The sequence below is a fragment of the Podarcis cretensis genome, assembly GCF_951804945.1.
Source record: "Podarcis cretensis genome assembly, chromosome: 7".
NCBI lineage: Eukaryota > Metazoa > Chordata > Lepidosauria > Squamata > Lacertidae > Podarcis > Podarcis cretensis.
In genome coordinates, this window is record NC_137176.1 from 36,779,932 (window position 1) to 36,852,020 (window position 72,089).

At 40.5% G+C, this 72,089-nt stretch overlaps 1 protein-coding gene and 1 long non-coding RNA gene across 6 annotated transcripts; one reads left to right on the top strand and one right to left on the bottom strand.

The window, feature by feature from the left end:
• Positions 1-3,002: 3,002 nt before the first annotated feature.
• ZNF236 (zinc finger protein 236) lies at positions 3,003-49,292 on the bottom strand. 5 transcript variants are annotated; one of them, XM_079983729.1, is made up of 33 exons: positions 49,190-49,292; positions 45,606-45,748; positions 44,600-44,764; positions 44,151-44,329; positions 41,121-41,245; positions 38,648-38,820; positions 36,816-36,962; positions 34,827-34,898; positions 32,260-32,424; positions 31,105-31,318; positions 28,967-29,239; positions 27,607-27,810; positions 26,288-26,432; positions 24,948-25,208; positions 23,971-24,221; positions 23,410-23,511; positions 19,808-19,959; positions 19,292-19,392; positions 18,838-18,989; positions 18,026-18,238; positions 17,615-17,885; positions 16,742-16,845; positions 15,515-15,880; positions 14,757-14,902; positions 14,148-14,391; positions 13,178-13,357; positions 12,464-12,622; positions 11,747-11,925; positions 10,380-10,511; positions 9,044-9,241; positions 7,397-7,526; positions 6,236-6,412; positions 3,003-4,616 (listed from the first exon to the last, which is right to left on the bottom strand). In XM_079983729.1, the coding sequence occupies exons 1-33, from the start codon at positions 49,251-49,253 to the stop codon at positions 4,501-4,503; spliced, it is 5,703 nt and encodes a 1,900-aa protein (XP_079839855.1). In that variant the 5' UTR covers positions 49,254-49,292; the 3' UTR covers positions 3,003-4,500. The 5 variants fall into 5 exon arrangements, with proteins under 5 accessions (XP_079839855.1, XP_079839858.1, XP_079839857.1 ...); XM_079983732.1 differs by having other exon boundaries at positions 49,072-49,196; XM_079983731.1 differs by lacking the exon at positions 49,190-49,292 and adding an exon at positions 48,267-48,714.
• On the top strand, positions 4,623-5,457 carry LOC307220175. The gene is made up of 2 exons (XR_013840749.1): positions 4,623-5,171; positions 5,413-5,457. It is a non-coding gene; the product is annotated as an uncharacterized lncRNA (long non-coding RNA).
• Positions 49,293-72,089: the final 22,797 nt, after the last annotated feature.

Sequence of the window (72,089 nt, forward strand, 5' to 3'; positions counted from 1 at the left end):
CATACTGCTTTTGTAAGTATGTGTGTGTTCTTTTATTGAAACATTTTCATGGATAGCAAAGGCACACTCTGTTTTCAGTTCATAAAGTCCTTTCTACAGGTCAGTTTTGAAATGGTTTTTATAATCCTAACATTTCAAACTGAAATGCTCCTTTAGAATGAAGTGTTTGTAGTAGTCCGTACTCAATGCCTATTGCTTAATTTCTCAGAGTCTCCTCAAATCAGTTTCCCTTGCACTACCACAAGCTCCTACAGACACCATTGAGCCTGTACCATCCCAAGGACTTTGTGCACATTTAACAGGCAACTCTGCAAAACAGGTGCATAATAATTTGGCTGTGAGCCCATGGGCCCTGACTGACTTCAGCTACAAATATAGTTGTTTTCAACAGCCCACTGAAGATGAATTAATGTAGAGAAGCAAGTTGCTTTTGAGATGTCACTTCTGGCCTCATTTTCATTTAGCAGAAATTCAGATCAGCAAATATGGTACAGAACTGAGGCAGAACACCAGGAATTATGAGTTTGAGCACAGACTCATATGCTCGTGGACAAAATTGCGTTCGGTGTGACTGATTAAGAAAACTTAATTGCTAAGGGAATCCGAACCGAGATTACAAAATGCAATTGCCTTTTGAAGCACTTCTAAGGTTGCACAAATTGAGCTCATGGCTGGGTTACCGGATGCAGGCCCCAACACAGCAGAGGCTGATCAGCAGCCTCAGCTTTTATATATTCTGTAAGCTGCCCAGAGTGGTTAGGGAAACCCAGCCATATGGGCAGAATATAAATAATAAAATTATTTTTATTATTATTAACTAGGGTTGCTTTCTCTGCTGCGTAGCATCAAAATGGGACAATTGTGTCTCCATTCCACCCCATTTCTAACCTTTAGGCCTTTATACAAATGAAGGGGATTAATGGTATTTGTTTTCCCTGGTTTTCAGCAAGATTGTTGCTTCAAGATGGCAGTACGGATACTTCACAATCCTCTGCAACGGTTTCACCTGTTAAGCCTTCTGAATTTAGAGATGAGGAACAGAACACAGATATTCCTAGGACATTAGGAATCTTGTACTCTTCAGCTAAGAGTATTCAAAGTTTGCTGGAATGGTGAGAGAAGAAAGCTTCTCTGATCTGGGCAAGGCAGGAAAGGAACTAGGGTGGGGCCTGCACTACTGGCCAGTCTTCAAATCTAGGTCACAGGATCCTACCTTTCCTCGGTAGGAGATGGACAAAACCCATGTCTGGATCCCTCCCTCCTACTGAGCTGGGAAAGTGTTGTTGTTGTTGTTTGTCAGACTCTTCGTGACCCCATGGAGCAGAGCACGCTAGGCACTCCTGTCTTCCACTGCCTCCCGCAGTTTGGTCAAACTCATGCTGGTAGCTTCGAGAAAGTAGTGAACTGTAAATTCTCGTAACATAACTTACTTGGATCCATTTCAAATCAAGTTTCTAGTTTGGCATAGAACTAAAATGGCTTTGGTCATCCTGGTAAAGTATTTATCCTAGAGAAATGATGGGAGATTACTATTCCATCCCATAGCCTTTGGGGTGTCTCAGGATGCCATCTTGTGTCACATGCTATTTGGCATTTATGTAAAAACCATTGCAAGAAGTTCCTTTCGGACTGAAGTGTCATCGGCATGTCATTCTTTTTCATATTTTTAATTCCAGCTCCAAACAGGTGTTTCGAACCACTTTGGGGTTGGATGAGGCAAACAAGTTGAAACCTAATTTAGATAATCTACTGTGGGTAGCAAACTCCGCAAATCTGATTGTCAATGTAAGTGGTTGTGGATGGGGTTGTACTTCCCATGAAATACCAAATTTACAGCCTGGGAGGTCTCCTAGGCACGGCACTGTTGATGGAAGCACACATGATCTCAGTGGCTACAAGTGCCTTGAAATGGGTTAGCTTGATTCACCAGCTGTGACCCTTTCTAAAGATAAGTAATCTTACAAGTGTTGTACATGCCCCAATTACAGCTTGGTTACACCCACCAGGGGCTATTGCCCCTGCTCATCTACCCCCTACTCATAAAAACAAAAGAAAAGCCCTTCTTGCTCAGCATTCTGCCCCTCTCTTTATACCTCACTCAAAGCCCCAACCCCCACTAGTCCTTCAAGGATCCCCCCATATCCCAACTCCTTCATTGACCCCCCCATACCCTCACAGCTCCTCTCCGCTCTTCCATCCTTGCTTTATTCAAACCTCTGTTGTTTAAAACAGGCTTCCTCAACCTCAGCCCTCCAGATTTTTTTGGCCTACAACTCCCATGATCCTTAGCTAGCAGGACCAGCGGTCAGGGATGATGGGAACTGTAGTCTCAAAACATCTGGAGGGCCAAGGTTGAGGAAGCCTGGTTTAAAATGTACCTTCTTTTGCTCCCCTCCCCAATGGGCTAACATTATGCAAACCTGGGATTCTGACGAGGCCGCAAAATCGTCCAGTGGTGGCTACACTCTGATATCATGGCTGTGTGATGACCTCACATTTTTATGTAATGTAGGAAGATATAGACACATGATTTGAAAATATTCTGAACGACAGAAGTAACATTACTGATGTTTACACACAGGTTCTACTGTGAAAGACATGATTTAACAGAAGTGGGGGGAACACTAAGGACATATCACTGGTACAGTGGTACCTTGGTAGTCAAATGGCTTGGCTACCGAACAAATTGACTCCCGAACGCCACAAACCCAGAAGTGAGTGATCCAGTTTTCAAATGTTTTTCGGAAACCGAACGTCCAACGCGGCTTGGTTTTCAAATGTTTTCGGGAGTCGAATGGATTAAGTTTGACTACCAAGGTACCACTGTACTGCAATTAAGGATGGTGTGGTGATACTGGCTCATCTGAGCTATGAGAAGCCTACAGAATCAAGACCAAGTGCTCTCTTGTTCAGCCACACTAGTTAACATGTCCTCCCCACCAAATTGATAGGAACACCCATTCAAAGCTTCTGAAAAAGAACATATCAGACACAAAACCAAGTTTGGAAAAAATTAATATTATTTAAAATATGTCTGACTTAAATATTTCCACATAACAAAGTGTTATTTTCAAGTCACCAGCTATATCACTTATATACATATGTCCATAGTTAACAAAACAATTATGAGATGTCCTATCAAAAAGCAGTGATTTTTCCCATTCAGGAAATAGAAAGAACTAGTCGTATAATACACAAGTATAAATTATATGTACATATATCTTCTTTCTGGAACTGAGGGCAAATAAAAAGCAATTATTCTTCAGAAAGGTATAACATGTCTACATTACAATAAAATGAATCAATACTGATTTTGAAGTGGTCACTTAAAGTTGAAAACTTTATGAGCACTTCCTGTAACTGGGATTTTTGTTATTTACAAAATATACTCAACAGCCACATAGAGGCTTAATTATCTGTATATATACATACGCACACATATATATAACATATAAAGAAATTCAAAAATTTAAAGTAAAATTAAGCAAAATCCTTCTGTCTTTGGAATGTCTTAAAACAGAAAATGCTTTATTCCAGTGTTTCTTTAGATATATTACCTTTTCTAAGTAAATGGGGCTTTTCAGAGCATTACTGAAAAGCCTAGGTAGTTTTACTTTTATTTTTAATCAAATGTCAACAAAATCAAGGTTATATTATTTGGGGGCTGTCAGAAACCAATCTGCATTTGCTGATACAACTTGTGCTATAGCTCACTTGGTTTGCTCAAGACAAGGCATGGTAGTATACCCTATTATTTTTAACTTATGGCTTATGTTTTTCATAGTTATCAAGCTAACACTTCTGAGCATTAAGACCTAACACAGAAAATATGCGCATCTGTTGTTCACTTCAAGGAGATTCTATTATTAGTTACATTTTCTTTGAGTAATTATTGCTGAATGTGAAGCTAAACATGTACAATTAAGAAATTAATTTAAAAAATAGCTTTAATAAAATGAATATGGTCCATCACTTTCTGACATGTCAGCAACACCAGCACCATAATGTAATACCAATTAATAAACTAAAGTAATACCAGACATTTAATGCCGTATTGTAATATGAATTCTCTACTGCATGCATCTAACTTTGAGATACTCTTTCTTCCAATTAATTTTAAACAGTCAGGACATCCTCATGATTGCCAGAACTTCCATGCTGTCTACCTTCTAATCAACGTTCATTGATACCAAGGTTTGAGCGTGTGTCTTTTTTTTTTTTTTACATGAATACACGTATGATGGGATTCAAAAGATGAGCAAACTCCATGTACCTGAGATCATTGATTGTAGTCAAGATAGCAAAGTGTATCTGGTGTTTCTTCAATATCCTACAAGCTTACAAAAGACAATCATTCTTTTGGTAGTTTTGTAAAATTTAAAAAGTTATATTATCTTATTATTTTTAATATGTTCAGTTTTAATAGTAAAAATCCATAGGTGACTATCTTTATAAAAATTCTAGTCCTGAAAGCATTTTGAGCTTTCACCTTGGTTGTCATCAAAAAATATTGGTCCATTCATTTGAAGATTCTTGAACAACCTCTTCCAAATTCAGAGCACGATTAATGTCTTCACCTTCCTGTCCTTGATGACTGGTAGATTCTTGTATTGTGCCTACCGTAACAAGGAAGAGAAATAATGCTAAGAGATCTAGTGAAAATACAGAAGAGTTACATTTAAGCGCTGCTTGACTAAACATCCAATAAGAAATGTGTAAGATTTATTTGGTGGAAAAGCAAACTAAATCCAGCCACGCTTCATGTAATACTTACCTATTAAAGAGTACTGTTTACATCCTTTGAAAGTAATCATGTTGGCACAGTGCTGTGGATGGAAGCGCTCAACTGCGAGTTGACTGTTCCTTTCAATGGACAGAGCAAATGTATTCACATTAAGGCACGTGAATGCTTAATCTATTCTGTCCATTTGAATTAATGAGGCAGTCCATGAGAGCAATGGAGTGCATTTATTGATGCAAAAGTCACCGACTCATGGGAAGAAACTATCATCTATACAGCAACCTAAAATTACTGTATGTATTCCATTACATGCTTCACAGAAAGCAAAAGTTCAGCTTAATGTAAATGAACCCAGAGTGAGGCTCAGACTCATGCCCTTCACCCTCACATGTGTTTAACAGCTTTTCACTTCCAGTTTACCGTAGCTTAAGTGCAACTTGTTGTCTTGTCTTGTTGCGTCGTCTCCAGGGAAGAAAGGGGGTGAGCCAGGGGCCGCCCTGACCTTAAGTGGCCCTACGAAGGCCCGCCCCTGCCGCCAGCCGATTGGCTGGCGCCACAGGGTATGCTAATTGGGTGATCCCTGTCTCCCGCGAGGCTGACGCCAGCCTCGCGAGAGCGAGTGTGGGCGGGGTCGTGATCCCACAACCCCCCCTCCTCCTGAAGATCGGAAGGGGCATTGTCTTGTCTGATCCAACAAACAGTGCCAGAAAAGAAAGGGGGGGAAGGGGAGAAAGCAAGAGCTCAAGGCTCATTGACTTCACACAGAACTATGGTTAAGCATGATCTTCAAATCAGTTTATATTGCCTTCAGGAATGGCATAGTGAAATAGCAAGAGAATTATCACTAAGAACTTCCTTGCTTTGATATGGCTCCTGTATGCATCTAGGAAAGAATTATTCCTTTAGAAGAAACTGTGTCGGGCAAAAAAGAACCTATGAAGTTGCATCAAGCTTTCTAACAGATATTTTAAATTTTATTGATTTATCATTTTTGTCAGCCGCTTTGATGTTTTCCTACTATCAAGCAGTACATAAATTTATGAAATAAATAAACTGAGTAACTGCAGACTATAACTCTGTACAGTTTAGGAAACAAAGAAAAATGTTACTATTCAGTACAAACAGCAACACATTCATACAAATAAGCCTTGCAGTACATTATGTACTTTTGAATGCCTACAGCAAGGGTGAGAATCCACTTTTGTCTGGCCTGCCACAGCAATGTGTGTCCTACACCCAAAGTTTTATGAGGTTAGGTGAGTGACAGGGGACATGGGCTGACAAAAATGACATTTGCTCCAGTCCTGGCCTGGAGAATGAGAGCAGGGGCTGAGATTTAAAAAGAAGGAAAAAGTAAAATAAGTTCCCAGCACTCAATGCTGTCCAAGTAAACGAGTAATGTTGAAATTTGAGAATATTGTACCATAAATGCCAGGGCTGGTTTAAGCCCTACAGTATTCTATATAAAATTTTCACTTGGCAAATTTTACATACCAGAATAGCCATGGGCTCGTTTCATATGAAGCTTCATATTGCTTTTCTGGGTAAATCCCATTGCACAATAATCACATTTGTACGGTCTTTCTCCTGTGTGTTTTTTCATATGAACTTGCAAAGCACTCTTCTGGTTAAAAGCCTTCTCACACAACGTGCACTGAAACGGTCGTTCTCCTTTAATAAATAAGACACTTTAAGAACATTAACTGCAAAGTGATGCAAAGTGGAGTAAACTCCTTAAACTTCACAAATACACTAATTTTACTTGAACTGGCTATGTTCACCATTTAAGGGACCGTTCTCACTAAAACCTGGTCAAGACAAGGAACTATTTAGCTCCTATGCATTGGGCTGAAATAACGGAGCACCTGACTCTGAGACCTGTGCACTCAGGTTAGGAAAAGGCCCAGAGAAGCGGAATAGATCCAACACTGCTAATTTACTCTTGAACAGAGATGCTCAGTTAACTTTGCTGAACTCCTTTCTTCCTTTTGAACTATGCTGTTCCTTCTTTGGGCATGGCGTGTAAAGATAGCATAAAGCATAAGGTTAAACAGGCAAAAGTTTCAGTTGCTGCATTACTCCTAAAAGTCTTCCAACTTCCACAGTGAGGATCACCCAGGGAGGCCGACCTGGTGCCTTTGTTACATATCTTTACGCACTAGACAAAAACATCTCAGGCCTTGGGCTAAACAATCTATGGCCTTTTAAACTGTGTGTGTGTGTGTGTGTGTGTGTGCGCGCGCGCGCTTGCTACTATGTTACGCATATTTGCAATTTTATGTTGTAAACCAGCAGTGGCCAAACTTGGCCCTTCAGCTGTTTTGGGACTACAATTCCCATCATCCCTGACCACTGGTCCTGTTAGCTAGGGATGATGGGAGTTGTAGTCCAAAAACAGCTGGAGGGCGAAGTTTGGCCACCACTGTTGTAAACCATCCAGTGATCCTTGGGTGAAGGGTGGTATAGAAATTTAATAAATAAATTAAACAAATAAACAGCCCAGGCACTCTGATTGCTGCCTCTCACTTCCTATTGTCCCAGATTCTGCTGCTAATGCAATGGTGAGGATGGGCAGGATAAGTTGTATACAATTTACTGAACCATTTGTTAAATTGAACAGCTTGTGGCTAGCCACCTGTACTGATATTTTCTTACCTGTATGAATGCGGCTATGCCTTTCCAGCTGGCTTGGCTTAGCAAAGGCTTTTTCACAGGTATCGCATTTAAATACCCTTGGCTTTTGAGAACTTAATGATGGTCCTGCCTGGTGAGTCTGCAAATGCTCCTAATTCAAAACAAAGAAGAAATGCATAGAACATGTTTAGGTAAGAAAAATAATAATGAGTGCTAAGTTGCTCACACATCCTTTTGTCAACACCAGGCATAGGCAAACTCGGCCCTCCAGATGTTTTAGGACTACAACTCCCATCATCCTTGGCTAACAGAACCAGTGGTCAGGGATATTGGGAATTGTAGTCTCAAAACATCTGGAAGGCCAAGTTTGCCTATGCCTGGGGTCAAGACCTACAAAATCTGAAGCCAGCAATGGCCAAATTCAATCTATTTTATAAAGAATGCAAATAACAAATTCCTTAACAAGTACAAGACCTTATTGAATTAAAAATAATTTTAAAATTGGAAGAAAAAAGCAAAGCACAACCATTTGCAACTTTGCAGTTTCAGCAGAATGTTAAAAACAAAAGCAGCATTTCTCCAAATTCCAGATTTCTTTCCCAGTAAAGAAGCCCACACCCACAGAAGCCAATATGGCTCAGTTCAGGTGTAACAGCTTTCCATTATGTCTGAACAAAGCCTATAAATCAGAATCAAAACTTATTTTTCCTTCTGTACCTGCAAAGAACCAGAATACAGATTTTGCATGCTATAAGATTAGATTGTAATTTTGCTTCCTGATCCAATAGTGACAGGCAATGTGATTCGTATTAAAAACATATGCAATGCTAAATGGAAAAAGAAACAAGCAGAATAGGTGAGCCTCTTAACCATCAAGACAGAGGTAACCAGCTGCTTTTTTAAGATAAGGGCATTTGGGAGTTTGCACTCTCTGCCACACAGGAAGAATATCATACCAGCTGGAGCAGCAAACTGGCCCCATCCATTTTCCAAAGAAGTAGTAGCTCCAAGAAGCTAGCTGGCTCAAGAACACTCTGCTCCAACTGCCAGTTGCCCTGGGACTACAGACATGCAGGAAAGCACACTCTGATCCCATTAACCAGCCAGAAGGCAGGAGGTTGAAAAACAGCTCAGTTATCAAAAAATGGAAGAATTCTAATGCATCAGAGGAATTCCAGTAAGACTATTGGAACCCCAATATCCAGACATAATTTTGAAAGCATCCCTACTTATTATTAAATGGAAGAAAGTTTATAAAGAATCTTTTATCAAAGTTTCCCAATAGGAACAGAACTTTTTTCACCAAAATATACCCACAATGAAGCAGTAAAGGGACCCCTGAACGTCCAATTGTGGACGACTCTGGGGTTGCGGCACTCATCTCACTTTACTGGCCAAGGGAGCCAGCTTCCGGGTCATGTGGCCAGAATGACTAAACCGCTTCTGGCAAACCAGAGCAGCACACAGAAACGCCGTTTACCTTACTGCCAGAGTGGTACCTATTTATCTACTTGCACTTTGACGTGCTTTCGAGCTGCTAGGTGGGCAGGAGCGGTAGATGGTCACAATAAAAATAAATAAGAACGCCATTTTCAAAGGGATACCTCTTTGCCTAGTTAGACCTCTTTGAGGTTTTCAATATAATAAGTTGTGAATTTTATTTCATACCTTAAGGTGTGTTGCTCGTTTGAAGGCTTTATTGCAAATATGACAAACATGGATTCTTTCCTTTCCATGAACTTCTTTACTGTGCTGCATAAGCATGGCAGCTGAAGAAAAAGTCTGACTACATTCAAAACACTGGTGCACACGAGGCTCTTTTTCAGCTTGAATGCCTTTAGATAAACTTGGAGAAATCTCATTCACCTGCAACAGTTACATAAAATATACACACATTACGAGAAATAAAACCGCCTAAAACTCAAGAGATAAACATCACTCTTCAGATGCAATGACGCTTTGAAGAAGACATTACAACTGAATAGGTATTGAAATATCTCGTGCAACTTTTATTTCAACTTATTAGTAAAATAAAGTTATGGAGCAATTCTGCCAACCCCTTCAGGGAAAGCACATGAGTGCCTGGTTGTGGTGAAATTCTGAAGAAATGGATCCCTGGGTGTGCTCTGCTCCTGCTAGAGCCCCACTCCCAATCAGATCCACAAGCCAATTACTATTTTCAAATAACCATCACCATAATAAATTAATTTTCAGGTTGACTCTGAAAGAAGAAAAAGAAGGGGCAGGGAAATAAAGGAAGCGAATTTCAGTGAATCCCCATCAGAATTAGAAGAATTCAAAGGAATGATGGTACAGAGCACAGGGTAATTGAAGTAATTGCCTTTTCCTGTCAATTACTCCTTTAGGACTAATCTGTGTTTGGCAGCATACCAGAAGTGAGCAAGACCAGAGCCAATGGTGGGTAGTACCAGTCGTTCGCCCCCTTTCTTTTTTTATGCTACCTACATGATGCACTGCTGCGTCAGGCAGGAGGAAAAAAACAGAGGGAATTTACCAATATCCCACAAGTCTTTGCTCCTGCCTGTCATCAGCTGGTGAGGGATGTCCCACACCATTGGCTGCAGCGTCCCTCAAAATAAATTTAGGCCAATGGCCACACAGGGCCTATGACAGCGGAGTGCCCACCACTGGCATATAATGCAAACAAAAAGGGATGTAAGAAGAAAAAGACACCTTTAAGAATTAGACTAACTTTAAAATGGAGACTTCCAAGACATAAGAATGTGCACTTAATTTCACATTTAATATTCACAGTGTTCAAAAGGAAAGATTTGGTTAATATGAAGCAACTTCAAAATTCTTCTTGAAATGCAAAGGTCAAACCTCCAAATTTAAACCTCCATACTTAACTTCCATAATACACTAAATTAATTAGGATAAGATAAATGAGAACATAATTCTTCACCTACATAAATTCTACAATATATACAGTAAGCCTATTTTGTATCTTTATTCAAGGAACAACATACATAAAAAAGTTTACCTGATATGCCAATTCATCCTGGCTTGAAGGTATTGAATGTGGGGTATGACTCACTAGTATAACTTGCTGGGAGCTTGAAGTGCTCTGTCCAGAGAGATTAGAATCTGTCAGTAAAGCAGGGAACTGCTGTCCCTGCCAAAAGAAAAAGTGAAACGCATTACATTTAGAAGAAAATGTAACTGCAATGTGCAGTCAAAGACTATAAATATGAATTTGTTGATGTGTCATAACACCAGATTTTTCTTTGAAACTTTTTTAATCTGCTGTTGCCCTAAACTGTTATCTATCTCACTGAGTCCACAATAATAGGAAAAACAAAACCAGTAACATAGTGCATGGCTCCAAGAATCAAGCCATATAAAACTCAACATGAGTCAGAGAAGAAGAGGAGGGAAAGGGAGGAAAGGGTATACATTACAAGAAAAAATATGTGTTACTTTCAGTATGGTATGGAGACTAAGGATTTGTGTCACAGGATACATAAAGATACATAAGGAAAGGTGTGCTTAGATAAGGGATTTGAAGGGAGTAAGAGACTGGGCATCATAGTTCTCAGAGCCTCTCCTTAAGAGGCAGGTGGTCACTAGTGCTTCCTAAGGCAGTTTTTGGCTTTGCCTGGATTAAACTAGGAAATGCAGAGCTTCAGGGATGGATAAAGGGAGATATGCCTTACTGCATGGGCTGAATGACCTTTTATGATATACAGAATTTTCCTTCTCCAAACTATTATTTACAAAGTATGCCGGTAAACTCTTATGTTTATGTTTATTTTCGAATAGCAAAGCTACAAAGTGAACACCACTTCTACCTTATATTCTAGGTCTTTCTCTAATATACTTAATAGGTCTTGCCCTATACTTAAAGCATCTCCTACAAATGCTTGTGCAGCCTGCAGCAACCTGAAGCTGTTTTCAAACTACCCTTACAGCAAGAATTTGCTTATCAGTAATCCACAGGTACATTGCAAGTGTTAATTAACATGGTAAAACCAGGGGAGAAAACAGCAGATGAATGCTTAGCAAAGAAAGTCTTAGTAACTATTAACAATGAATATTTCTCAAAAAGAGCTGAAACTTGACAGTGTAATCTTCAAACAACTGCAGCAGCAGAAACACCACAAGTCAACAAGCACTTAAAATCACAGGTAAAACGAGTTCAATAGGAGTTTTAGAGTAAATTTTAAAAGTAACTATATTGACATTATACATTAGGGAACATAATCTTTGTACTGTACAAATATTTTCTTTGTCAAGTAGCACTCAGGTTTCCTTTACCCTAGTTTTATAGCAGGTATTAATTAGCAGGTATCTGGAATATTAATTAGCAGGTACCAGGTATCAGGAATAGGCTAGAACCATGACACAAACCTGTGATGTGATGTTAAGAGTCACTGCATCAAGACCAGCAGATAGCATACTCTGAGTATCAGCTAGGGTCAATGTGACACTACCATCTCCTCCAACTCCTGGTGACGACATTACTAAATTCTGAGCTGGCTGAGACATGGGTGGTGTTGAAGGAAGGTTCCCACTTGATGCATTAAGCTCTGTAAAAAGGTACAATATTTCAAAACTCTACACATAATTATCATAATTTACTAGTTGGGAAATGTGCCAATCTGCCTAACACTATGGTTTTATGAATACTCATGGCTGTCCACTTTTCATAACCATGTTCTGTGTGCATCAGTGGAGCAGTAATAAGTGTGCCATGCCCCCACTGGACCTGCCTTCCTCTGGGTCCAAAAGGACCTGCACATCGGTGGGCCTAAAATGGTTGCCGCCTGTAATAATTTACAAGTGGAAATTGCTCAGACAGGCTGAAATAACAGCATTTTAATAATAGTATGAAACAATATGAACATAAAAGTAGCTTACACTGTCATTTTTAATGGAAAAATCTAATAAAAGAATGTACTGCAATTGATGAAAGGAGCAAAAAGGGAAGGCATTTGTATGACTTGGGCTTCAATGAAATCAGGCGTTTCTGAGAAACCAGTTCTCATTTCTTCACTGAAACCGCTAAGCCAGAATATAATAAGATTCCACAATATGATTTATTGAGAAAAATTATTAAAAGCCTACCTGAACTACTGTTCAGCACTGGGCTCTGAGAGAGGAGTTGATCATTACTTATTGTTAATGTAGCACCTGCTGACTGATTATTGATTGTTGGTGTTGCCAGTCGTAGATTCCCATTCAGTTCATTAGCTCCAGAGGAATTATGCTGAATAAGATCCTGGCCTAAATGCAAAATTGAATCTATAAGCCAATGAAGATTTATATTTGCTTCTGCATATTTAATACATAAAAATATTCTAATTTTACAAGAAAAAATAGCTGTAGTGCTATGGAAACATAAACTCATGAAATCTGTCACTGTAAATATTAAATGAAAATATTTAAATATGTTTTTGATTTACTGTAATAATAATTTAAGAGTTCAGTTAAAACAGCAGTCGAAATAAATAAAAAAACCTGTCCAGTAGCACCTTAGAGACCAACTAAATTTGTTCTGGGTAGTGTGCACGCACCTTCTTCAGATATACCCAGAACAAACTTAGGTGGTCTCTAAGGTGCTACTGGACAATTTTTTTATTTATTTTGACTGCGTCAGACCAACACGGCTACCTACCTGAAGTTAAAACAGCAAGTAGAGGAAGAGTTAATATGCTAGAGAAAATAAATGCCACTACACCAAAGTGTGTGGATATCTTTGAACCAGGGCTTGTGAAGTATTAAGCATATATTATTAGACAGAATGACTTTACACACAAAAAATGAGGATAGTATACTTGCCAGATATGGTAAGGGTAATTTCTTGAGGGGTTCCTGATGAGTTTGAAGTAGTTGTACTAGAGGCATGAGCTAAAACATGGCTCAGACTCGAATTATTTATTGTCAATGTAATCTCATGCTGACCATTTGAATTTGAAACCATACCCTGTGAAGTCATGACCTGAGACAGATCCTGTGAACCTAAACACAAACAGGGTAATAATAATAATAATCAGCGGCCAAACTTCAATATGTTAGTATTTACTGTCGTGATGCCTGTTCCAATATAAGCAGAAGGCACAGAAGCAGGTCTTAAACTGGCATGGCCCAATTATTCACAAAAGCAATATAAACAATTCCAGGAGGAATCACAATGCTTGAGAAGAGATGGTGTTCCCAACTTCGATGCAGATTATCCTATGTCTTGGCAAGTAGCCCCATGCACTTGTTTGGAAGTAACTGAATGGGTAGAAATCCTCACTCCCCTTTGTCTGTAGTTGTCAATCTCTTTTGCCCCTGTATACAGCCTCATCTGCTTCAGGGTGCTAGCAGACGGGGGGCTAGGAGAGGCCTCTGAAAAAATTTCTCCAAATAGTTAGCCCACTCAGCCACTTCTATGCATGACTGTACATGCAAATAACTCTTTAAAAAGAACCCAATCACCCTATTTATTCAGGATAATGATGCATCATATAGTAAATGATATAAACAGTTAGGGAATTAAAAATACATAAATGTTCCTCAACCAGGAACATGTTTAATTTAATTTGTGGTTTTTTTTAAAAAAAATAAATCTTTATTGATAGAAATACATGGTTGATCAGTATTTGCCAAGGGCAATAATATATTTGCTCTTAAAATTGAAATTAATATTTATATAATAAACTTACAGAAAAGATGAGCAAAATAAATTTAAACGTGGAATAATTCTGGGAGCTTTTAGCAACAGAACCCTTCAAAATGGAAGTGTGTGCTTTTGTATCATGCTTACCAGCAGTGTTCGTAGTCAAAACAGCTTCTTGCTCAGATATAGGTCCTATTGTCATATTTGCTGAAGAGGTAACAGTGGGCTGTAAGGACAAGCTTGACAAAGGTTGTATTACCACATTTGCTGGCACTGAACTTTCTGCTGTCTGGAGCGAGGTGTTCTGAGTAGCCAAACTGGGATCCCCAGTTAGCTGCTGGGTCAGTACGTTTCCCTGTTGTAGCGTCTGCTGCAAAAGACTGGGATCAATCTGAAAAGAAAATGAATATAGGAGATGCAAATAGATGACACCTCTCCACAAAATATTATAGAATTTCTCAGAGAAAGTATTTCTCCATCTTCGAAGTAACCTAAAGAAAACTCTAACCATGGTAGCAAGAGTTAAGTTATGAAATCTAGTTTTTGCTAAAGCTTGATAATTTGCACAGATTATTAAGATGTTTTCTATTTACAATCACCACATTTGCACATAATGCTAAGCCTCCCCCCCCCAAAAAAAAATGGTTTTATGAACCGGGATATGCATGAACAGTACATATATAAAGGCAGTCTCTTTGCATTTATCTGTACAAAACTTACTCTTTGTTTATAAAAGATAATACAAGATAAACATACTTGTAATGTAATGTTGTTGATGCTGGTAGGATCTATTCCAGATATTTGAACGTTTGGTCCAACCAAGTTAGCAGCAAGCTGTAACTGTATTCCTTCAAGGGTTGCCAAACTACCATCCGTCAAGGATACAGTTAAATCACCTCCAGCTATAAAGGAAAACAGTCATATATATATATATAGTATCCTTTATTTTCAGGAAGCCATGCCAACAAGTTCTATCTTCTATGGATAAACATATTGCATTCATAAGCAGCCCACAAGTGCTTGTAAACAAAGATAATTGCCCTGCCTTTCTCCTCTAGTTCTCTCTGCCCTTCCCTTTCTTCTATCCGGCATATCCTAAAAGCAAACCATGTAGATGGGGAGGGGAGGGGAGAGTATCAGGCGGGGGGCAACTTTAACCAATTCCCTCCCCACTTCCCCTTTCACAGCTAGGTGGGCAGGCTGGCTAAAGGATGGGGGCTCTGTTTGCAGTCACTTCACCCAAGGCAAACTTTCCCTTTGGCTTACTGGGCCACTGAACTGTGGCAGGTAGTGTGGGTGCAAGAGGAATGAACATGCAACAGCTCCTCAGAGTGATCTTCGCTGCTCAATCAAGTGAGCCGATGAGGTGCGCAATGAGTGAGCCAAACCTGTGAATCTCGCTCGAGCTGTGCCTTGTTCAGAGCATGAACCAATCATAGTCCTACTTCTTCCTTATCAGGTAATACCAACAGAAAGAGGCTTTAAACCCCATGCAGAACAACGACAGTGTTTACCTGACATTGAAGCAGGAAGTATAGCCTGACCAACGAGACCTTGTGGAAGCAAATTTTGGTCAAATTGGCCTGTCAGAACAGAATTATTCATGATGAAAACGTTGGGATCTGTTGAGGACGAATTAAGAAGGTTTACTGGCTGTAGTCCCTCAGCTGGAGTGCGAGGCGCAGGCTTCCTGGCCTTCTTGGCCTCTGGTTTAAAGTGACACTGTATGTGGGTCTTCCTCCGTCCAGAAGTTCGAAACCTCAAGTCACAGTGAGGGCATTTAAAGGGTTTTGCTCCAGTATGTAAGCGCATATGCACTTTCAGACTACCTTTTGTAGAAAAAGAATTGCTGCATACGTGACAACTAAAGAGTTTCTGACCTGGAGAGTAAGAAAACAGTCTGTCAGGTGAAAATAAAGATCCTAATCTCTTTACAGCTATGACCCACTGCAATTCTGTTGAGCCTGTAGAGGAGGCCACTGTCAAACATTGTGTCAGAAAATTGTGTCCCTACATGTTCCTGTCTTCCGTTCCCCATCCACTTTCCACGTAGAAAGTGAGAAAATGAACAAGGACATATATTTCAATGTAAGGATGTCCCTGAACTTATGGTTTAAAATATGAACAGCTGTATTAAGTGTTTAATACAAAAGTTTTGCACAAGACTTATATTTAGCTCATAAGAGCTCCACATAAATAAATAAAAATAATTAAGTATGTACTGTGATCGCAGAATCCAAAGTCATCTCCCACAAATGCAGTGATTTCAAGAAAACAGCTCCACCTGGCTTGTTGAAATTGCAGCATGCTTTCAGTGTGTGGCAAACTGCTAGAAATACGCATGCACATACTGTCTGGGGAGGGGAAATGGCAGTTCCACACTAGTGATGGCTGCATATGTATAATGGGTTATTTTTCCTCAATGGATTTTCCACAGTAAAAATATATATCTGATTAATATTTTTTTAAGTACAGGCTGTCATTTTGATGACAATGACATCAGGTGGACAGTGAGAAAAGCTAACATGCATTAGGAGCACCTGTTCCACAATAAACCTCCATCTGAAAGCACCCTTCAACACTAAAAACAACAACCACCCACTGCTGTAATATTCCATTAAAAACCCAAACATCCCAGCCAGATTAACATCCTAAAAAATTCAAGTGTTTTGATGTTCCTGGGTTTTTTTTTCACCTGCACATTTCGTTAGAGAGTTGGAATTATAAAACATCTTGCTTACCTGTGTGTGTTTTTACATGGCAATCCAGAGTAGACTTTACGGTAAAACTCTTTCCACATTCATCACATTTATATGGTTTTTCTCCCGTATGGATACGCACATGCCTAGTCAAAAATAGTTGTTCTTCAATTATTATATGCTTATGCGAATACTATATGTTTATCAATGTCTGCTGGCCAACACCAATGTTTACAAAGAAATTAAAACATCTAGGTCTAAAAAAATTGAGGAGCATTGAAATGTGGTTTGCTAAGCAAGTTGGAAAAACATGTTTGGAAACATTTTCCAAGTCCAATTATACCTGAGCTACTAAGCCACAGATTTTCATTTGACAAGCTTTTCATAAAATGGTTGCAATCCAGGGACTGCTTTAATTTATTTAAAACATTCCTATACCAACCCTCATCATATCAGATACCAGGGTGATATACAACTATATAGATAATAAGGTATTTGAAACCCATTACAATTAAAGATTAACATCAGCAACCATATTGAAAGATAGCAAATTAAAATGTATTAACTTGTGCTGAAAAAAATGTAATGCAGGTACCAGGTGGACCTTTTCAGGGAGAGCATTTCAGAAACAGGGCACCATCACTGTGAATGTCCTATGAGTAGGACGTCAGACACTTTTAATTTGAACTGTTGCCTCCCATGCCATATTGCAAGCTACATTTGAAGCTCCTCCACATTTCAGAAGTGGATCCAATGTGATATGAACAGCTGCTACTAAGAAATCAGTTAATAAACAACTTGGCATGCAATAAATAGTGGAATTATTTAGACTGTGGCCAGAATGATTAAAAGTGAGCTGCAAAAATAATGTGCTTCATGTGTATTCTTTAGCTTTGGGGTGGCAGGTCTTCTTACCTGACTAAATCACTAGGTTTTTTAAAGCTTTTTGGACAGTAAGTACAACAGTTGGCATATTTTGGCTCAGCTTCCATTTCTGCTTGCTTGTCTTTGATTTCACTAATTCTGTCCTTTTCTGCAGCAGATTGGACAAGAACTTTTTCAGAAACAGTTGCGCTTTCTTGTGGCCTGATTTTTGCAAGTTCTGCTGTTTCTTCCTCTGTGAAAGTGATAACACCAGGTCTAGACTTTCTAGAAGATGTTCTTTCAGAGGTCTCATCATCATCTTCTGCATATTTCAATAGAGAAGGAATAACATGTTATAGAGTACTTTTAGAGGCCCATTGAAATAATCAAACAACCTCCGTGAACATCACACTGTTTAAATATCAAAGTGATTATTCATGCATATGGGGGGGGGAAACTCACCTCCTCCTGCTGTTTCTCCACCTGATGCTGCCGTTGAAGACACAGTTTGATGCTTTTTCATGTGCTTTTTGCAGTGAACAGTAGTTCTGAAACTTTCATCACAAAATGGGCACTTGTATGGTTTCATGCTCATGTGAGTTGCCATATGTCTAGTAAGGCTCCCATTAGTAGTAAAGGATGTATTGCAAATGCTGCAACTGAATGCTTTAACTCCTGAAGGAAAAAGGACAAATAGGCTTTCTGGTGATCTAACAGAAAATGTTCAACAATGAGTCAGTTTTAAGGTGCAATTCCAAGCACATAGCAGCGACTTGCTTTCAATTTGTTATCAGAAACGTGCTGATAGTCACTAATTTGTTTGTTTTTGTTTTGTTTTGTTACATTTTTATCCTACTCTTCCTCCAAGGAGCAGAAACAGTGACTGGCCCAAAATCATGGAATCAGCTTTATAGCTGAGTGGGGAATGAAACGGATTCTCCCCATTTTTAGTCCAGCATTCTAAACACCACACCATATCTCTAATTTAGACCATTTTAAAAGGTTGTTCTACCAATAGCCATTACCCATGTCAGATGAATGGGATCTCCATATCAGAGGCAGTATACTTTGAATTCTGGAGATGGCAATGACTTAAATGCTTTGCTTTGGACTGCTCAGTAGCCACTGTTGAGAACAGAAAGCCAGACTACATGACCTTTGGTTTAATTCAGCAAGGAAATTCTTATACTGTCATGCTCTTCTTTTGGACACAGGAGAATTACAAGGCTTAAAATGACTAGCAAAAGAACCAAATATTACTACTGCTTTATCACCTGTATGCGTCTTCTCGTGAGATTTAAGAACCCCAGAAGAAACAAATCCTCGTCCACACAACTGGCATTTATAAGGCTTTTCCCCAGTGTGAGAACGTACATGCTGCTTCAAGTGGCTGGATTTCTTGAAACCCTTGTTGCAATATTCACACCTACAAAAATGGAAGTTCAATTGGAATGAAATGAAAAGTCAGCTTTGATGATGGCCTGTAAATAAATATGACATGTCATTGTTTCCTGGTTTACTGCTAGCAACAACTGATATTATTATACAGAATTGTAGTTCATGAATTTACGACTTAAATGTTTTCCAGTGACATATATTCAACCCATAAACCAATTTACATTGCAAATCTGTGTTTACTCAGAAGTAATTTCCACTGTGTTCAGTAAGAGAGTGGACTTTTCCTTTCAACAGCTACATAAGAATGGCCAATTGTAAAGTTCAAAAAACCTGTAAGAACGCTTGCTTTGATCTTCATTATCTTCCAGAAACTGAGAGCGTTGAGGATGCAGCTCAAGTTCTTGTGACTGATCTTGAATCAGGCGGGTGGTCTGGGAAGCAAATATAAATTTTTCAGTTGTCAATACAATACTAAAATCAACTCACCTAAACACGTAACAAGGATGGCTAAACTCTACATTTAACCCAGTAGAGTTGTGTGGCAATAAAATGGCCTACTCCTAAAGGAAGTTTGTCTTTAGCAAAGGTGACAGATTCTTTATTCGTCTTCTTTTTAACTCTATTTTACTGTTGCAGGTGGTGACTATAGAACAGCTGACGTCTCAAAGGTCCAGTCACCATTTCCATTTCCTCCAAATGTCCTGGGCATTACAGGTCATTGTAGGGAGGCAAAATGTTCAGTTGGTGAAGGGGTACAGCTCTTCTCTCTGAAGTAGCAATATTTGACCTAAGAATGCAAGTTCCACAAAGCTAAAAAAACTACAAATCCTTCAAGTAAATACTTACTACATTAATAGCATCTGGTGCAGGAACCTGAAGTAGATTTGGTTGGTGGTAGCTTGTTGAAAGAGCTTGGGATTCAAGGGTGCTTGAATCTTGAAGCTGCTGTACTGCTGGAAATTGATTTTGCTGACTGTAGCCATCATTAACAGTAAAACCTACCAAAAGACAAATGAGAAAGCTTTATTAGGTGTGAGGTTATTGGATTGTTTTTGTTTTTTATTATGTATTTTGTGTTTTTATATTGTGATTTTATCCTGTGAAGCACCCTGAGACCTGCAGGTATAGGGTGCTATACAAATTTAATAAAGAACAATTTATTTATTTATTATTTATTATTATTATTTATTATTATTATTATTATTATTATTATTATTATTATTATTATTATACAGTACATAACTCACACTCATCCATTACAATGCAAGCAACTCACTTTCTGCAAACTGTAACAGCTCAACAGTACAATTCACCTAGCAAGAAGGGATGTAAGGAAAACCTTGTACCAATTTTTAATCATAGATCCATAGATTTTTAAATCATAGCTTGAACATGCCTTTGCAAATTAATAGATCCTAAAATCCCTGTCCTCCTTGCCATGGAAGGTCAGGGATTTAGAGTCATGATAGTGGCACCAAAACGATATGGAATTTGTAGAGCTTAATCCTAGGTGTTGCTGAGACATAAGCCAATAGGATCAAACCATAGCTAAGAAAGAACAAAACAATGGTAACTTATGGAAAGACAATAATAATTTCCTTTTCATCTACAAGAAAACAGCAAAAAAAGAAACTGTATTGGCATGCAATAAACAGACACAGCAATAAGGATACTTACCCCCAAGTTTGCCTTCTTTTCAACTATGTTCTCCACAGAACACAATTTGAAGTTTCCTTAAAAAGTTTCAATTAGCTCAGAGCCATTCAGATTCTGAATTTAATGTTATGTGTACATGTGTCTAACAGGTTGACCCAGCTTCCTTTAACTACATTGGTTTCACAAAAATGTAAGACTCAGTACAAACAATAACAGCATAAACATTATCCCAAACTAATTCCTATTCCACTATATTTGCGCCTCTTCAACATGAAGTTATTTGCTCCTCTCATAAAATTTATGTTATACCAGCACTTCACATTGAAAAAAAACAACAGGTTTAACTGAATCTACTGCTCCTCTTCTTTCATGGGAAGAAATGAGTTATAAAGACTCTTCTTAAAAACCAAAAAACTCCCTTAAAAGAATCAAGTCTTCAAAAAAGTCCCAACCCCTATGGTTGTAATTCGTGGGCAATCATTTAATTTTATCCTGATTCTAATTTTTAAGCTGTATTTTAATCAATTGTTTGATAGTGTTTGAATGTATTTGATATTTGATGTTAGCCACCCTGAGCCGGTCTTGGCCGGGGAGGGCGGGGTATAAATAAAAATTTACTTACTTACTTACTTTAAAAGAATCCTTCCAAAAGAATTTAAAAATTATAATGTAGCACCTTAGAGATCAACTGAGTAGTTTTAGGTATAAGCTTTTGTGTGCATGCACACTTCTTCAGATACTCTGAAACAGAAGTCATCATACCCTTATATATAATGAGAGGGAGGGAATGGGTGATTGGCTAATGGCTATGGTAAGTCTGTTAGTGACCGTTAGTGACAGTTAGTCCCACAAGAAAAAGAAAAACCAAGAGATTTTTTAAAGGGACAGTACGTAAAGGACCAGAGGAACACAGGTGGCGCTGTGGGTAAAACCTCAGTGCCTAGGACTTGCCGATCGTATGGTCGGCGGTTCGAATCCCCGCGGCGGGGTGAGCTCCCGTCTTTCGGTCCCAGCTCCTGCCCACCTAGCAGTTCGAAAGCACCCCTAAGTACAAGTAGATAAATAGGTACCGCTTTATAGCGGGAAGGTAAACGACGTTTCCATGTGCTGCACTGGTGCTGGCTCGCCAGAGCAGCTTCATCATGCTGGCCACGTGACCCGGAAGTGTCTTTGGACAGCGCTGGCTCCCGACCTCTTAAGTGAGATCAGTCGGACACAACCCTAGAGTCGGACACGACTGGCCCGTACGGCAGGGGTACCTTTACCTTTACCTTTACGTAAAGGACCAAGAATCGTTTTAGCCTGTGTAATGGGATAAGAATCCAATATTGCTGTTCAGACCAGGTCTCTCCATATTTTCAATTTAGTGATAAGTTGTAATTCAGCAACTTCTCTTTCAAATCTATTCCTGAAATTCTTTTGTAATAAGACAGCCACTTTGAGATCTTGTATTGAATGTCCTGGGAGACTGAAGTCTCTGTCTCAAGCTCTGGGAGGATGACCTTTCATAGCCTACAGACAGCCACCCAATCTTAAATTCCTCCTCACCCACAATAATACAGCAACCAAACTTAACATGGAAACTGTGTGTGCCTGCAATAAACCCAGATGCCAACTTTGTTGCCACATACACCTGGGTAGTACCATTACCGGCCCCAACAACATCAAACATACCATCTCAGGCCTACTTAATGGCTCATCTTCTAATCATCTAACATAGTGTACGCCATCAAATGCCAGCAGTGCTCTTCAGCTGTCTATATTGGACAAACAGGACAAACCTTACGCCAAAGGATAAATGGACATAAATCTGGCATTCGTAATCACAAGACAGAGAAATCAGCAGAACACTTTAAAATTTATTTTAAAGAACTACAGTACTTGATGTTGGTCTCAATGTTCTTAGCAAGGTGCTCCTCAAATTCTTTTTTAAGCATCCCTTACACTTGCACTTCTTGTGCCAAAGTTTATATTCCTTTTTGTTCTCTTCATTTAGACAAGACTTCCATTTTTTGAAAGAAGCCACCATGCATCACAACCACTGACTCCATTTCAGAACTATCTACCAAGCAATCTAGGGGATAGGTATATGTTCCTAATGATCAAATTGCCCACCGCCAGGATCCCTCCACCCCACCCCTAGAGAAATATCCTCAGCACGAGTATAGCTGCTCATCCCCCAAAGAATGAGTCCCTTTCTAAGGAGCTGTTTCCCTTTTCCTCAGAGTGATGTTCTCCTTCCCCAAGACCCTCCTTCTCCCTGACAGCAGGGGAACTATCATCATGGAAGGACAATGCAACTATAATATAAGACTTTCATTTTCCTATCTTACTAGTAAAAAAAAAACTAAGAACAATGAAGCACATATGTAGACAAAGAGAGAGGGTCCATCAAGTTAAACACATGTTTCTTTATATATGTGCTCCAGGAACATCAAATAACCTTCAAAGAATAGGAAATCTGTAGAGAGCATTCCAAGTAAAATAGAAATCTTCTACAATACAGATTTAAAACCATGCTTTGTCTAGCATTACTTAATACCTTACATTTCTATGAGATGAATAAAACAGAAAACTTTCCTAAAAGAAAATAATTAAACCTGTAGTTTCACAAATTAGATTGGCTCTGAAACTCCACTCAATCAGTTTCACAAGCACCAACCTTTTTCTGTAGATGTGGTGACGTTCCGGAACTGCAGTCACTGTGGAGCTGAATGCTGTTGAAGCTTTCAAACATTGCAAAAACATACTCATAGGTCACTTTGAAAAGTATTATTTAGACATTTACTAACCTTGTGATAATGCTTGCTGATCAAATGATTGCTGTCCTATAGTCTGCTGCTCAAACTGATTCATATTTTCTTGCAGTGCATGTTGGGATGTCACAAATCTATCTGGAAATGAAATGAAATGTGAAAAATGAACATAAGATTTTACTGCAGTCCATTAAATTTCAGCTTTGTATTCTTGCTATAAAAAGCATGCCTAGGCACTCTGTTGTGGTACCCATAACCCAGGTTTAAGGTATCATTTAGCTTCTAGCTGTCACATCTGTTTCTAATACTGATCATGTTCAATGAACGAGCTGCAGCTTGGGTCTAATGTGACTTTCTTTCTGCAATGAAAGGAAGGTTCACAGAAAGCCTGAAACTTATACTGAGTTGAGATTTGTCCCCAATAAATGATGCATTAATAAGACCATTCATATCACCACTCAGCTACTGCTGCAGCTTTGCACAGTAGACTCGCAAAAAAATCAGGTTCATTAAGCCTAATCACAACATTTAAGGATAGCTGCTAAACAAATTTCCCTTTAAACTGACTTATTTACCAATCTTTTCTACTACATTTACCTTCCTCTTGACCAAGTGGTTGATCAGTCAACTGTGGCCTCAGTTCAGTTTCCTCCGAGTCCACAACCTGCTGCTGGTCCAAATCTAAAATAGTTTCTTGATCTGTTGTGACAGCTTCAGTTTGCTGCAGCTCTTCACTTTCAATCTCAACTTGCATCTGAGTAGAAACATGAATGCTCTGCTGGTCTACTGTTGTATCATCAATTGAAGCAGCTTGCTGGTGCTGTTGCAGCTGTTGTGCAAGCTCATACCTGAGAGAGGAAGACGACAGTTCTATTGCACTAACAAAACATGAGGTTGACAGTAGGAGCATCTTTTAACTGTGCGTATATCTAAAAAACCTCAGGATAACAAAATAACTTAGTTTGTATTTGACTACCTTCCTATCTTCCTTCAATCATAGCAAATTTCCATTCTGCTCACCTGCAACAAAATATTACTTACAAAATGGGCACCATGTTGCTGTGAGCTGCAAGGACAACTGGTGGCATTGACACACAATGTTAGCTGAACATTGAGATGGGTCCTACACTACGTGGAGAAGTCCCAGACCCAACATAACTACATTTTCCTACTCCACCACCCCAGAAAATACATCTGTCAAGGGTCCTCTGTGCCCCAATATAAAATTGCAAAATAACACTAGACTGGAGACAGGACCAAGCACTGGACAAAGGGAGATGCTACAGTTGTCCAACCTAGTGCTTCCCTACCCAGTGATTGGCCTTGAACATTTTTTTGTTTTGTTTTATAGTAGTATCAATGTGTAACTGCTGGGGCCCTGACCCTTGCATGACCAAGCCAAATGCTGACACCATGCCAGCCCTAATCACTCATTTAGAAGTTGGTTAGGAATTCATTATTGGCACACTGAGAAGACCCCTTAAAATTCCCAAACTGAAAAGGTTGGCTGCCCAAGCAGACAGTAGCAATACAAGATCAAGTGCTTGTAGAAAGCATAGTTAAAATGCACGTACCTGTGAGTTTTCATGTGTTTTTTGCAGTTTAATGAGGTTTTGAATGTTTTCTGACAATATGGGCACATATATGGTCGAAGGTCATTATGGATGCCCATATGCCTCCTTAGACTCCCGCCAGTTGTGAAAGCCCCGTTGCATATTAGACACTTGAAAGCTTTCAATCCTGTGTGTGTTCGGATATGTGCTTTCAATACTCCAGCAGACACAAAGCCTCTTCCACACTGAGAACATTTGAATGGTTTCTCACCAGTATGTGATCTTAAAAAATAAATAAATGCCAAAGTGTGACAGAAGGAAGAGCAAATGTTCAAGTTCAAGATTATTAATGATCAGGTGGAAGAGGGGCACTCATATAACTGTTCCCAAATCAGCAAAACTGATTTGTAAGTAATTTATTATACGTTCACAGTAGGACCTGCAACAAAATGCTGCTGTTCCAAGTTTCAAGCCATCCCCCACAAAGCATCAGCCAGCGTTTTGTGCCCACTGAACATGTTTGGTCCTCACTTAACTGTTTTGATGTCTCTTCTCTCCCTTACATATTTTTTTCTGAAGGGTGTGTGCATGTGCACATGCTTCTGTGAAGCTCTGGTTTCCCCCAATCCTACTAGTATGTTCCTACTATGCGTAGATGGTGCCAATATAGCCGCATACAAATAAGTACTTGGAGAATGAGTTTGTTATTAGTATATAGTCATACTAAATTACATTATAACTGGTTTTTTTAAATATATAAACCTAAAAGTAATTATTTATTCTACAGCTATAATTATTTCCAGTTACAGGGTTGAACCCATAAATTTGTTACTACCTAGCCCAAGTTATAAACATGATGCTGTACTTCTATAAATTATTTTATCATTACTGCTGATTGTTAAGGAAGAAGCAGTGGTTCAAAGGGAGTAGGGTGGAATAAGCTAGGCATAATGCATCATGATTTGGGGTGGATCTAAACTTAGGGGTGCTGAGCACTAGCATACAGTAAAATTATATGATGAAATAATTACATTATTATACCATCTATTTATTTTAATATATTTATCTAATTTGGGTATACAGGGCACCTCACTATTCGCAGGACAAAGTCAGCACTATTTAGGGAAGTGAAGATTCCCTCTTAATCTCACAAAGAAAAAAAATTACACTCTCCCGCAGCTCTGTATTTTGTGCTTTCTAAACCTTAATGTTCTATGCCTTTGGAACGAAGGTGAAACAGCAAGTATATTGGCAGTATAGCAGCACGGGACAGATGTGAGAATACAGAGAAAGAACTATTTCCTGTTCTTTAATTTTTAGAACATTCTCTCAGCCACCCACATCTTTGCTCTTGCATTTACCGTATATGCTGTTTAAGATGGCAAGACTTTTTATATGCTCTATGACAGTAATAACATTTATATGGCCTATCCGCTTCATTCACAAAATTATTATTGAAGTAATTTTGGAAGAACTGGCTATTTCTTGGGATTGGCTGGATAAGACCTGTATAGAGAAGGAAAGAAAAAGATGGATCAAACTGAGACAGTTTCAAATACTGAAACAATTGTAACACCTAACAGCAGCTGTTTTCAAATGGTCATGCTCTTAGCTTAAGAAACTGAAATATGGACAAACTTCAGCCGCCCACAACTGCTTTGCTCTTCACATGAATGGTGAAGCATGTCAGGAACCACACTTCCTATGGTTAAGGGCTTCCAAAACAGCCAGAATACTGAAGCCATCTTTAAATCATGGCTTCGTGTTCTGGCTTGCTTAGAAGTAATAACCATAATTCCCAGTCTGAATGCAATGAGAAGCTCTGGTTAACTGAGGCTTCCTGGCATGATTACGTGTTTCTAAGAAGGGAGGAGTAACATAGTTGCATGCAGGTGCCTGACCTTTGTACCTATCTCAGCATATTAAGCCAAGATCCTGATTGCCCAAATACTGCCATATTCTTTCTCCTAAATGAAATGCAATTATAAATAAAATGTAATTATTGTAATTATACCCTTCCTCCCACTTCATATGGAGAAAAGAAGACACTATTGTTACTTTAGATTATGTGAATGTTAAAACGTAAAACACTCTTTAAAACCTTAAATATATTCCTGTGTGTCTATCTAAGGAAATGATTTCCTTTTTTTAATGAACAAACTAGCCATCAGAAGGTACCAGCTTAATTTTGCAAAGACCTGGTAGTTATTTACACTATGCTATTTAAAATCTCAGATGACCAACAGGCTGAGAACAATTATGCTGAAAATGTAGAATATTTCTTTGCTTGTATATCTTCCCTGCATAAAATTTTAAAAACTACTACGTATCATCTTTCAGCTTTTCACACAATTACAGGCATACAAATCTGATTTGTTCCATGAACCACATACTGAGCTTGTGTTATAAGTGTAATGCTGCAAGTCATGATAACTGCATTACCGCAGCAGACACTGTGCTCTATCCAAAATGTCTCTTTAACCGAATCAATGGCTCGGACTACAAAGTAAGCTACATGCCTAATTACATAACAGCTTTCACAGTAATGACCATCAAAACGCAATCGACAAGCATTTTCCTCAGGCATCTCTTTGGTCAACCGGGAATCCTGGTTTTTAGTTTTATTCTAAAACAAAAAAGTAAGATTTTATGCAAGCAAATCATACTGTGCACACTTTACCTAAATCTGTGATGAGTATAGGTTCTTGCAAAGGGATATCAGGTACTGGAACACTTGTCTTTCCTGTACGAAACTTTGCAGGTTTACGCTGATGCCTCATCTTTCTTAGTTCCGTGTGTTTAAAATGAGAGGCAATGTGTGTCTTTCTGTGACCAGAAGTTCGGAACTTTTTATCACAGTGTGGGCAAGCAAAAGGTCTAATACCTAAAAAAAGAATAGCGTATGATGTGTTTAATATTCTACAGCTTCGAAAGCAAGACAAAAAGGTAAATGTATTTCTTGACCTCATCTAGAAACTTTCCCCTTTACAGCCTCTATACATAATTCAGCATGTGAAATATGTCTGTGTGATAAAGTCTGCGCGAAATAAAGTCTGTGCGATACTGATGTCCTACCAGTGTAGGACACTGAGTTCATATGCAATATTTGGACTTGCACACTTCTTCCTGCTCCTCTTCCATGCTCCGAAACATTTACTACCCAATCCAGCTCTACCTAAACATAGCTAAATGAGATGAGTTACACCTGACCGTGGGTGGCAATACACATCCAAAAGCAACATAGTACAGCACTGGCAATATCCACATTTAAATAATACTGCACATGTTACAGGATGCTTATTCAAATCACATCTTAAATACAACTACTGTCCCAGTCAAACACTGACAAAAGTAAGTATAACCAACCTGTGGTGGAACACCAAAATTTCATCCATCCACCTGTCTTTCTACCACATGTTATCCATACATAACACGCAATATAAAGTCAATCTATAGTCCCAATTTTGTCATTTAAGGATCATGCATTATTGGGCTAATACATGTGAAACTTAAAGTGAAAATCACTTGAGCATCAGTTATATATTACAGCCACAACCAATGAAGAGTTTTACTTTTACGGCATCTTAAGGACTAGTAAATTAGAGGATAAGCAAAAACAAAGTTCTGTTGTATTTTCTGCAAAAGAATAACATGGCAACTCTTCTGTAAAATTTTATGAACAGTGCATGAAGGCAATGTGGGTTGAGCCAATACAATTTCACTGCCTCACCCTGCTTTGGTTAAAATAGACATGCAGATGAAGCTCCTGACATAAAAAAAAAAAAAAATTAACATCCCTTGCTAAAGTGAGAACTTGGCAAGATTTCAAACCTGGAAGTCGAAAATATTTGAAGTTTTTCATATTACTGATTAAAACTGTAAAAAAAAAAAAACTGGGGAAAAAATATTTTCAGATTTCTTGCTATTTAATCAGATAAAATGTCCTGCATGTAAAAGGCACATAAGCAACTTTCAGTAAGACTTTCCGATTCCTAAGGAAGTTCTCTCAGTATTACAAAAAGATAAATGTGACAGCTTACCTGTATGTAAGCGAATATGCACTTTTAAACTTCCTGAGGTAGAAAAGCTCTTCATACAGTACTGGCACTTAAAAGCCTTAATGCCGGTATGTGTTTTAATGTGTGCTGTGAGGGTGCTCTTCACAGCAAAGGCCCGGAAACACTGCGGACATTTAAATGGCTTTTCATGAGTGTGAATGCGGATGTGTCTCACTAGATCACTGGGCTTTTTAAATTCTTTAGAACAATACGGACAAATATGCCATCGTATTCCATTTTCCTCACGTATGGTACCTGAAATATAATTTTAGAGATCACAGAAGTACATATTTTACTACTTAAAATACTATTAATACAACAGTCTCAGAAAGAAAGGTCAGAATTTGAAAAGGAGACTCAATATTAAATTATGGTAAACAAAGTGAAGACATCTTCCATTTCCCTTTAGTCACGGCTCTTCTCAGATTTAAACAAAACTGTACTAGCTTTAACCACAATATTAGATTAAAATAAAACAAGCAACAGGAAATAAATGGAACTAGATTATACAGTGAGGTTTTCTTTAAACCGATCAACTGCCCTAAATAAATTCTATTGGAAAAATGTATTAATTAAGAGAAGGTGTTTAATATATTTGAAAAGAGTAGAATATTCAAGTAGCACTGTTTTTATGGGTAAGATAGTTTAAGGTGTCATAACTCTCCTCAAAAGTGGCAAACGGAGGGGAATTGATTGAAGGGCATGTGTCCTGCACAGGTAAGATTTTAGCGGTTCCATTAATATGCTTAGTTTTAGAGCATAAGATGGAAATGGGAATTGGTTTTAGAAACTAAGAAAAGGTCTGGCCAGAGGACTAGCCTGTGAGTTAATAACTACAAGGAATACAGTCTTGACTAAGAGTTAAAAAGTGAACACCTCTAAGAGATGTTTGGTGATTATATTTACTTTACAATGGGGAGATGTGTGGCAGCCCTAAGGAGGACATGAGGAGAACTACTGGACCTCACCAGCTAAAAATAGTCTGTCAGTTGTCACTGAGAATGTAAGGCTTAAGACCTCGCTTGAGCCCATCTTCAAGAAAAACCAGAACATGGGAACTGAGGTTACAATGGGTCTGAATCCTTTGCTACATGTGAAGAGCACATTAAGAGTTATTTGTTCTGCACAGTGCAAGAATTACCTAACCTTCTCATGGAAAAAAGGAGATTGGAATTTTTCTAGCCAGAAAGTTAGGGTGCCCAAGTCTTGGGAATACTGGGATTAGAGTCGTGTCTGGTTATGAGTAGTCAGTCCCTGGTACACATTGGCAAGACCAAGAACCCAGAATGTGATCAACTCACCCCTCCTGGACTTCTAGGACAAGGGGACTAAGTTTACAAGACTGGTAAACTACACCCAACCTCATATTTTCTTATTATTATTTTTTAAAAAAATATTTATTAAAGTTTTAAATGTTACAAAAAGAAAAAGAAATAATTCCAAGTTAAACAAAAACATAAAAACACATCACAGTAAAAACAGAAGAAAATAGAAAAAAATAATAATAGAAAACAGAAAAACAGAAAAATAGAAACAATTAAAAAACACAACAAACCTTCCCATAACTTATCTTTCATTTACTTGTTTCCTTGACCTCCTCGCACCTCCCTTTTTTTGTATTCTAGTTCAGTTAGCTATTTCAGCAAATCCTTTCCATCTTTCCCAATTTTTATCCTATAATTTATCTTAATATAATGTAACTTTACCTTTCCTCCTTTCCTCCATTAACAATCTATTTTTACTTAATCCTTTATAATATTTCCACTAAAGCCACATAACTTCATTCCAACCTCCTTCTAACATTCCTTAATTTTACAATGTTTCTGTAAATAAACTTTAAATTTCTTCCAATCTTCTTCCACTGACTCTTCTCCCTCCAACCTCATATTTTCACCCATCTAATCTTCCACCCGATTCTCCAAGAGGACAAGAGATTGGCTCCAATGAGGGAGCAGAAATTGCATCCTAGTCCAATCCCCAGCCAAGTTGTCTTCAGAGAACCTGACTCCTAGTGAATTGAAAGGACCCAGTATCTGTTCCACGGGATGGTGACAAGAAGGAAAAATGAATGTGATAAACAATAATAAATGGTATTATATAGTGAACAATTTCATTATTACCAGGTAGAAACTGGGACTTTTTCTTCAGAACTCTTTTTTCCTTTTTCTCCACTTTTTCTGGATTTTCTTGCTCTTTAATTGGTTCTGGATTGCTAGTGTTGACTTGATTCTGAACTTCTGCATTTTCATCCTGACTTGATGGAGTCTTGTTTTCACTGCAGTCTGCATTTGTTGAGACTGGGATTGAAGACAGCCCACTGTTTTCCAAGGCTTGCTAAGACAAACATAATGAATTAAACTGAGCGCATGATTCATAAATACGTGACCAAAGGTTTTGGCAAGAATGCAATAAGTCAACTATACAAAGAATTATATTTTGACTATTTTGAAGTCTTCAGATAACTTTTTTTTTTTACTTGTGAGAAAAAAATCTGAAGTCAACAGTCACTTGTTATATTAGAAGCAATATTTAGAATCTAACAAATGCAGCACCCTCTCTTTCAGAAAATCAGAGCAGAAATCCTAACAATTTCAATCCATTACCCAATGGAATTTTGTCAAACTAGAGGAACATTCTCTGTTTGCAAAAAGCTACAGCTTTACCAGGTTTAATTAGCACCGCTTTTTTAGAAGAAAAATTGTCATATAATGCCACTATTTTAAAAAACAAAATTCCTACATTTACCTCTTTTTTATTAAAGCTGACTGCTCTGGACACCGAAGAATGGAGAATGAAGCTCACTGGAAAAAGTACTTAGCAGTTGCTATTGCCATTCCCTCAAGAATGCTCAACACTAGGGACAGAGGAGTCTTGCATCAAGCAGTAATTTTCTATATTTACCTCAGCTACTGGGAATCAAACACAGCAAACACTAGGGCAGAGATGGGAAGCCTTTCAGAGGTTGTAGATCTACGATTCCCATTGACCATGCTGGCTGGAACGGATGGGAGCTGAAGTCTAACAACTGGAGGACCATCCACTCCTTTATTACTGTGTTAGGATGAAAGCAGTCATGGACCACTCACCATAGCCTAATGTACCTAGTACTCTTTTCTCCACATGTGACTCTTCTCAGCTCCCAGCACAATCTAGCAGGGTGAAGTTAAGAGGTGATTTGACGCAGTATAGGGAAGACAATTGTTTCCTCCACCCCACCTAGCCTACTAAATTTTAGGAAAGAGTAGGTAAGGTTCCAAAATAGTTTTTTACCCTACCTGCAAAATGTCTCTGTTTATTCCCACAGCCATACTGAGTTGCTGACCAGGTTGCTGAGACTGATTATTTTCCACTGGCTCTGACAACTCAAGCAGTTGCTGAATAACGTCAGTTACAGACTGCTGACCTTGATGTCCTGCCACTGAAGTTACTGGATTTTCTGTCTGTTGACAAAAGAGATGTCGTTTTAAATATACAAATGTCATTTGTAAAGGAATTAAACAATACAAAACATTTGGAATGTAACTGTTTGTTGTTGTTTTTTACAGGACTTGCCTACTTACGTACTGTACAGTAATCCCTATATTAAGAGCAAGTATTTCAAAAGTGTCATTCATGAATAGCATTCAGAAACAAATGAAAAACCAGTGTGGATCATATAACAACCAAGCAAAATACTACAACAAACTGTTACCGGTCAGAAAAGGTTTAGTTATAAATGAATAAATGAAAGTTTGTAGAATGCCCATAAGAGGATTGAAGCTTTGCACGATACTGATCTGGCTTGTTGTCTTAAAATCAAGCTATGGAGGCTCAACCATTTACTTTCTGGACATAAGCTGGGTCAATACAAAAAAGGTTTCAAAAGTTCTAGTTCAACTACCACTATGAATGTACTGATCAACTTCAAGCAACTTGGGCTATCTAGAAAAATGCACATACGGTCCCCCCCCCCCCCAAAGGATGTACATTAATGAATAATGAGCCTTAATTTATTACCATATGTAAACGTCAAGTCTGAAAGACCAGTTCATTTCTAACTACACAATATCTGGAATAATGAGAAAGTATGAAACTGAACTTGCAAGCCAAGAATTTCCAAGGTACTGCAACAATAACATCCAGCATTCATTTCTGCTGTGCATTCATATTAGCATGCTCTTCCCCTTTGGGAACCAATTTATCCGCCAACTGGTTAAATATTTGCAGAAAAAGTGCAAAATATAGAAATATATAAAAATAAAATAACTACGAAAGAGGCAGTAAGATATCAATTTACAGGTCTAATTTAAATTATAAAATTATCCTTCTGTAAGGGTGGATACACAAACAAAAGTTCAAGACGTTCAAAGAGGACAGATGCATCTATTTTGAACATCTATTTATTAAATTCTTATCAATAAGCAGGGTGGATAAAAATCAATATTAAAATAAAATGTGTTGGGAGGAAAAATATTTCTAAAGGTAGTTTTCTATTTAAGTTATATTATAGTCCAAAGGCTATTCATCTGGAAATAATGGTTTTGTTTTAAGTTTTTCATGTGTACTAAAACTCAGTCTGTTTTTAAAAAACAACAAAAAAAAACAAAAAACGTTTAACCACATCAGTTAACAAACATGGATATATATGCTATAATGTTATTGCTTTAGTTAAATAAATTGTTTAAATTGTAATTAAGGAAATGATTATTTTTCTCCTTCCAATAAAGTACAGCAGAAAAGTTGTCCAAATATAAAGTTAACTTATTAAACCTCACAATAATTTCATAATTATCTATGTATTTCTAACAGTATAACCAAATCAGTAATTTTTGATATAAATGTAAAAACTACTCTGAAAATTTATTATTACAAAAATGAAACCTTCCTCTGGTTGTAAATATTAAGATTATATCAGCAAGAATGAGTCTTTCTGTAAAAAAAAGGAAGGTTTAAATCAAGTCTTACTGGCTAGTGATTTAAACCGTGATTTAAATCAAATCCACCCTGTCAATAAGTATTAAAAAGCTAGCAATAGCAATGCTTTTCTACTTTCACACCAAGCACACTGGCCCCATTTCAGAAATGCTCTTTTACAATCTTAGCTACTTTACATGAGCATCAACCTCTTATTCCACCACAATGCACACACCCAACATTCCTGAGGTTCCTGAGGTTCTTTTCCAGGATCTGAGCCTTTGGTGGCAGGCCCTGTTCTGTGAAGCTCCTTGCCAGTAGAGGTTCAGCAGAAGTTATGTCTTCATTTAGATATCTTTCAAAAGCTATATTGTTTAGACAGAACTTTGCAACATTTCTTTCTTTCTTTCTTTCTTTCTTTCTTTCTTTCTTTATCGACAAGTATTTACTGATGTTATTATAGCCTTGTTTATATGTTGTATGCCACCTTGCTATATTTTTATGGAAGTGTGGTATAGATATTTGAAAGTAAATAAATAAAAAATGGCATACAATACTGACTCTGACAGCATTAGCCACCTATTTAGGTTTGGCTTCAGCCCCATTCCATGAGAGAATCGCCCTTATTGTGTGACTACATGCACCATGCAAGTGCACACTCTGCGAACCCTGGCAACAGGATCACGACATTCTTTTCCCACTGAATTATCATCCCCTATTCTTGCAAGCTGCACAAAAATTACCCTTACAAATGATTAAAATAGGGTCCTAAGGTGGAAACGCACAGCATAAAGTTCTTTGAAGTCTCTAAAGTAGCTTGCAACATCTTTGAACTGTTTTACGGAGATGTAATAAACTTTGTAGCACAATCCAAAGATGTGGAAAATTTTGCAAGATATGTTTTACCATAACAATGCAACACAATTAAGCTAAGAATTAGAATACTCACATTCTTCCATTTATTATCAACAGGCTGTAGCAAATTAACTGTTGCTAAAGTCAGAGGCTGAGCCACAGAATCCTATGAAAAAAGAATAGAAGCATTAACTGTACAAAAATAAAATATGCAAATCTAAAATGTTATACTGCCACTGCCAATTAAGATCAAGCAAAACAGTATAATGCTTTTTTTAAAAAAAAAAAGTATTCAATTATACAGAAAAACATATTCTTAAATCACATTTTTTAATTTACACAGCTACTTCAGTTGTATTATTTTTCTAGCAATTAAGATACAAAACCCTGATTTTCCTCTTTAGCATATACCTGATTACTGGATATAAGTGGCACTTAAATGAATAAGGGCAACTGCTGGTAACTAATCTATTAAAACTCAAGCAAGATAATGGCTAATCAAATTAAAGTATACACTTAGCTGTTTCCTTTTATTTTAGCCACAAGGACATTACTGCATAAAATTGGTTTTGTTAAATTTTTGAATTCACAATGTTCTTTTCTTTAAATTAGTTTCCTTAAGGGGACAGTTTATGTCAATATCCACCACAATAACCAGTTTAAGATACAGCAGATCTCAGACTCAACCAGCCCCTAAAAGGGGTGTGGCAGGGGCAGGACCAGAGAGAAGGGTTAGGCTGCATCCTAAGCCCATTCAGCTCAGTCACATGACCTGGCAAACCAGCATGGAACACTAGTTTAAAGGACTGATTTCCCTCTGCCAGGCTTCAGTACAGCCAAAGCAGTAGCCCCGCTGCTGAACGGGGTTTGGATCTGGTGTAACTTGGTTTTGGGCCAGCTTTTAGTGCACTGGATTTCTCCCTAAGTGCATTTTAGCTAGAAAGTAAGAAATATTCTGCATCTGACATGAATATTAAAGAGAAAGGCAATGTGTGACTTTAACACAATAGTCTGAGCACTGTTGATTCACAGCTATGATTTAACATGAACAAGAAGCATGATAATGCATGGTACTCAAAAGCCCCCACTGTACTCCTCCACTGTTCCTTCCTTTAGCACACCGGAAGGTAGGGGAAACAAACCACCGCCTGGCTTTGTGTTATATGAGAAACAATGCTCATGACTTGCTTCTCACCAAACCAAACCACAAGCAGAAACCAGTTTGTTTGGGGCTTACCACTTAGTTTGTTTGCAAGAAACAAGCCACAAGTGTTATGTTTGTACATCATGAAGCCAACCTCCAATCTGTTCTTTCTTTGGCACACAAAAGGAGTAGCAGAGGACCACAGAAGTGACAGCTGAGCAGCATGCTCCAGTATGCTACTTGTTCATGTTTAAAACATAGTTTAATTTTAAATATGGTTTAGGGTGAGGTCCAAACAAAACCAACATTTCTCCAATAATGAAAAACAGCAATACCTGAAAGTCAAAACAGTCCTTTTAAAAAAAATAAAAATATTGAAGTTGTTTTAAAAAAGTAACTGTGTTAAATCTTTTGTATCAAAATGACAACGACTCCTGCAGCTCCCTAAAGGCTAACACTGTGAGCTTTCACAGTCAAGAGCCTACTTCATCAGATGCACAAAGCTTAAGGTACTGGATCTTCTATACACAGATGAATCTAGAGGAAGGGGAAGCAAGCTTTACAAGGCAAGATTAAATGATCAAAAGTGCACATCCCCAATACATGGACACCAGGCAATGAATTAATGAATTACTTGTCAAGAATCTTTGACTCGCCTGTTTAAAAAAAGAAAAATTAAGGCAATGGCACAGTTCATTTGGCAATTCTGTAGGCACGCCTCGCTGAAATGAATTGGCATTGCCCAAGAGGACTGTGGTGTTGCAAAACCATTGATTTCAGAGGGACCTAAAGGAAATAATTCTTGCTGGATTTTGCCTCACCTAGAAGGAAGTGTGATGACATATCTCACACATACACAAACAGAATATTTATCTCAAAGAGCAAAGACATTGGGAGCCTGCTTCCCTTTACCAAAAGAGATGAGAATGTAAAGGTTACCGTTGTCAAGGGAGATGTTTCTGTAGTAGAACTCGTTGTATTCTGTGTGCTACTCATATGCATCTTGCTGATATGAGTATTTAAGCTGCCTAAACTTTTGAAGATACAACTGCATTCTGTACAGTTATATGTAGGGCCATTCTTCACCTTTAGGAACAAAAGAGGAGAGGAATGCTCAGTCTTAAAACTTTGCAGTTACAACCACACAAACTATAGCCAGCATCTCCTTAGCCCTGTTTTATTCCCCAGCTACCAGTGCAGTAAAATTTGAATTACAGATGAACTCAAGGCATTAAAGATCTGGAAAAGCCCAGCCATATTATTAAGCATTGTACATGTCATAATTATTCCCACTCACCAAATGAACACTATCTTCCACCCCAAAAATGGAAAACTCTTTGAACCACGAATAACAATGTCAATGGGCTTGCTTGTTTGGTAGCTGAAACTAAGTAAGTTAATTAGTACCTCATATAAATGCTGTGATTAAAGTGGGGGGTCATAAAATATAAGCAGGAAAGTGTCAGATTAGAGATGGAGCCACCTGGGAGGTAGGAGCAGGGAAGTGTAGCACAAAGAGGATGGCAACTCAAATCAAAATAGGACAAAAAAGATGATTTAACATTCTATAAAACCTAGTAAGTTTGAATAGTGATGAGACTTCCATCCAGCTTGTGTCAGAGTGGCTCAGAAAGTAAGTTCAATTACTTAACTCCCACAACTGGAAACAGCTCAGCTTCTTTTCAAAGCCAATACAACTTTTGAAGTCAGAACCACATTCTGAAGGACCACGGGAAACCTACTTCATGGGAGAGGGAGAGAGGGAAAAGATCGGAACTTCCACTTTCTCACTCCTGCTCTAGAGTGCTCCAACCCTGCTACCCTGGACAGTAAAATATTGTTTAAATTTCAAAGTGGAGAAGGGTTCAGGTGTGACTATTTAAGTAAGGAATTCTTTCTAACTTGGCCTTTAGTCTAAGGAGAATGATTTGGGAACCTTGCAATGCTCAGCTCTTCTTTGAGATAAAAACTTCAAACTACTGAAGCTTATATTCAGGCCAAGAATGGAAAACATTGCTAGCATCTCTACTTTTGCCCTAAAGTAACTCTTCATCAGGGGAGTATTATTTAGTGAACAACTGCTTTTGTGTGCTCCAGAAGGAGCTATGTAAATTTTTCTGCTACACTATTACCAGTGACATTTCATAGATGGTTTTTTTGGAACTCATACTGCCTCTGCCCTTTGTACACCTTTCACGCTTAAATCTCCATTCCCCTTTCAATGGAACACCTCCTCATCTTATCCTTTCTGAACTCTGCCATTATCACTGCTACTTCACTATTATCATCCACCAATATTTCTAATGACGATACCCCCTAGTAGGCTGCTCAGCAATCAGGCAGAGCGAGTCCTTCTCCTCTCCTGTCTGGAAGAGGTTGATGAAAATAGGGTGACTGTGAAGACAATATGGAATCTAACAGACAAGGGGGCAAGTAATGATAGCTGTTAGTGGCTGCACTGAAGGGGCAAAAGGGGGAAGGGGCAGGTGTAAAAACAATGTAAGGGGGGGATTTCCTCCCTTCCCCAGAGAGAAAGAACTTCTCATGAAAGAAGTCAAAAACTTGACCAAAAATTATCTACTACAATTCCATGGAAATATATAGATGCATCGAAAACAAAAGAAACCAAATGTTTTTCTTCCATCTAGTATTAGACCATAAAATGAATGTTTCAGAAACTGCAGGCATTGAATATAGATGAAGATGTTAATTCAGGACCTGTTGCCATTTAAAGTGTGTAGCCAATAACAGAAATGAGCTGTGCTATTTACCTCTGAATGAACTCTCTGAATATGTGATTGAAGATTGCCTTTCTGAGAAAAGGCTGCAGGACAAAAGGCACAGGCATGGGGTTTTTCACCGGTGTGTTTAATCATATGGGTTTGCAATGCCCCCTTCTGATTAAATGCTTTTCCACATTCACTACATTTAAATGGCCTTTCACCTAACAAAAATAAAATTGTATTTATACACACACACACATAAAACAGAAATATGAGTTTTCATTTGTAACAATTTCTAAATGCATTTGGCGTAAAATAGTACAGTAAAACAGAGCAATGATTACAATACTCTACTGGAAAACCATATTTTTTTTCCTCTAGCAAACATTCGTAGATAAAATAGCCCCCTAAACATTGTAATTTTTTGTCTGATCATCCTTCTCAACTATACATAAATATATTGCTTTGTAACCAAGTAAATGAGGGGCTCATGCTTCTATTAAACCACTACTAAGAAATACTTGATTACATTTCCATAATTTTACCAAGTACTTAAATGACTAAAAATAGAACTCTTCAAGGCAAATAAACAAACGGAGCATATATCAAGGCTCCATTTGGTCCCAGAGACATTCCTCTCAGCAAATAAAGGAAGAGAGCAGGGCAGCATTGCTACTTCATAAGTTTGGGGAATGAAAGGATGTTCTGCCTGTTTGGTGGGAGGAGGGTTGCCTGCTTGTTTTTTTTGTTAGCAGGGATGATTTGGGGAGGTGAATGTGGTTTTTGCCTTTTGAGGAGATATTTTGATTGTTTCTTAAAGGACGATATTAGTTTGTAGCTTTTTGAGAGGCATTTGGTGTTTTTTTCTGTTAGTGTGGACTTTGGCGTGGATCAGCAAGTTTTACTTGTCTGTGACTTTTAGGGTAGACAACAAGGGTCTTGCCTAGTTGTCACTTGGGTGGGCTGGGGCTTTTTAATGCTGGGAGGGCTTTGCCTATTTTTGTGACTTTTGAGGGCAGATGTATTTCTCTCAGGTTCTGTACTTTCTTGTGCTTTGTGGAGGCAAATATGCAGTATGAGATTTGGGAACCAAACCAAACGTCTGCTAATTGATGGAGAAGACTATTGCCAACTATTTGCATAGGGACTGCTTTGAAAAGCCATAACCAACAAAATACCTGGGGTCATTTTCAAGCCAATCTAAAGTGAGCTGTAGGAGCTTGCATCTCTCTTACATTGATTTAATCATCTAACTCCTCAAGATATACTTAAGTCCTGAAAATTGAATATATTTCATGGGGTGGTAGTAGAGGGACTGAAATAGTTAATTCTTAATTAGGGCCAAGGCTGACCTCTTGTGGCCATTTTCTACATTTCACATATAACAAGGGGTTCCTTGTAAAAATATTATTCCATATTTCTGAGAATTAAATTTACTTTCATTAAAATTATTTAATACACATTAATGCGCAAAATGTTTGATAGTTAGGGGCATACCAAATATCAGAATACTAATTAAAGCTTATCCGCACAGAATTTCAATATATACATGCCATACGGTCTAAAATGATTGCATTAAGCTTGCCTGCCAATGTGCATCAGAAGCCAGCTTGAGAGAATAAACGCCAAGGGAAAAAGGATGAAAATTTAAGTTAAAAGGTCAACAAAACTTGAAGAGGCAGAAGCAAGCTGTTCACCCAGAAACAGCTGTTCGTTATTCCATTCAATAACATGAGTGGGAAACTGCAAGGTTATTTCAGTAAAACTTGACACAAGCAAATTGATGTATTTGAGTAAGTTCCCCTGGCCCAGGTTGTACAGGCTGTACACATAGCACAGGACAACACTGAACCTTGAACATCTAATATTTTTTGCATTGCTCCCTTTCCAAATAAAACTTCAACAAAAACTGGCACCTACTACAAGCTGGCCCCATTCATATAATTTGTATATCCATATAGCAATTTATGCTCCTAAGTCCCACTTCACACTGAGGGAGCAATCCTATACACTAAAAGCTGTCATAAAACAAGCCAGTGTAAGTTAAACCAGTGTAATGATCCACCAGACAACTTAGCCACCTTATGTCTGGTAGCGAGAAAGCAAGCCTTCAAAATAATGTTTGAGTTAACGCCACCCTTTTTAACTTACACCAGGTTGCCAAGTCATGTGACTGAGCTGAACCTGCTTAACAACCAGCATAATTCAGGTCCCATCACATCCCTTTTTTAGGGCTTACACCAGCTTAAGATCTGCCCGGCTAGGGCTCAGTCCACTGGATCCCAGCTGAGCCGAAGATGAGAGAGTTAAGCTGGAATAGCTTGAGCTGTGTTCTGAACCTCCCAACTCAGCTGGAGATCTTCTTTTGTTAATTAGCATCAACAGTTGAAAGGAATTCAATTCTCCTATTTAACTAAAAAATTTAGATAGGGAAGCAAAAGCAAGCAGTGTGTGTTCATTAGGTTATCTGAAGTCTATACACATTTTCAAATACACATCTCTGTAGATTTATTCACCTTACCTGTGTGTATTCGAACATGCCGTGTTAACTGACTTGGTTTCTGGAAAGTCTTTCCACAGTGTGGACATGAATATGTAAACCCACTTCTGTCAATATTTCTGTTGTATGACCTGCTGTTTGATACCCTGTAGACATATATTAAGTAGTTAAATATTATGGTGAATTCAATTGCAATGTTATCACCTCATTTGAAAGGTAAACAGATTACCATCATTATCCCAACTAATTCTGGTTCTACAGAGAATTGGAATTAGAAATGAAGGCCAGGTATACAGTATTGTAGATGCTTTAATGGTAACAATACAGTGGTACCTCTAGATACGAACGGGATCTGTTCCGGAGCCCCGTTCGCATCTAGAAGCAAACGTAACTAGCGATGGCACGTCTGTGCACGTGCGCATCACTTTTTGCTGCTTCTGTGCATGCACGTGACGTCATTTTGAGCGTCTGCGCATGCGCAAGTGACGAAACCTGGAAGTAACACGCTCCGTTACTTCCGGGTTGCCGCAGAGTGCAACTCGAACACGCTCAAACCGAAGCACATTCAACCCGAGGTATAACTGTACAGGGCAAACCATAATTATGGCTTCATTACAAATTTTCCAGGCTGAATCCGTATCAAACACAGACAACAAAAGAAACCCAGTAGGCACTTGATGATTACTGTCAAACACACTGCAGTTATCTCCTGATTAATGAAGCCGTGAACATTTAAATAAACAACTTGGGAGCAATTTACCTATGAGATTGCCTTACCCCACATGTGCCCTATCAACAACCTCCAACTGGCAGCATTGGCACTATTACCGAAGCCACATCATACCTGTTCCGCATTTGTATGGACTTGTTCATTTTCTGTGGCAGCTCCTAAACTTTGGAACTTCTTGCCTATTGAGATCATGCAGGCACCTTCACTGTACTTTTTTCAGTGACAGCTAAACACATTCTTGTTTAGGCAAGTCCACCCACATGCTTAGAAAGTTGAGGTTATTTTAACTTTTCTATGTTTTAAAAGTTTGGTGCTGGTTTTTTTCTTGGTATTACTATTTTATCTTTTGTAAACTGCTTTGAGGTTTTTTACAATCAAGAGGTGTATAAATTTTATGAAATAAATAAATACCATGATGTCAGGGGCTCAGGAGCAGAGGCACAGGGAAGAGAGGAGATGGAGAGCGAAGGGGAAGAATCCGAGGGGAGCGTAGGAGAAGAGGACAGTGGACCGAGGGATTCCATGAGCCTCTCCAGCGAATCGGAAGATTCACAGAAGGGGGCGCCAGTGGCCAGGGGTAGGGGGTTCCCAAGGGGAATGCCCCAGGAGCAAGGGGGCAGCAGGGACTCCCAGAGCAGTAGCTGGAAATCAGGACCAGCTTCCCCACCAGAGCAGAGTGGGGGGGAAGAGTCCCAAGGATCGGGGCCAGTGCATTCCCCACCAGGGAGAGAAGATAAGGCAGGGCTGACCACGCCTCCATCAGAAAGTCGGACAATGGAGGAGGTCAGATCCGGCCAGTGTCCCGGAAGAGGGAAGCAGTGACCGAAGTACTGTAACGGTTAGGAGAAAGGTCACTGGGCTGGCGCGAGAGGCAAGTTCAAATGTACAGGAGCGCGGGACAGCAGAGAATGAGGATTGGGAACCGGGTCCTAAAGCCCGCCGGAGGGAGGGGGAGGAGCTAAGCGACTCAGCGTCGGAAGAGTCCAGAAAGGGCAATGCCCCAGCGGGCAGGAGGACCCAGAGGAGGAGAGAGCAGCGTAAAAGGTGGAGCAGGGCTAGGATCTTAAACTGGTGTCATAGGGGAGGAGACTCAGACGGGACTTCGCCGATCTAGGGTTTAAGACGTAGGGCTGCACGCTGTGGCTTTGAAATGGAAACTGAACTTCAATCAAGACTTTTGTACATTACTACAGCCTAGCGTTGGTCCTCTGTGAGCTGGGACCTAGAGGCAGCTCTGACAACCATGAATACAAGTGCTTATAAAAACTTAAGATGGGTGCTTGCCATCTCACACATGGAATATGTCAGACAGGTCATGTGCACAGTATAAAAATGCAAATATATGTGTGTACTTCTTGTTTCAGAAGTACACATACACACACTCCTTCATAATCCTACACCTTAGGCACAGCAGAAATGTATGTACAGAATTTCCACAAGTGGGATTGAGTGGGCAGCACTAAGCAGCTTAACATCTAAAATTAAGTCAGAGTATTAGTTATAAGCCTAGGGACGCGGGTGGCGCTGTGGGTAAAACCTCAGCGCCTAGGACTTGCCGATCGTCAGGTCGGCAGTTCGAATCCCCGCGGCGGGGTGCGCTCCCGTTGCTTGGTCCCAGCGCCTGCCAACCTAGCAGTTCGAAAGCACGTCAAAGTGCAAGTAGATAAATAGGGACCGCTTACTAGCGGGAAGGTAAACGGCATTTCTGTGTGCTGCGCTGGTGCTGGCTCGCCAGATGCAGCTTGTCACGCTGGCCACGTGACCCGGAAGTGTCTTCGGACAGCGCTGGCCCCCGGCCTCTTAAGCGAGATGGGCGTGCAACCCCAGAGTCAGACACGACTGGCCCGTACGGGAAGGGGTACCTTTACCTTTACCTATTAGTTATAAACAGCTCCCTGTTACTGAATTGATTTTCTGCTTCCCTACATAATTTTTACTTTTGCTCATTTATCTTCCTCCACAGTATTCTTGCCAATCAAAATGCCTGACTTATCCGCTTGAAATAAAATATTCCTGATATGTTTAGCAGAGTTTAAGCAACAATACGAAAAGTCACTTGAATTAACGAAGGAAGGATGCATAACAAAACCCTGTCAGCTTTACTAACTGTTGTGCTTCACGTGGAACTTCACCTAGGCATAAGGATGATGTTTCATGGCAATAGCTACCTGAGATAAGCTATCAGCGTGAAATCTGGTTGGCCTACTTTTGCTTATGGGTGTTCATCCTAGAGTTTCTAAGGAAGGCAAGCATGATGGGTCAGCCAGAGAAGTTACTGGGCTTTTAACCTACTTGTTCTTTAGTCGTTTAGCTATTCTTACCTTATTTTGTAATGAGTTTTCATGTGCTCCTTTAGTTGGGAAGATGTTTCAACCTCTTTCTTACAGGTTTTACAGATATGGGTTTTGCTTCCAGACAATTCTTGACGGTGTTCTTCCATGTGTAAGGCCAGCTGGCTCTGCAAAGTAAACTCATCTCCACACTCTGAACATATAAGATTCTGCAAAGATAGTAAACTGGTTTGATTCTTTTCTAAAACAGCATAAAAATACATTACTTTATAATAACATTTCATCACTTTAAGCATTTTCAATCCTTTGCTGGTAGAAAAATTGTCTATAACAATCTGGGATCAGGATCACACATACGTCAAAAAATCCTTGGTGGAATTTATTAAGCATGACACCATTTGCAAGTCAAAAAACAGTTCCCTACTCCCCTCCACATCTTTGTATTCTGTATGCACTTCAAAAACGAAGATAATAGTCACCTCTTCCTTTTCATGAAGCATAATATGAGCTTTAAGACTAGCCACTCTAGAGAATTTTTTGTTGCACACAGGACAAGTAGGATCTTCTCCATTGTGGGTACATTTATGCAGTGTAAGGTTGAACTCAACATTAAACGACATCGGACACTGGTCACATCGATGAGGCTGTTTGTGGAAAACAAAATCAAGGCAATATTTAAGCTTCATAATTCCATTGACGAGAAAATATGAGACAGAGGTCACATCATTATGATTGTAAACCACCACGAAAACATCACTGGTTTAGTATATAAACTCCTTAAGTAAGTAACGAAGGCCAAATGAAATGGTGCCAGTTGCCAAAACAGTAAAACTTCAATTCTCTGCAATGGCCTTCCTTTCCTTTTCCACACCTTATTACAGCATTTATTTACTGTCTTTGCAAAACCATCTTTATGCCAACACACCTTAAAACTTTCCCCACACAATGCACTTTTGGAGTGATAACTGAGCTTTACACATTTCAGCTTTAAGAGAGGAAAACCAACCTGAAACATTTCACTGGAAAATGTTTGTTCATTTACTTCTTTCCTTATTATGATTCTAGATTTTTAATTTGTGCAACAGAATTTTAAATAATATTAAGATCTTTTGTATTGCCTAAAACAATGGCATTACAAAACAGGCGGAATCTTGATAAAGCTTGAATTTGTATATTGTTGTTTCCTAGATTATTAATAGATTTATATATTCAGTGGCTTGAGCAAGCGGTTATGCCCCAAATACAGCCATTTCTTCCTAAGCTTGAAACAAGAATAGTGTCTTTCAAAATGTGATATATCTTATATCTTCCTGGATATGCATATGACAAGAGGTAGAAAAGCTCCATGTTATTAAGCTTCCTCAAAATTAGGTTTACAAAGAACCCTGGAATTTGATTCATGAGGAAATTAAATGGAGATTTGTGCACCTATTCCACATCAGTCATTTTGTCACAAGAGCTACTCAGATTTATTGAGATACTCACCTTGTCATTTTGCTCATGATCCCTCATATGGCGCTGGAATTGTGTGTCTTTCGAAAAAGACAGAAAACAGATCTCACACTTACGGATGTTTGGTACTTGCTGGGTATAATTATTGTTCTCTGTATTCAGTGTTAGAACACCATCTACAAAATAAACAAACTTTTTTTAAATGAAACCATGCTACTTGTTCTGATTGCTTATTTTACAGCTGCTCAAAAATGTCCATTACCATTTGCAAAGTTTCGTATGGTTTTTTTTCTAGTTTTGTTATTGTAAAAAATATGCATAATTTGAAAATAAATTATTTCATTGCCTAAAGCTCTCAACAGCATATATTAAAAATGCAAGTTAACCTTTACTCTTTTCCCTTTAATTTGTAACAAATTTTTCAGGTTACATAGGTTGCAATCTTCTTATTTATTCTTGTAGAATCACAGTGATTTCAGAAGTTATATAAAATATAATAAACGACTGCTGACTCAGTGAACAATCTAAATAGAAAGGTGCACTTGCAACTCTGCATTTGTATCCCATTCTCAAGACCCCAAATACGCAACAGTGCTAATTACAATACTATTAAAAATAAGCTAAATTTGTAGAACTATCTGCATGTTTATTATGTTCTATTGTGTTGAGGGATTCTTAACAGCCTGATCCTTTGTGGAATTAGGCATACAAAAACCCAGTGAAATCAATGGGCTAAGTTGTGGTATCAAGATTGTACTCACAGATATTAACTTAGTTCTGATTTTTAAAAACTGCACATTGTTCACTTCCGCACCTGTACATATTACACTTTGTCCATCTTGTGTTTTGTAACCAATACTAATTCTTAAAATAGTGTAAAGTTCAAAAAGGAAACTGTCTCCCAAAACAGTAAGTAGAATGTGAATATAGGCTTCTTTCATAGTTTTTGAAACAAGATACTGACTTGTTTTGTGGTTGGAGCCTTCCCACCAAAAGAAGTGTAACCAACTTCGCAGTCTCCCCTTGAAGTACAGAAGACCAGAGCTGCTAGGTACTAATATAAATTTACTCTATTTCTCTAGCCCACCTTTTTCTCAAAGGAGCTCAATCTACATGGTTCCCCCATCCCCATTTTATCCTAAGAACAACCCTATGAGGTAGGTTAGGCTGAGAGACAGTAACTGGCCCGAGGTCACCCAGTGAGCTTCATGGCTTGTGGGGACTTGAACCCTGATCTCCTATGTCCTAGTCCAGTACTCTAACCAATACATCACACTGGCACTCAATGTGATTTCACCACTTCATCTCTGTGACAACTTTAACATGAGGTGTTTTTAAGGAAGAAATGTCTCCTATCACTGCTCACTGCAACAAGTTCACTTTTGTTGTGGATATACAATCAGACTATAAGCAGGGATACAAGAAAACATGCTTCAGAAATACAGGAAACTTTAATGAGATACCCCACAAGTGTAATGTACAGCAGACTGCAGGGCCTCTTCATCACCGCTGCCAAGGACCAGTTCCATCAGGCCTCAACTATCTATCATCTACAACAGCCATAATGAGATGGTTAGGTATGCCTGGGTTTTTAACATTTGCTCTCTGAAATCTGGCCAACTTATTTGACTCCATTTCATACACCCATTGGTTTGTTTATTCTTGGCCCCTTCACTACATGATTCTTTTGGGGACCCACCTGCGAAAGGTGTCAAATACTGAATGTGGAAGAAAGTAATCAATTAGCGCAATAGACAGATGTGGCTATATACAACTACTAAACCATCACCAACTGCTATTTCACCAGTTGGATTTGGGCTCCTCCTACTCTCACAGCAGGCATTTAGAACAATGGGTTGAAGCAGGAAACAAAACACAATCTGAGAAAATTGCCACCACCAACTTGCTGCTGTTTCACCAGCAGAAATTGTGCCCAGCAAGCTATATAATGGGTCAGGTTTTTGGTTTTGTTTTTTAAAACAACTGTAGAAGAGATATCTACCTTTCAAGTAGGTTTTTTTTATATAATGGTTTGAGAACTGGGGCAAGATGAGCAGAACAAAAGCCAATTATGCTTGAGATGCAGGGGTGGGGGAGGAAAATAGATGCAAGAAAATATTATATTTAGTTTCCCTGTCTTTTACATCCAAAATCTACCTAAATGTAATACTTCAATGTAATCCTAATCATGCCTACTCAGAAAAAAGTTCCACCAAGTTCAGGACAAAGGATGGATAGGCCAAGGCTGGTGAACCTGTGGCCCTCCAGATGTTCTGCAGTACAACTCCCACCTCTGACCATTAGCCATGCTGCCACAATGGATGGGAGTTGTGGTCCAACAACATCAGGAGGGCAACAGGTTCACCAGCCTGGTTCATCATCTCTGGTACTACCATAGGATGTTAAGTAGAATAGAACATTGCTGTGGCCGGGCCACAAAGCACATCATCAACAGTACCCCCTTCCTCTGCTCAGGAAGTACTGTCCAAAAATCCCCAAGCCATCAACACCTGGAAAAGAGCAGCAATGGTACCCTATGATGCCCTAACCTTGCTTTTTTGGATAAAAAGGCTCAGGACTGGAATACAAAGAGTGCCAGGGCCTCAAAAGTTCCACGGATTTGAAAGCAGAGGTGGGCAGCGTCAGCAAGGGTTTGACCCCCAATTGCAAGGACGAAATGGTTTCCCTCTCTACATAAGCTGCTGAAATGAAGTCAGCTTGGGGAATCCAGGAACGGAGTGGTTTGTGTGAGAGTTAAGACTTCATCCGAGTTCTGGTACTCCGAGCTAATCCCTGGCTCAGAATTCTCCCATTTTCAGAGCCTGTCCTTTTTGCACCTTGGTGGGTCTCGGGGCTCGAAGGAGAACACAAAGCAGACCCCGCACCGCCCCTACTACACACAGCCTTCCTGCCTTCCGACATGGTCGCCGAGCACCGGAGGGTGAAGACAGGGTGTTGCTGAAGCAAGGCTCCAGAGAGAGGAACCGCCGCCACTGCTGCTGCTGCAGCAGCGGAGCGCCCGCAAAGGTGGCGCCGCCCGCATTCCTCTCGAGGCTGCGGGAAAGCCCGTCCCTTCACACGGACGCCTCGAGAGCGCATCGCTCGCCCCGGGATGGCAACCACCCCGCTATGGGAACCCCCCATTTCCTCCGCGCCACCGATCGCCTTAGAAAGGGCGCCTCAAACGGGGAGAAGAGGAGACGCCGCCGCCGCCGCCGCCCTCCTCCTCCTCGCTCCCCGTCCCGCTTCCCTTCCCTCGCCCGTTCTGACAGAATCTCGCCTTCCCTCCCTCTATATATAGATTTATAAGCGCGCGCGGCGGTAGCAACATGCGCTCCTCCGCCTCCGGCTGCGCGGAGTTAGCTCGGTATCATTCCGCACAGGGCCGGCCGCACACTAAGTCCCTCGCACAATAGGCCCGGCCTTCCTCCTTCGCCTTCCTCCATATCCGGGGACTATATGCGAGGCCCGGCGGATTGTTTCGCGGTGCCTTTCTCACCCTGCGCGAGCGATGTGAGGGATTCAGCCCGGCGCCCGGAGACGTTTTGTTTTGCTCTTGCTTTTCTCTTTTGCTGAGCCCGGCCGCGCTTCCTCCTCTTTTATTTTTATTTTTTTACCTGACTCGGTGGCTGCTTTGGTGTTTTCTCTACCGCCGGGTTTTGGAGGCCGCCCCCGCGGCATGATTGCCCCCTCCCCCTTCCCCTCCCCCCTCCCCTGTGCCTTTGGTCCGACGCGCGCGCGTGCGCGCGCGCGCACACACACCCCTCACGCAACGATGGCGGAGGGAGAGGCGGTTGGGCGGTTCGAACTCGAGGGGAGGGAGGGGGGGGGTGAAAAGCCAGAACGCGCCTCTGAAGCGGCCGCGCGCGCCCACGTACAGGGGTGCGCGCGGCCAGCGAGGGGCAGGAAAACACGGATGCGAAAAAGGGCTGGTGCTAGCGCGCACGCGCGGCTCGGGAGGCGGCGGCGGGGAAATAAGCGCATGCGTCATGCCCGCAATAAATAGCATGCGGTCGGCAACAGGAAGAAGGGTGGCAGCTTGAGTTACTGTAACGTGTGTTGGCGATGAGGGGTACGGAGATCTTGCGCCCCCAGTGCAGAGAGGCAGGCAGCAGTCCTAATCCCAGTGACCTGGAAGGAACTGTTCGCATCCGTCAATCATATTCCGATGGGAAACTTTCCCTTTTTGAATGCTGAATAACTGAACAGGCTTTGTGCTGCAGACTTTAAGCATACTCAGTAAGGAGATGTTGGCATCCATCTGTCTGGAGAGACAGTGGAGGACACCTCCAAGCGATGAAGTCAAACTGCTGTGTTAGCAGCACCAAAGCGACCTCCTGGGAAGGAAGCCTGGGAGCATTATGAAGGTCCTGGGCTGCCCAGACAACAAGATCCCTTTCTGATTGGATGCAGGTGGCGCTGTGGTCTGAACCACTGAGCCTCTCGGGCTTGCCGATCAGAAGGTTGTTGGTTCGAATCTCCATGGGGTGGGGTGAGCTCCTGTTGCTCTGTCCCAGCTGCTGCCAACCTAGCAGTTTGAAAGCACGCCAATGCAAGTGAATAAATATGTACCACTGCGGCAGGAAGGTAAACGGTGTTTCCGTGCACTCTGGTTTTCATCACGGTGTTCCGTTGCACCAGAAGGGGTTTAGTCATGCTGGCCACATGACCTGGAAGGGTGTTTTCGGCTCCCTCGGCCTGAAAGCAAGATGAGCTCTGCACTCCCATAGTCACCTTTGACTGGACTTAACTGTCCAGGGGTCCTTTACCTTACCTCTGCTGATGTGGGCCAAAGGAAAGCAGAGCAATATGTTTGGCACCAGCTTTACCAGAAAAAGGCATACAGGGTCCATCCAACCCTCTTAGTGACTCCACACTAAATTCATGGAGGGTGTGCTCCTTAACCTTATGTCCCACAAACCAGCAAAGCTTTAGAATCAAAGCTTTCCTCCTAGAAGGGCTACCTTACCAGGCTGGCAAGCCCCATCTGCCCCTCACTTCACTCTACAACATGTACAGAAACTGGACCCGCTATTGGTCTTGTCTGCTGATTCTGCCAGAGCCTGTATTTGCATGCAGGGGAAGTCCCTAACTCACTGAGGCCCATTGGCTACCCTCACTTGGTTTAGCCCGCTAGTCAAAGTCTTTCCTGGGATGTGGTCACTGTTGCATGCTGACAGCTTTTAGGAGCCATAGGTGAGAGCAGAGATGGGGATGGGGACTAAAGACAGGCAAACTACCCCAGAAGGACCATGACATGTCCCCCACCAGAGGTACAACTCCTCCCCTGACACCCATACACTCCAATATAGGAGTAAGTCCCAGTGAATTTAGCAGGACTTGCCTCAAGCAGACGTGGTTAGGGTTGCACTGTTGGTGGCTACTGATTATAGACCCATTTAACTATGCCTGCATTTTGAGCAACAGCCTTTAGTTCTGATTCATGTGCCTCCCACTGAATTCATATTTATTACAATATTCTTACCATTTGTGTTTATTATTCTCATTCAGCCACAGTTTAAGTGGCATTGGAAAGGCAGTAGCCATGCAACAGGAGAGTGAACAGTGGTATCTCACTTCATGGGAAAATACAGCAAGCGAAGTGTTGGGTATGCCAGGAACCCAGAAGTTTCTTGGCTTTGTGGACTAGGGAGTGGTTAAAGACTGGAGAATGGTGTTGGGATTAATTGGAGAAACTTATTAAATAAAGTGGTTTTAGAACCACCAACATGTCTGCTAAAGACAACTGCCAACACAGTTCTCTGGACTCGGCCCCTTAGGTAGGACAAGAACCACTGTAACACTGCAACCCTAAATAGCCACGAAGATGGCCCAGGAGGAGACCATGGCCAGATAGTATCAAAAGCCACAAAGAGATCAAGAAAGGAGGAGCAAAGTTGCACTCCTGTTCTGGATAAAACTCATCCACAAGAGTTACCAAGTCCAGTTCATTCCCAAGCTTGAACCCAGGCTCAGATGGGTCTAGATAATGATTATATTCCAAAAATGCCTGCTGTTGCCCCACCACAACCTTCTCCATTACCTTACCTAAAAAGAACAAGAATGCAAGGTGTAAGGAGGCAAATCAACCACAGCACAAACTTGAGAGAATTGAGAGAACATATGCAGCAACCCGTGTCTTATGTTAGTGCATTGAACTCGGGGGAACTTAGGGCACAGCATTAGGGATGGTGCTAGAGAGAATACAAGGCTGTAATTCACTTAATGGGACTCTGCTGATGTCATCAGCCACAAGTACATAGACTGAGCAACGGATGAATAGAAAAAGACCTTGGAGCTCAGCAGGGCAAAATGATCTCAAAGGAAACTGCTGGAGTTATTTATAGATTTTTAAGAGCACAAATATACAGCATGAATGCACAGCAACTGCAACATTCAAAAGTATTAAACAAGTTTAAAAATCTTTAATTGGTGCCCCCTGCATGCTGCTAGACAATGAACATAACACGCAGCCCAGTAAAAAAACCTACTCGGAAAGTGGAAAATAGAAGCAGCCTAGTTTCATAGGCGAAGCTAGATTGAGGAGAAACTGCAGGAGTATGTTTGTGGGGGTTTTGCCTGTAAAGATTATTACGGTAAATTTTAGGCAAGTTCAGAGTTTTCAACTGTCAGTTTTGTTTAATGGTCCTGTAATAATTGTTGTGTAGCTAAAAGAGATGTTATAACTGAAAGGAATAGTTTAAAAATTCTGGATATAGCCACCATTTAAATTTTCCATATTTATTTATTGTATTTCTAGAACATCCCCCCAGGGCAGTGTACGACTTCATTAAAATGCAGAACATTAATTGAAATCTTTAAGAACTGCATGTCTTAAAACCTAACAATGCGCTCCAGAGCAACACTACATTGAGGGCATCGGAGAAATTATAACGAGCTCTGCTAGACTTTTATTTACATTTTATATTCTGCTTACAGGTTGTAGATGATTAAGGCATATTTAAATTGTGTTAAAAAAGAAAATCCTACAGCTACTCAGCCAGTTTATCTCAACTGCAGATTTGATCTGCCAGTGTGTCTATAGAAATATGCATACTTACAGGAAGAAAAGTTGTTATGTACATATTGACACCAAAAATTTCTACAACAGGGAAAAACCAGTAGAAAAACAGAACAGTTCTTTTTGGGGTTTGCTGCCTTGGAAGTGGTTTTTCCCCCTTTTTGCTGTTAAGTGCAGTGGAAGCTAATATTCAGGTCATTAGTTTAATATGGGATTAAGATTTCCCCCTCTCGTCAATGGGATCTAGTGTTTAATGGTCAGAATGAATAACTCCACAATCATAGAATGCAATTCTTGTTTTATTAAAATAAACAAATGCATGTGACACCAGCAGATCCAAAATTGTGCCCTTAATCTACACGTAAACAAAGGAAGCATTCAGGGCTTTGACTTTTGTGCAGTGTTGACAATTTTGGAGTAGGCTGGGAATATTATTGCTCCATAAAACTGAGCTGTTTTGATGGGATATTCTACACCGTACATTCTTCCCATTAATAAACGATGACAAAATCTTCTTGTGAAAGCTCTTCCAAATAGTGTTTTTATATCCAGTTGAGATCTCGGATAAAAATGATTTTAAGAGAAGGTAACGAGTAGTAAAATAAATCAGCTTTGATGTCAGTTTGTCTTATTTCAATAATAGTCACCATGGAAACAAACTAACTGACCTATTTCTTTTCATACCTCTGAATAAACAATAGGGCTTCCTATTTTCATACATACTGCTCTTTGTACTAGGTGTTTACCTTCCTCCATGATAATAAAGAGCTTTTTCATTGTATTCTTCATATATTACCTCAAAGGTTTCTTTTCATGATTTCCTCTTCTGTGGATTTTTTATTTTCTTTGCCAAGACAATGAAGGCCCTGAGTTACCAGTAAGAAAACTTTTATTTTTATGGGTTCATGCAGTATTCACTTTTGAAAATATTATTACCAACAACTCCAACTTCCCTTAAAATCATACTTTTGAAACCTACTTATGTGAGGCAGAATATTGTTACTGAGGGGAAAGCAAATGGTTCGGAGGCACTGGGTTGTTTTTTTTTTTGGTTTTTTTTAAGAAAAAGCTTTTCATTATTTCTTTTTATAGTGTATATAAAACAATTACAACAACAAATGAAAATCAAAACATGAAAAGCAAAACTATAATACAGGCGAATGTCCTGGGACTCAGCTACATTAGTAAAATAAAAAATTAAAATTAAATGCGACACCAGATGGTGCTATAGAGTTCGATTCTTCGGCAATGTGATTTCCCATTATGAGCTCTACAACGCATTTTCCTGATTTTTTTAATGATCCAGCCCAAGTAAAGACTATTAACTTTATCAGATCCTCAATTATTGTTCCAGATTTGCCAGGCTTTTGACAAAGGTCTTGAAAATGATGGTTCCACTCAAAGCACATGGCCATTTATCAGCCAGACTCATGCCTTATAAGAACTCTTCTGCAGCTGCTTGGCTTCTGGAAGTACTGTGCTTCTGCCTACTTCCCATGCCAGTTGCCTCCAATTGTATGTTTCCGCAGTGCCACCTTTCAGCCCAATGCTAGCCTGCATTATGACAGTGAGTTTCTCCCAGGTATTATAGGGGACCAGAGAGTCCACCTTCACATTGTCCTTAGCGCTGAACTCCAGCCATATGCCTAGACATGCTCGACCTACCACTCCCATGTTGTCGCTTTGTATATTATTGCACCCTTTACGATACTGTTTTGACTGAGACAAGGCACAGTGGAATTTTCAAAGCACGATTCTCCTCTTTAGCCAAATGGTGATGTTAACAATTCAGGAAACTTCCATGTACAATCTGTCCAGGTTGTCTAAAGCTGTAACTAGGCTAAGCGCTGGAGAACTCCCAGAGCACATCAGCACGCCATTCTTAATGGTTATTGCAGACACTTATGAATGAGCAAAAATCAATGTGATCCTCGGCACATTCTGTTCTGATCTGTATCAATCGTAGCCATAGCCACAGTACATTATAGTAACCTAACCTCAAAGTTACCAGACCATGGATAACTGTGGGAAGGCTATCTATATTTCTTTATTGAGGAGAGGCAGTAGGTAGGACACTGACCAAATTGGTGAAAGACTATTTCAGGCCATGGATGCCGGCTGGTTGTCCAAAGACAATAACAGATCTAATAGCAGGCCTACTCTGAAAGCCTCATCTGCATCTAGTACATCTACATCTAGGAAGGAATGAGAACTATCTTCTTGGACACCATTTTGTTTGGATTGAGATTCAGTTTATTAGCTCTCATCCAGCCTGTTCCCGACTGCAGATACCCAGTTAGCACATTACTAAAACATATGTATTTGTTCATGGAACAGCATTCAGCCAGTGTGTTCAAAAATAGAAATAGTTTTCTCCTGCAATTTTGTTCATGTAGCTCATCCAAAATGCGACATCAGAATGTGGATTTTGCTGGTGTCTTCTTCATCTTCTTCTTTGGCGATCACTCATGACCAAGTAAGATTGTTTTCCTTAAACATGGTTTTAACAGTTAGTCCGTAAGTGACTGTGGAGGCCAATTCTGGATCCACATGTCCTTCCACAGTGGGGACATAGGTTTCTGGGCAAGAGTTGGTCATGGTGAGGATTTGCCAAACGTGCCTTCCTCTTAGCGCATTTCTCCCTTTTGTCCTGAGTTCGAGCGTCTTCAGAGCCCATGACACCTTTGGTAAAGGCTGTTCTCCAATTGGAGCGCTCACAGGCCAGTGTTTCCCAGTTGTCTGTGTTTATACTACTTTTTTTTAGATTTGCCTTGAGAGAGTCTTTGAACCTCTTTTGTTGACCACCAGCATTACACTTTCCATTTTAAAGTTCAGAATAGAGCATACAAACTTGGCTCACTTTATCTTGTGAACAGCCCCAATGTCTTTTGATGAAGGGCAGTATTATATAAATCTAATAAATATAAAAAATAAAGGAGATTTAAAAGGAGATTAGACACATGGGTGGAGGAAAAGGCTACCTGTGGCTATTAATCACTATGGCAACACTAGTTCCTGGAAAATACCAGTGGAAGAGTGCTATTACGCTCATGATCTGTTTGTGGGCTGCCCATAGACAGAATGCTAGACTAGATGGGTGTTTGGTTCAATCCAGCAGGGCTTGTCTTGTGTTCTTACAAGATCACTGTTATGGATCCTGGTCCAACTCTGGGACAAGCCTCCATTTCTAGTAAATGTAAATTGGGTGGAATCTTTCAGGAAACAGAACTCCGATTGCCTTGGTTATCAGGAATTAATATATTGGTGTCTGTCACTTTACAGCCAGGCTGTTTTTAACAGGACCCAAAGTTAATTCATTGTGATAGAGATACTCAAAGCACTTTTGAAACAGACTAATTCAAACCAGCAGTTTCCATATTTATTTATTCATGTATTTATTTTTTCAAAATATTCATAGGCTGCACTTTCAGAACAGTAGATCAAGTTTATTTACATTACAACATGGAAAACTGAATACTACAACAATTGTTGATTTGTTTTTGTTCTTTTACCATGTTCCAAAGCCCTGTACAGTTTGTCAAAGATGCCTTAAAGAAAGCAGGGCTGACTCCTGCTGCACGTCCACTGGCAGGGAGTTCCACAAGACACGGCTCACTACACTAAAGGCCCTTTCCTGGTTAAAGACTGAGTAAACCTGGAGGGTGTGGGGGACCACCAAAACGCCCCATTCTTGGGAACCTCATCCAACAGCTAGAGACCAAAGCATACATGCATGAAGCCAGCAACGGCCTTGGTATGTCATCAACAACCTGTTATCAGTCAGGGGGCTAAAGAGGAATAGCTCATTTCAAAGCTCACGCAAATGTAATTACAGACTGCTATGGTAATGGAAGCAATTTCCTCAGAATAATTAACAAACATATAATTGTCAGTGTAACTGATGTAATCTTCCAGGTTCTTCTTCTGCTGACCCATTAAAGGAGAGGGAAAGAAACCAGCTTGGGGATGGATCCCCCCAAAATCAGATGGACAAATGCAACAATCGCTTGGGCTGCTAGTGTGGTGCCGTCCATGTGTGGTGCCGTCCATATGTTGTTTGACCTCAACTCCTATAACCTGTATCCTAAGTTCAGTAGGTTCTGATTAAAGTGTTGTGAAACGTAGTGGGATTCTGATACAGTACAGTGGTACCTCAGGTTACAGATGCTTCAGGTTACAGACTCCGCTAACCCAGAAACAGTACCTCGGGTTAAGAACTTTGCTTCAGGATAAGAACAGAAATCGCGTGGCAGCAGCGGGAGGCCCCATTAGCTAAAGTGGTACCTCAGGTTAAGAACAGTTTCAGGTTAAGAACAGACCTCCAGAACGAATTAAGTTCTTAACCTGAGGTACCACTGTACTGAATGTGAATATTATGGCTTTCCTCATGATACAGAGATCCTTATCCTTCATCCTGCACTGTCAGTTAGCTGGGTGCAGCCTCCTGCTCTGGAGCATAGGACTCAAACCAATGACTTCAAGTCACAAGAAAAGAGATTCTGACTAAACATCAGGAAAAACTTTCTCCCAGTAAGAGCTGTTCAACAGTGGAACAGTCTGCCTCAGGAGGTTGTGGACTCCCCTTCCTTGCGGGGTTTTAAGCAGAGGTTGAATAGCCATCTGCCATGGATGCTTAAGCTGCGATTCCTGCATTGCAGGGGCTAGGGGTCCTTTCCAACTCTACAATTCTATGATGCTATGATTGTTTTTTAGTCGTTTAGTCGTGTCCGACTCTTCGTGACCCCATGGACCAGAGCACGCCAGGCACTTCTGTCTTCCACTGCCTCCCACAATGTGGTCAAACTCATGCTGGTAGCTTTGAGAACACTGTCCAACCATCTCGTCCTGTCGTCCCCTTCTCCTTGTGCCCTCCATCTTTCCCAACATCAGGGTCTTTTCCAGGGAGTCTTCTCTTTTCATGAGGTGGCCAAAGTATTGGAGCCTCAGCTTCAGGATTTGTCCTTCCAGTGAGCACTCAGGGCTGGTTTCCTTAAGAATGGATAGGTTTGATCTTCTTGCAGTCCATGGGACTCTCAAGCAATGATACATCTTCCTACTAGAAAGAACAGAATTCTGCTTCATAAGGTAGCTGCCTTGCATCATAATGGCTGAAGCCTGGTGCCAGCAGCTAGAAGCAGATTGAAAATGTGGTAATAGGTAATGAAGCCTTTCTTAATATTTACATCTGAGAAGGCTGGCAGATAGATAGCTCTAGTATGCACAGTGGATTCCAGCTGTAGTTTGCACAAGCTGTCTATCTGCCAAGTGGAAACAGTAGCAGATATCACTGGAATATACATATATACTCCTAGGTGATCTGTCCTCTGCATTCCCCTTTCTCCTGTTGTTATCTCGAAAATGAAAGGAAGTATGAAGAAAAAAATCTAGCTTTGAAACGGGGCTACAGGAAATCCCTTGTGCGTGGATTTTTACAGCCATAATTTAGTAACACCATCTTAAATGTTTCTGAACTACGACCTGATCCATAGATCAAGAACAGGAGAAGCTGGAGCCTTGCAACCATTCAAAAGTAAGTATCTAATAGTTTATAATACTTAGGGAATGTGTCATGTCCCAAAAGGGGGAGTATGTATGTGTATCCTGGAGGTAAATTGTTTTGGTCCTGAATCCAGTAACCTTCACTTATTAGTTTTACTTACAAACCTTTTCCCTGCAGATGTGGTTCGAAATGTAAGCTATAGCATCCCTTGTGGATTTTGGCTTTTATTAGCAAAAAATACATGTTCGCTATCAGAAAATCCTACACCTTAGAGAACATGGCGCAGATTGATGACAGCAAGTTCTGAAGTACCCAGGTGACTCTGAAAATACTCCAAGTAAACAATTTGCTCCTGGTGTTTTTCCAATTCATCAAAAACTCAAACTTGAGCCAGTCTCTAAATCTTTATCTCCAAAAAGTCTACTGAAGTGAACTGTATTACTTTTAGAAATTACAAAGGACAAATATATTCTTTGAATAATACCAGAATATTTACCTTCAAACAGCAATAGCAGACTGCTGGTTATATCCTACTTTACAAAGAGTATGAGGTTTGGTTGTTGGTGCTCTTAACGTTGTTGTTTTAGATTTTCACAATGGGTTAGCCTAAAAATGGACTGATTTATGAAATCAATTCAATTATTCACTACACTGCCGATTTTGTTTTCCATTGCCGGTTTTATTTTATTTTCCATTTTAAATATTGCTTTTAATCAGGTCATCCCCTCTCAAGTATGTTTACTACTGAGCATACCAAACACCACTATTGATTAAGGATAATTTCAGAGGCTCTTTTCTCCCAGTGAAGAACATTCTGTGCATAATTTGCCTCTAGTTCAAGCCTTTCTTTATATTTCCTCAGAATATCACCTGCCATGAAGTGTTGTAATAACCTCCATTGTTTTCTTAAAAGAAGCAAGTTGTGTAAGTGCCACCGTGTGCCATCTTTCTTTTTTAGCCAATATCCCATGTTTTTCCATCACTTGGTTCTTCCCTTATTTTTAACAATATCCTCTTTCCCCCTCCCTTTTAATTTATTTTGTGAACTGTTCCACCTAGCTTGTGTAATGTTTTTTGTAGTGCAGTCCGTAGGTACATAGTTTCAACTTTTTCTAAACAAAGTGAGACCAAAAAGGTGAGGTGAGGTGAAATGAAATGAAATGAAATGGATGCTATGAACACAGCCTTTGAGTCTTCTTCTCTTTCCCCTGGTCCCTACCTGGTTGTCTGCTTGGCAGTTGCAAGTATTATACAGAGCTGGACAAGTGAGCCTTTGTGGGCTTGGAGGGAATTTTATTGGTGTCTACCGCCAGTCCTTAGCCCCAAAGGTCTTCTGGTACTAAAGTTCTCCTCATCCCATCCCAACAGCTGCTGTAGGAATCACCCATCTCCTGCCTATATCTTAATACACCAGGGCTGTTGTGTCAATGAGATTACAGACAGATGCATTCTGAACCCCTTGTACAATATTTTGTGGACTCATCCTGGATCTAAGAGCTGAAGAATCCCGCAAGATGGCTCTTCCTTGATTTTGAGGACTGGGTTTTGCTTTTGCTGCAGTGACACACTGTTGATCAGGCTTCCTCAACCTTGGCCCTCCAGATGTTTTCAGACTACAGTTCCCATCCTCCCTGACCACTGGTCCTGTTAGCCAGGGATGATGGGAGTTGTAGAGGGCCGAGTTTGCCTATGCCTGGTGTTGACAAAAGGATGTGTGAGCAACTTAGCACCCATTATTATTTATCTTACTTAAACAAAAAACAGGCCAAAAACAGCTGGAGGGCTGAGGTTGAGGAAGCATGCTATTGATGGCATTGATGTAGCTATGGCTGATCCAGAGGGCTGGGCTGTTTTATTTTGAGTTTTCTTGCTTAAAAGAAAATCCTGCTGAATATTTTTGGATCCATCTCCGGGTAAATATGCTCAGGAGCATATGCAAAGCCCTTGTGTCAAAGTCTTTCTGCGCAAACACAAGAATTTCCCAGTAGCTACCATGCTGAAGGAAGCTTCCAAACCAGCTCTGGTCACAGGGGGATAAGAGCTAATTAAAATGAGTGTATTAATATGTAAGAAAAATGCAGTATGGACGAGTCTGAAATTGAACAGTTGCATAATTGAACAGTTGCCCCATAGACAGCCCCATGTCAGCCCCATAAGTTTTCTTTGTACAAACAACTTATTATAGGATTTCAACGGAACCACATAACTTCTGCAAGTCCTGTCTGCTTACAATGCAGTTACACATTTAGAGGACTTGTGGGAATATTTTAATCCAAAAGCTGATTGTAAAGTACTTTCAGTTTGCTGTTGTTCTCTGCCATTCTCCAAATATTGACAATTTATTGGTTTAGCATTCTGTGAGCACCAACTGCTCCCACTCTGAGCAGACAACACCCAGAATGCCATGAAGAATATTGCCTTGTTGATAGAACAGTGTGAGTTTGATTTATGTGCCAGGCATGGCTATATGTTCCTGAAGAAAAGCATAATCATTGTAGCTCACGGTGGGCAGAAAGTCCACAGTGTATTCCAATTTCTTATAGATGGCCTTCTTCTTATTTGTATAAGGCCTGTAGCACAAGATAACTGCACCACTAGAGTGCCACAATGTGATGCTGTAATATATACAGTTGAAAATTAGGTAGGTTCACATTAAAATGTGAATCAGACTGAATTCTGCCCCACCATCTCTACTAAATCTGAAGGCAAGTGGGTACTACACTTTCTAATGGTTTTTGGTTATCCTTCAAAATTTGCACTTCTCCAAATTTTGCAATGCAGTCCTCCAACTGCATGTGTGTGTAGTGAAGTAATCTTGAGAATGGGAAAATGAGAAACTAAGTAAGGCTGCCATACAGCTGTGTTTTCCTGGACATATCAGGCTGCAAAAATGGCGTCTGGGTGGATTTTTGCTAAATTGGCGCAATGTTCGGGAAACCTGGACATATGGCAAGTAGGGCGATGTGGTTTTTTTAATGCTTTAAAAATCCGAAAGAAGCCCCCAAACTACTCTGGCGGGGGGAGATGTTCCTCTAAATAGCTAAACAACTTTGTCCTGATTTTCACCTTGGGGAATATGGCAATGCTAAATCTGAGAGAAAGTCAAATTGACAAATTTGTCTGTCCCTATGAATAAGCCCCATTAAACTCAATGGAAGTTATTTCTGAGTCAAAGTATACCAAGGATGAGAAACGCTTTTGGCTTCACATGCCAGATTCTTATCAGGATGCTTTCCCCTGAAACTCTTTATGTGAGCTCTTAACAAAGAAAATTACCATAGCATACTTATTTTCTTCTCAAATGTTGAAAAAACAGAAAACCATGATAGTTTTGTTACAGTAGAACCTATTAAAAATATTTAATGCAACTTAATCTTTCAAAACTGTCCTTGACCATAAACAGATATCTAACTGCCTAGACTTTTTGAAAACTCCATACAGGAAAAGAACTTGAGAGCCAATTTATTTTCTCAAGAACATGCAATTTCTTTGCCTTCCAGGAGATGGCAACCAACTTCTAGAAAATTTTCCATTCCAGAGATGTAACTTCTACGAGGGTAAAACTTTGAAGGAAATATGCTAATTCACCATTGAAAAGAAAACTTTTTTAATGTAAATCTTAAGGTGTCAGAATGGTTTACATTAATGATTATCAGCAAGAATAGACAAACAACAGAAAAATGGAATGGCAATGTTGTTGTTTTCATTCTCAACTATTAGGAAAAATAACTATGGTATACAGTATCAAGTTTAGATACTTTTAAAACTCAGATATGCCTCACTATTTCTTATCCATTCACTAAAATTATGCTTTGAAACTGTGGGTCTTTGGTTGAGCATATGGACTATGAGGCAACAAACAAAACATGATTGTCATAAAGTAGTTAAAAGTTTTTCAAAGTTTTTTTTCCATGTACCAACCTAAACAGTTTCAAAAACCCAAGCATTTCAAAATCTGTTTTGCACAATTTGTTTTCCTGTCTTCATGCAACCTTAGTCTATATATAGTAAACTGTCTGAACGTTTCAGTTAACTAGTTTATCAGCAGGGTTGAAGAAATCAATCGTTATCCAGTAAGGAATATTTGAACATAAGGAAGATTCAGTCCAGATGATTGGCATATACAATTAACAGATAGATGTTATTACCGTATTTTTCGCCCTATAGGACGCACTTTTCCCCCTCCAAAAATTAAGGGGAAATGTGTGTGCGTCCTATGGGGCGAATGCAGGCTTTCGCTGAAGCCTGGAGAGCGAGAGGGGTCGGTGCGCACCGACCCCTCTCGCTCTCCAGGCTTCAGGAAGCTATCCGCAAGCCTTGCGAGCCCGGTGGGAGTTGCCGCCGGGCTCTCAAGGCTTGCGGATAGCAGCCTGTTCTGGGGGCTGGGGTCGGGGGAAGCTTGGGCTTCCCCTGCCCCAGCCCCGTGGCGGGGGGGGGGAATAATTTTTTTTATTCATTTGCCCCCCAAAAAACAAGGTGCGTCCTATGGGCTGGTGCGCCCTATAGGGCGAAAAATACAGTACTTTACAACACATTCCGACAAATATCTGATGGGTGGGAGAGAGCTCAGTGACAGGATAATTCAGATGACCAAGTTACTCCCAAAGGAGAAAGCTTAGCATTTTGTAGTTTAGCCATGTGTTTCTGCTGAGTTTTCAAAAAGTAAAATAAAAATGTTTTTATTGCAAGCATTTCTGTTCTACACTCACTATAACTGCTACCATGGGGAGGGGAGTTGAAATAGTCCAAATCCTGTTCTAATTGTGTTGACTCTCTATTAGGATAATAATAATAATAATAATAATAATAATAATAATAATAATAATAATAATATTATTATTTATTATTTATACCCCGCCCATCTGGCTAGGTTTCCCAAGCCACTCTAGGTGGCTTTCAACAAAGTTTTAAAATACAGTAGTCTGTTAAACATTAAAAGCTTCCCTAAAGAGGGCTGCCTTCAGATGTCTTCTAAAAGTCTGGTAGTTGTTTTTCTCTTTGACATCTGGTGGGAGGGCATTCCACAGGGCGGGTGCCACCACCGAGAAGGCCCTCTGCCTGGTTCCCTGTAATTTGGCTTCTCGCAGTGAGGGAACCGCCAGAAGGCCTTCGGCGCTGGACCTCAGTGTCCAGGCAGAACGATGGGGGTGGAGACGCTCCTTCAGGTATACTGAACTGGATGGCTTTTCACAATTTCTGTGCTCTCTTTAGGTATAAGCCAGGCAGTGCTCCATAGCCTTGGCAAGCAGAGAGTAATGATGCAACAGGAAGAAGGATTCAAAGTATTTTCTTAAATACATTTTTTTTAAGTACCACAGGAATATAAAAAAACACACACAGCCAGATCTGAAACAGTTGACAGTAATTCACTGTGGCATTCTCCATTAAGAAAACCTCACCTGCTGTTTTGTAGAGATTGGTTATTAATTATTTCTTCATCCAGTACAACCACCTACATAACAGTAGGCTTAAGGGGAGAATGACTCAGATTACCCATAGTTTATATCAGGGAAGGCTAGCCCTAACTTTTTTTCAGGCTGAGGGCCACCTTGACCCATAGGGAATGTAAAAGTGAGTGTGATGAGAAATGCATAGTGGGGGGGAAGAGTCCCAGGTATCGGGGCCAGTGGATTCCCCACCAGGGAGAAAAGATAAGGCAGGGCTGACCACACCTCCATCGGAGAGTCAGACAACGGAGGGGAGGTCAGATCCGGCCAGTATCCCGGAAGAGGGAAGCAGTGACAGAAGTAGTGTAACGGTCAGGAGGAAGGTCACTGGGTTGGCGCGAGAGGCAAGTTCAAATGTACAGGAGCGCGGGACAGCAGAGAATGAGGATTGGGAACCGGGTCCTAAAGCCCGCCGGAGGCAGGGGGAGGAGTTAAGCGACTCAGCGTCAGAAGAGTCCAGAAAGAGGGATGCCCCAGCGGGCAGGAGGACCCAGAGGAGGAGAAAGCAGCGGAAAAGGTGGAGCAGGGCTAGGATCTTAAACTGGTGTCAGAGGGGAGGAGATTCAGACGGGACTTCGCCGGTCTAGGGTTTAAGACGTAGAGCTGCGCGCTGCGGCTTTGAAATGGAAACTGAACCTCAGTAAAGACTTTTGTACATAACGACAGCCTGGCCTTGGTCCTCTGTGAGCTGGGACCTAGGGGCAGCTCTGACATATATATATATACGCACGCGCACACACACACACACACAAAATCTCACTTGAATACGCTACTGATTCTGTTTATTCTATTAAAATTCTGAAACAGACCTGGGCACATAGCATAAATCAGGGTGGATTATATTCTGCATTTGGTTGTAATGCTAATGAGCTTTGGGCTTGTACTCTCTTCCCTCTCTTCTAGTGTGGCCAAGAGGAAATTGGAACTGTACCCCAAGGATGTTTCTATTTCAGCCATTTCCTGTTTGTTTGTGTGTGTTTTTTAAAACGACAACAACACCCTTTCCATCCTCTGCTTCTGTGTCCAAATACAAACAGATAATCACAATTGCCCTGTACCTCATTAACTGTTGGAGCATCACTATCCAAAGGCAGGGGAGAGAGATCTTCACCCATTGGGGAACATTGTAATATTAAGTCCCTAACCACTCACTAGTTGCTTGGTAATACGCCCATTTCATGAAGCTAGCCAAACTTTTAACATTATTTTTAAATGAAGAATGAACTGTGGATCCCTAAAAGCAGTTAGAAAACTTTTCAGGTAAATTTGAAAAATGAAATGAGAAAACAGCAAGTTCTGCACTGTAAGGATACACATGAGCACACAAACACAGCTACCTACTAAAGGTGTGTTACTGTTTCCCTTGAGGCGAACTTGTAGGGCATCAAACAAAAATATGGTGTCTGAACACAGGTATATCCCAGGACCACATCTCAAGTGCCCTTAAAACAAAATGTATTTCTATCCTACTATACAAATTCTGAGCTCAGCTCTGGAATCTGGAAAGACTTTCCGGGAGGGGGGTTACCTGGCTACAAATTGCATGTAGAATCTATGAATTTGCACACAGAATGGAATGGGCAATGTCACCAGCTCTTAGTCACAGTTCATTTCAGTTTAGCCTTCGGGCCACCACTTGGCAGATGCAATATAACCACTCAAAGGAGACTGCTAAATAAATCCTAGAGCCTCTTGACAGCATGCTTCCCAGTCTGAACTCTCAGCCTTCCTTTGTTCCATTATGTTCAATACAATGAGTGTGAAGGAGGCCGTTGTAAAGGACAGCGTGGAGACCACAACAGACCCACCAAGCACAAGTCCAAAAAAAGAGACAAAACTCCAGGTAACGGCTGAAGACGACTGCTCTGCGCTCAGGTTCGCTCCAGTCAGATCAAATTCCCGAGTGGACATATGAAATGTATCAGATCGCGGCAGTAGCAGGTAATAACAGCAGGAAGACACTGTGACTAAAAGGGAAAGGGAGGAAAATGTCAATGAATGCCTGGACAATCACCAGCGCTGGCCTCTTTTTTATTCATTTTATACTTAGATTATTCTTAAACTGCCAACTCATAAGTAAATGTCATGACAGTGTACAGAAATGTTCTCTGCAAGTGACAAAATGGAAATCCAGCGCTGTCCCTGGAAAATAGGGATGCTTGGAGGGTCTGCATGCACACCCAGCATCCCACCCTGGTGAGGGCTTGGGAAGATGCTCCTCTCTGACTCTACATGAAATTGTTTTCCTGTTAGTTTAGGGCCATCTCCTGCCCTCCCAGGCTAGATAGAAGTAGACCAGGCAGAGGAACAGAGGCTGTCATTTAGGGCTCTCGGCTAGATGATCTCTCTCAAATGAGAAAGCAGCAAAGGGCTATTCGTAGGCATAGACAAAATCTTCAGTACAAAGAGAACGAAGAGTGAACATTGGCCGTAAAAACACAACAGCTCTTTCTTGTGTTCCTTTCTTATTGGTAAACAACATCTATATTTCGAAGGAATTTTCTCTTACATGTGGAAGTGCTTATTTTCTGTCTCCTGAAGTTGTGCCCGGAAATATTAAGAGAAGATCCTGTTCATAGTTTTTAAAGCAAATTGCTTCACTGTTCACTGTCTTAACCATCAGCTTCTGGAGTTTCTCTCCCTCCCTCCCTTATCTTCCACAAGTTCATCCATTTTCCCACAGAGTGGAAGTGACTGAAATACAGCAGCATAGCTCAGTGCAGGGTGCATTTAGCAATGCCAGCTTGGCTAACAAGTAAACACAAATGGGATGCTCTGCTGCTTTAGGGCTATTCATTAAAGGGTTTCTTGATGAAATCTTGCTTCTGGAATGAACTGCTTGTATCAGCATGAAATCCAGGGTTCTAGACAGCTAAATATCAATAGGACAAATAACAGGAAGGGATATTCTCACTACCCCCCCCCCTTTAAAAATGAACTCAAGGCGTGCACCATTTCATTAATTTATAATACAGTGGTGCTAGGAGGGTTGGTGGCTTTTACATTATAAATACTGACATTTAAACATCTCAGCAGTGTTCTTAAATCATTGTGCTGAGCTGAAACCCTGTCCTCCCACCCTCAGCCAGATAGGAAACGTATATACATCTCTCTCCCCCCACCCAGAAAAAAAATAATAATCATATTTTATTGCTGTGAAGCCATGCACTAATATTATAAGCCAGGTTATATATTTGTAACTTTAAAAATAATCATTTAACAGAGAAGGTTGTCTTCTGCATACACTAATTTTCACTTTTCCTTTGGGCTAGTGTGTGTGTGTGTGTGTGTGTGTGTGTGTGTAGAAGTAGAGAGAGAAAGGAAATATTTGAGTGCATGCAGAAAGATGTTGCTTTACTTAGCACTTTTAAACAGGGCAGGTCCAGAGCCACATGAGCTCCTGGTTTGTGGCCCAGCATCCCCACCCTAGCAATGCAAGTGCCCAGACCAAGAAGCATTCCTTATGCATACTCAATCTGATGCTTACCGTTCTTCATTACCTATTGCCAGAAGATTAGAAACCAAAATATCCTGGTTTTACATGCTAACTAAGCATTTTATATTTCCTGAAGCAAATAAGGTGACACTGCTTTATGCATGGGTTCCCAAGTCATCTCCTGTCTTGGCCTAGGACAGCATTTAACAAGACTGAGACAGTCCTTGCCAGCGGCGTAGCGTGGGTTGTCAGCACCCGGGGCAAGGCAAGTAATTTGCGTCCCCTAACCCGGGGCAAGGCAAGTAATTTGCGCCCCCTAACCCGGGGCAAGGCAAGTAATTTGCGCCCCTAACCTGCCGCCGCTGCCAGCTTCTTCTTGCTGCTGCCTGGGCTGGGGTATTTACGGTAAGGTAGCCACGGCGGCGGTGGCGGGTCCGTGTCAGGTGATCTGAGGCGAGTTGCCACTGGTGCTGCCGCCCAAACGACGCCGCTTGCCCGGAGGAGGAGGGCAGAAAGGCAAGGAAAATGCAACATGGCCCAGCAGCTGCAGCAGCAGCGGCGGCGGGGCTGTGAGGAGGGGCTGCCTGGCGCGCCCTCCGCGGCCCTGATGCGCGGGGACCACAGTGAGCGTTGAGAGCCGCTGTCTGCCGGACGCCTTCAGCCCAGACGCACGCACAGCTCATCAGTTCCGCGAGACATGGGGCTCTGCTACAGCCTGCGCCTGAGGCTCTTCGGCGACTCCGGAGGTGGCGAGCATGCCCCCCCCAGATGTTGCGCCCGGTGCAGCCGGCCCCCCCTGCACCCCCCACGCTACGCCACTGGTCCTTGCTTCAGCAAGGTGCCTGCCTAATGTGCCCTGAGATCATGCCCTGGGATGCATTCTTTTCTTAACAGGACAAATGCCCCATTTGCCCAATGGGTGGGTCAGCCTCGTTTTCAGAAATGGTTGGTAGAATCTTGAGAAGAAGCATTTGCTATCCCGGTCCCAAGCTCAAATCTTTGTATGAGGCAGAAATAATGAATTAATTTGTCATCTTGTTAAGGGTGGTAGGGGATCTTATCTGTCATGCATTGTGTCACAGCTGACAGACCTTTTCTCTCTCTCCATAATTAAGATTCCCACTTAGTTTGGGTCACTCTCTTACTTTAGCCTAGTTTATTTTGACATTGCACAGTATAGGTTTTCTGCTGTTTATCTTCCAGGAAATATTTGAAATACAATCCCACTCAAATGATTGTGAAGCACTCAAATCTAATAATATATTACACATTTGTATGGGAATTATGCGTTGGGGGGGGGAGTGCCATAGATCAATGGAAGAGCATGCAGAAGGTTCCAAGTTCAGTCCCCTGTGTCTCCAGTTGTGGATCGAGGGCCCGACCCCCGATATGTGAAATAAACACACAAGGACACGCGATATAAGGTTAATGGGCAAGAAAAGGCCACAACTTTATTGATTACAGCAGTGAAAAGGTATTGGCTTAGGCATTGGATGACTATAGGAGGTGGGTTTATTCAACAGTAGGTGGAGCCTGTTGATGCTAATACAACTATAGGCTCACCCCCTGATGTCACTGAGGGTCGTGCCATGGCCTCCCGCCAAGCAGGCATCGGACGGAATACACGACCGCCAGATTCCTTTAATGGAATAACCCACGGTAGATAGCATAGGCGATGGCCACACCTAGCCCTTGACACGCTGCGGGACGACGACGACTGAGGAGGAGGCGGAGCTGGCCCCGCAGCATTAAGCTGCTAAACACGCCCCCCAGAGACACCTGGCTGGCTGCCTCCAGTAGGCGTGGGCACCAGCCAGGTGAGGAGGGGCGGGGGCTATGGCCCCTGGCCAGGAGGTGGAGCTCGGGCTCCCGCCCACAACCACTCCCCTCTCTTCCAGGGAGGAGAGTCTTTAGAGCCCTAAAAGAAGCAAAAATGGTGAAAATGGCACCCAGCAATCCCACGAGCCTTTGCAAGCACAATCCCACGAGCCCTTGCACCTCTGAAGCTTGTGAAAAGTTGGAGTTTGAGCCAAGGAGGTTTGGAGGGATTCAGTAGAACTCATACGGAAAGGAAACAACCAGAAGACTTTGGAACTGTTGTATTGTACTTTGGAACTGTACTCTATGTCTACTCAAGGAACAGCACATAAACAAACAAAAAAATCAAGGCAATGCAAGCACTTCTGGAAAGCTTGCCTTCCAAAGAATTGCATGGTAGGGAATGCTAACAGTCTAGAAATAGATGTAGGTATTATTACAAAATTCATTTCAAGTCCCACCCTCCCTTTACCTTACAAAATTTCTATTAACACAATTGGTTCAAAGCCGTTTTCTTTCAAAGGGTCCAAAATATACAGCTTCAACATTCTGTTCCGTGACTGTGCAACCGTGAGCAAAGTTTTCGACAGCAAGAGTGCCAAATTCCTCCACGGAGAATTTCACTTTGTGAACTGACTTGGAGAATTTTTATACGCACTTAAAGATGCGGTGAGTCCTAAATTCCTACTTGAGAGCTACGATTAGCACAGTGTTGCCTTAAAAATCTCTCTTCTTTTCCAAGCCATTGTTTTCAAGAGCTTGCTTTCATGTGCATTACTTTGACATGAGTAGGTGAAATATAGCTGCAGGCAGAAAGAAAGAAAAATCTAGGTATTTTTCACTCCAGCAGAAATTGCCTTTGGTTGCAAAAAGGAAATGAGAATATGACAACACACCTAGCTGATTCTACCAGGGAGAGAACAGCTCTATAGGGTGCTTCTCTGTCCTTTGGTGTTAAAACTGCTAGACTTATAAAAAATGCTACCTTGGTGGCAACTGTTGCTTGTTCTACTGACTTGAACTCATAAAACCAGCAGTCATAAAGGTATCAGACAGCATTTCATGTGAAAACTAAATTTATTCAAGTTGTCAGAGTGGTGCCAGGCTAAACGCTATGTCACAGCTCAGAGGCATGGAGAACTTCCAGGCCATTGACCACAAGGCCATTTTTCTCAAGCCACAATCGCCTGCCCCATACCTGATATTATCTATAATGTCAGGTGAGGGGATGGGGCTGCCAATCCACAACCAGGAGCCTTGAAATGTGCTTATTATCGGGCATTGGCAAGGGAGGTCTCCACCAATCAGCTGACTGGCAGTTGAGAGCAAGTCAGTCAGGATTGGCTTTGCAACTGATCCCAGCAGAAAGCAGAGCCTGAGGTTGCCTGATAGGCACTGACTCCAAACTCCCTGAAACTGCGCTGTGGAGTTACCCATGGGGGAATTCAGTAGTGCAGCTTCTCCCTGCACAAAGCGGAGCTTGAAGTCAACAGCTATCAGCTAATTGGTGGTAGCTCCAAACTCTGACTGGGCTTGGGTTTTCCTTTGTACCGGGGTTTGCCATGCTACAAAGAAAAATGGATCGTCCAACATAGCAGCTTCAGGTGACAGACTGGCCCTGATGAAAGGGTCCACCAACAGAGGGGGAATGCAGGGAAGTGACTTGTCTTTCTATATAACATTCCTGCCACCCCAAAAGTGCCTCATTTATATGCAGTTTGAAAATCTCCACAACAGTAGCTTCAAGTTAGATTTTGTATATTGGTCAAATCCCCAACCCCATTCTAGTGTGTGGTCGTTTCCCTCTCAAGTGCCAGTGTATTTTTGCTGGGGGGACACAGAGGTCCGCATACCCCTAAACCTTTTGTGAATCTAAGTTTGGCCTCATTGAGGGGCAGTATTTCAATATGAGTAGGAAAATGAGAGTACCCCTAAACATTTTTTTAAAGAAAAAAAAGCACTGGTCAGTGCTGATAATGTCATACAGTTTTGTGGCTAGGTGCCACTGTGATTTTCTTTTTGAATCCTTTCTCCGCTTACTTGTAACTCATTCAGAGCCAATAAACAGCAAGGCTGCAGTTCCATGACATTTGCTCAGGCTTTTGAAAAACTTATTGGGTCATCATGCCACAATAAAAAGTTCCATGAAAATCCTATAGAAACAACAAACACTTGCCTTCAACAGTTTATATTTTTTCTCTCACTTGCTATAATATTTTCCTCACTACAGAGCTGAAACCAAACTCTGGTTCTCATTCTGGAGCTTGAGAGCATAGCTCCTAAGAAAGGTTGCAGTGGATTTACACATAAAAATGTGTTCATTAATTATTAGTTTTAAAAATAATATTTTTTTTAAAAGCCGAGGCCAAAAGTAGCTTGCATGCTGATTATGTGGAGGAGCTTACTTGAACACCTTTTTTTCTGTTAATGCCCCACTCCTCAAAAAAAAGTCTTGTCATTGCCATGGAAACTCACATATTTCTTTGGCTTTTGCAGGAATCACACCAAATGCATTCCTATGGGCTGCCCCCACGGTTCTTTTTGCTCTTCTTATTAAATCAAGTTAAATCTGATGTCCTGTCAAGATAATACATGACAAAAGGAACAATATACAGTAGGTGGCAATTCACTTTTAGGAGAACTTAAAAATAGCTAATAAAATGGATTCACTACCATAACCAAAGGACAGTAAGACTGAGATTCAGCTCCTGAGGTATATTAATGGATCTTCAACCTGAGAAGTTTAGTGTGTGGATAGATGAAGCATTTCTTCTCCTTCTCCTTCTGGAATTAAGGTTTTCCTGACATACATTATTTCAATGACAAGTTTTTAATTCCTTCTCAGCATATATATGTCATGATCCATGGTGGTGACATAGAGGAGCAGGACCTGAACTCAAATTTATCTCCTGGTAAAGTGAATGGAAAAGCTCAATTACTGGCAGAAATTAGTAAATTAGCAATTGAAAATAAAGTAACAAGTATGACTATGCAAATCTATAATGGAGATCCATTTAACAATGCTCAGGAACATCTAAAGAAATTGATTCACAGTAGACCGATGACAGACAAAAAGAACTTCTTCACACTCAGTGTATGAAGCACAGATTTACCAACGCTGATTAGCCCTTGATATATAAAAACAGGATATCAGGATCAGTGCAGCTTTCATCACCAGATGCTGGTAATGAACAGCAGGAAATGGCAAATTCTTTCAAGATCTGCTTGCAAACTTCTAAGAGGCATCTGATCAGCTCCTCTTAGAAACCTGACGGCTGAATCAGGTGATTGGATC

What these genes read in the sequence shown, in the direction of transcription:
- ZNF236 (XM_079983729.1), bottom strand. Translation starts at nt 49,253, where the DNA reads ATGCCGCGGGGGCGGCCTCCAAAACCCGGCGGTAGAGAAAACACCAAA. An exon ending in GCATGTTCGAATACACACAG is followed by an intron (nt 38,821 to 41,120) that starts GTAAGGTGAATA and finishes TATTTTTGTTAG; the next exon opens with GTGAAAGGCCATTTAAATGT. An exon ending in AAACATCTCCCTTGACAACG is followed by an intron (nt 34,899 to 36,815) that starts GTAACCTTTACA and finishes CTTTTTTCATAG; the next exon opens with GATTCTGTGGCTCAGCCTCT.